The sequence below is a fragment of the Ziziphus jujuba genome, chromosome 10 (assembly GCF_031755915.1).
Source record: "Ziziphus jujuba cultivar Dongzao chromosome 10, ASM3175591v1".
Lineage (NCBI taxonomy): Eukaryota > Viridiplantae > Streptophyta > Magnoliopsida > Rosales > Rhamnaceae > Ziziphus > Ziziphus jujuba.
In genome coordinates, this window is record NC_083388.1 from 3,053,923 (window position 1) to 3,114,870 (window position 60,948).

Here is a 60,948-nt window from a genome sequence, read left to right on the forward strand (position 1 = left end):
GAAAAATTTTGAAAGCATTCTGCATGGAGCTTTCAAGCACTCGAAAAAGGGAAAGTTGATTACTTTTCTTTATTTTTTGGATAAGGTAGCAAAATTAAAGTCGAAAAATTTTGAAAGCATTCTCCATGGAGCTTTCAAATCATATACATTGTACATCTATAATAAATGCAGTAGTAGCAGTACCATACAGAGTTCTTACCGCTGTTAAAGCTTTGTTTCATCAGAAGTTGGATATTATTTGAAACTATAACTGCACACTCAAGAGGCTCACTGCATAATTGGGGTGATTAATGGAGGTTGCTGCCACTGTTTTGTGCCTGTTGGGATCCATAACTCTGCATCCTTACTCGCGCCTGCCTCAGGAAGGGGTCGAAAATAAGCCGTCATCACCCACCTGCAATCTATAGGAAAGAAATGCTCACATATATCATTTCAATCTCTAAACATTAATAATGTCAAATCCAAAGCATATTTCACAACTCCAGCAAATACTTCAAACACCAGATCAATATTTGATCAAGTAAACCAAAAGTCTCTGATATATGCACGTTAAAATGACTTACAAAATAGGAAAACAAATATTTGTGCTTTAAGATGCAGAGTTCAAAAACTTAAGCCAAAAAACTAAGTGCAAATGTCATACTGAGTGGATTACCATGAGATAAAGCTCTTTTAAGGGGTTCTGAGACTGAAAGCTTACCATAATTAATGACAAGTTTCTGCATTCGTAAACATGGTACAGGCTAGTTTTAAAAGATTCGTTTTACCAATCCCAAAATCAATCAAGCCAAATGTTTGAAACTTGTTCATTATTAATATTAATCCTCCTGATCAAGTTATATAAATTCAGGGCTCAAATTTCAATGATCACCTTTAGAGAATGGAAAACAAGCTTTTCTACATTTATCAACTCAAACCCTGAATTTCATCTTGTAAAACTCAATATATACAAACAGTATCCACTTTGGCTTTTCCATCCACTTCACGCTAGTTTCCCCGGCATCATTTGCATTTATGAAGGAGAAGAAGTAAAAATTGGGAAACTATGTAATGTATGTAATATTTATATACGAATAGCCTACAAATTAATTACAACCTAAAATTTGAAAGTTGGATGTTCTGCTGTTAAAGTTTTGGTTTGTGGAAAGTCGGGATGTTCAAATATCTGCATATTGTGCACACACAAGCTCACTGCTGAATTTAATCTGAAGACCATAACCTAGTATCCAATTCAGAATGGAATAGAATACAAGAATAACTAATCGATATTGGACTCATGAAAAACGCTTTAGAGGGACTGGGAATTCCATTCTCTATTATAAAACATATTTGAAAAATATAGTTATAGTTTTCTTTTAAAACATTTTTATATATACATGCAATAGTGCTTATGTTATAATAGCTATATCTATATATATAGAGCTCATAACCATAGATTCCTTGTTGCTAATCCACTGTCCATTAGACAACCTTCCTTCTTTCTTTTGACTTTTGTATGTGTTTTAGGGAGGGGGGGGGGGAACATAATTTTAAATTATGTTTCATTTTCTATTTAATTATATATATTTTCTCCTTATAGTTAATAAAGTACCATCAACAAATATAAAAAAGTCATCAAAGTAAGAAAACTATACACAATTTAAAAAGAAAAATAAAAAAAATAAAAATATATATTGGCATCCAACGTATTGGATGTAAGGGGCTTATCACTGGCCAACTCACTGTCAATTATTTTGTTCATCACTATTGGATGGGTATTGTTAGTGAAATTCTAATTATTGAAATGGCACTCACTTGTTGACCAAACATGTTTGTTTTTATCACCACATCAATTGTGAAAGCCCATAACATGTTTTTATCGATGTTAGAGCATCTCAAATGACAATATAGACATTATTATCTAAATATGATAGAGGTTTGAAAGGATTATTGTTGTATACATCAATTTAGTATACAATAAATTCAAAAATTAGCTCGTCAAAAAAAATTTTAAAAAAAAAATCAATCTTTAATGGTTTTATTTAATATTGATATATCTATCTATTATTTTCTTTAATAAAAAGAATTATATTGATAAGAATTGTTTTTAATTTTTTTTACTAAGTCAAAATAAAGAATTGTTCTCGTCATGTCTGCTATTATTATTATTTTTTTTATCACATCAGTTTAACAGGACCCTTAAATAGATTGAAATTGGGTTTGATAGAAAGTGTCCCAAAATTACCAGAAACAAAATAGTATTTTAGATTAAAAAATATATATTTTTATTGTGCAGGATTATTGGCTTTTAGGTAGATTAGGCAGCACATCACGTTACATATTTATGTGATGTCGTTTATTAATTGTTCGTGTCAAAATACTTTCATCTAAACATGACATGCTACGCTTTTATATTGGAATATATAAATATAAACTCATTCATTTACTTATCGATTTATTATAAATCTGTTAGTTAATTAAACTCAATTATAAAATTTATTTTTAAGTAAAATAAAAAATAATAAAAATATTGAAATGAAATAATTAATTTGAAATTATATTTAATTAATAATTAGTTGTACAAAAAATAATAATAAAATAATTATATTAACAAAATTAAATATTGAATCGATAATGAATTAAATATTAGATATAAGAAAGTAACATTTAATAATCTCAACAAATAATAAATATTTGTCAAATTTGTCAAATAATATTGGTTTAGTTGTTAAACCACTCTAACTTATAACTGGGAGGTCATAAGTAAACAAATAATAAATATTTAGTAAATATAATATATATTATTCAAATATTTGTTTAATGTGTTGTGTTTTACTGTTCATAACCTGTTAACAAATGTATGGGATCCAATACCCCTAAGGCCAACCTCAGTACTAATAATATGATATAAATTCCTCGAATATAATTTTGCCAGTCCACTTTAAGGATGAATCATGGATGGAAAGTAGTTACTGTGGAAACTCACGGTTAAAAAAGAATTGAAAATTTGAAAACAATTCACTGTTTTTACCGTGTGTAATCCCATGTATATTCCACAGTTGTACAACACATATATACAAGGCAATTAGATGATATATGTGATAAATACCAAAAAACATTTATCATTATCTCCTACACTCTTGAGCCATAGCTTTGTCCACTGACAGTGATAATAATAAAAAAGTTAAGATTATCTCTTAAACTCTTCAACCCTAGCTTTATCCACTAACAATTTGTCATCATCCTCTAGTGCATTATCTGTACCGGTTCTACAATGCATTATCTATACTGGTTGTTGGAGTTGTCGGAGTGTGGAGTGTGGAGTGTGGAGTGTGAGGTTTATTAGAAACATGCATTGATAGTGGTAAAAAGTGAAAGTTGATGGAAAATAGCAACATCCACGTATGTCTTTCTATGATCAGGTCCTGATCAATATAGTGCGGTTAAAAAATGTGAAAAACTTAATGTTCATTGGATTCAAAACTTATCAAACAAACGGCTCAGATTATTCATTGTCTCATATGACAAAAACTTGGCAAAAAATATTATTTTCCTTCCCCCGCTATTCCTTTCCTTCCCACTCGCACCATCACTTCACACAAACCTCACCATTTCATAATTTTCAAATCCAGCCCACCCAATACCGTGACAATTTTAATTGAGTCAGAAATGACTTGCTTACATGACCATAGTTGCAAAGATCACGAACGTTCCTCCGATTGGTCTCTCTACGAACACATAGACCTCTCCAAATTATACGTAATGCAATAATCGCTTCAACTTTTTTTGAGCTTTTTATCTATTTTTTGTACTCAGTTTTATTGTTATTCGTTTTACAACCATTCCATCTATGTCTTTCCATTTTAACCATTAAGCTAAAATTATCACGCCCATTTTTGAAAAATTGCTCCCAATTTGTAATTGTGGTAGAATGAAAATTACCCATTTGCTTAATGTTGTGAAATTAGAACCAAAAATGCTTTAATATATATTGATTTGGATTTTTATGGGAAAAAAAATGAAGCATTTGGCAACCAAAAACAAAAAATTAATAATAATAAAAATAAAAAATAGGTTTTTAATGACTGTTTTTTGAAAAAACGTTGCTAAAAAAGATAAAAGCCAATGCTTTTCCAGAAAAGCATCACTAAAAACCTATACCAAAGTTGATTCTTTTCTAAAAAAGTATTGGTTTTTATCCCTTTTGGCAACTGTTTTTCAAAAAACCGTCACTAAAAAACTATTTTCATTTATTTTTATTTTTATTTTTTTGTTCTTGCTGCCAAAATGCTTCACTGTTTTTTTTTTTTTTTTTAATTTCCATAAAAATCCAAATCAATATATATAAAAGAATTTTTTGTTCTAATTTCACAACATTAAGGAAATGGATAATTTACATTCTACCACAATTACAAATTGAGAGCAATTTTTCAACAATGGACGTGATAATTTTAGCTTAATGGTTAAAATGCAAAAAGCATAGGTGGAGTGATTGTAAAACAAATAACAGTAAAACTGAGTACAAAAAATGGATAAAAAACTTTAAAAAGGTTGAAGCGATTATTGCATTACGTATACTTTGGAGAGGTCTATGTGTTTGTATAGAGACCAATCGGAGGAACGATCATGATCTTTGCAACTATGGTCATGTAAGCAAGACATTTCTATCTCAATGAAAATTATCATGGTGGTGGGTGGGCGGGCTGGATTTGAAAATTTTGAAACGGTGAGGTCTGTGTGGAACGGTAATGCAAGCGGGAAGGAAAGGAATAGCGGGTGGGAAGGAAAATAATATTTTTTGCCAAGTTTTTATCACGTGAAACAATAAATAATCTGAACCGTTCGTTTGATAAGTTTTGAATCCAATAGCTATTAATTTTTCCACGCTTTTGAACCGCATTATATTGATAAGGTCGAACTTGATAATAGAAAGACTATATAAATATATATATACATTGAGGTTTTATGGTGTGCACGTCTAATTTTTTTATTGTACAGATATCTAAAAAAATAATAATTTTTAAAAAAATCATCATCAATACTATTATATAAAAATAACAATTCCTTCAAAAATCGTTAAAAACCGTCATTTTTTAAAGATATTTGCACAACAAAAAAAATACAAACGTCGACTCTATAGAATTTCTCTTTACACATATACATGGCGAACAACATGCATTGATAGCAATGGAAAAGTAAAAGTTGAATACTTTTGAAAGTAAAAGTTGAATACTTGTGAAAGTAAAAGTTGAATACCTTTGAAAGCAATATGAATATCTAAAATAAATAATTAAATAAAGCAATGCCCCCCCTCCCATAACGCGTGACATTTAGAACTTTTTTCTTTTTCTTTTTCTTTTTTTATTCCTAAAGAAACAAGTTATTGATTCCACGTTATTGACATAGGATTGGACTCGAGAAAAGAAAGTGTAAGGTAAAGAATTATGGTGGGATTAGAAATTGACAGGCAATGTAAATATTAAATATATATCACTGGAAAAGTTAAATCGTCTTTGAAAGCTTTTTTCGAATAATATATCATACACGTGATTCCTGCCGTAGTAGTTTGTGATAGATAGCTAGCTCATAGCTAAATAGCCCATAACCATGGTTTTCTTTGTTTCCTAATAGACGATATATCCAAAAGAATCGCTTCCTTCTTCTTGTTAACGTTGTATGTACGTTTTATTTCAATAATCCTTCTGGTTCATCTTCCTTTAAAACGGCACCGTTTGCTGTTAGTATTGCAGTTAACAATGCGGAAGCATTCAAGCATCGATAAAATGGAAACACAAACATTTATCCTGATGTAGGAGTAGATGAAGAAATCAAACTCTTTTAGTATCTCATCCTATCTTAATCTAGCACTATAGCACATAAGGACTATAGCACATAAGGAACTAACTTCCTGTCAAAGGCTTTCATGCGCAACTTGAAAAATAAAGGGTTAATTGCAATTTAATCTCATCAAGTTTGGACAAACTGTAATTTTGACTTTCAAATATAAAATATTCTAATATTTTAGGCATTCAAGATTTAGCTTATTGCATTTTAGTCTAATAAAATTTTTGATAGCGAATCAGTTAAGATATTAAAATTGCAATTTGTTTTTTAATTAAACAGAGCCTAAATTGTGACAAATTACTAAAAGATCTAAAATTGCAACAAAAATTGTATTTTAATATTGGATTAAATACGGTGGAACTGTCAATCATCGTTTGCAAAAGATTCTAATTGGAACAAATTGTAACAATTGAAACTTAAAAATTGAAATTAGAACACTTTAAATTTGAAAGCCAAAAATGCAACTTCTTCCAACTTAAAAGTGGTAAAATGTAATTACTTCAAAAATAGAAAGAAAACACAAGTAGGTAGAAAAGGATAGACAAGAAACAGCGGGCAAACTGCTGGGTCATAAACTATATATATATGTATATATATATATATATATATATATTTTTTTTTTTCTGCAGACACTAGATTTACCAATAAGTCCATGCCATTGGTAGCTATTAAGATGCCAAAACAGTGACACTGATTTCTTTTGCTGTTGGGGCTTTGCTTTCAAGGAAGATGTTCCAAAATAATATATAACTTTATCTAACCTGCAATATCCTTAACCCCTTGGACTTGGTCTTAGGAATACTTCAAAAATAAGTTGTTATCCTAATATGGAATTACCGTGTTTTTTTCTACACAACCACACATCAATCTGTTTATTGTAATATATATATATATATATATATATATATGATTTTTATCTCTTAAGGACTCAAATTTGGAATTTGTCTAAGACGATGCATATTTTTAAAGAATATGGGTGTTGTCTTAGATGAATTCCGATAAATTGTCCTCGATAGGAGAATTATTATTATATGAGTCCGTTTGATATAGCTGATAAAAGTAGAATTTTAGTCAGTAGAATTTTGTATAATAAATCTTTTTAAAAAAAAACTTTTATTAAAAAGCTAATAAGTATTTGGTTACAAATATAAAAAAGCTGCATTAAATGCTCATTAAACTATAGTAAATGCTTATTAAATTTTCATATAAGGTAAAAGAAAAGAACTTTTTTAAATAAGCTCAAAATTTAGACTTTTCTAAAACAGTTTAAAAAAACTAATTTTTTTATCAATAAGTTCTTATTAATTTTTTCAAACATTTTTATTTTTTGATAAAAAAGCTTTTAACATTCCAGTAGAGCTTTTAAACCAAAAAAAAATTCTTTCAAACAAAGCCTAAATGTTTTTATTAATATTTTAATTTTTTGTTGCTTCTTGTTGTTGAAACAAAACTCAAAGTTGCTTGTTTGTTGTTATTACATTTTGGTACACAGCGTCCCACGTTGCATTAAAAAGAAAAACAAAAAAGAAGTGTAATCTATAAAATAAAATAACAATGATTTATTAGTAATTTGCAGGATTATGGTCCTTCCAGATAATATTTTATTTAAAGAATCATGGATAATAGATGGAAAGTAACAAGCATTAAAAGAGTTGGAAAGGAAAATTTGAATATTTTTTAAAGCAATTTGTATTATAAAATTAGTTGGCAAGCAACTCACGTCTATGACAAAAAAATCATGGATTTTCCATACTGCATGGGAAAATGAAAAAATATTGTAAATGATCAAAAATTTGTATTATATAATATTATTAAAATATAAAATACTAATTTTTAACTTGCAACAAAATTAAAAGGATGTAAATAAAATTTTCTCATAATCATATTGAAAACAGCCATATGGATTTTCTCCAAAACTCACTCATGATGCTATTCTATTAATTTCCACCCTATTGAATGTTACAATTAAACCATTTAGTTTATCTCCTAATCTAATTTTTAGTATTTTTTTTAAAAATAAAAAATATTATTTGTCATTACCATTATCTTTTGTATTTATTTAGTTGAGTTGTGTTAGCGCCGTGAGTTTATTTTTCTATTCACGATAGTGAATCACAACTAGCAATATTTTTAATGAAGGACTGAATCACAAAGCAATACTTTTAATAAAGGAGTAATATTTAACTGCAAATTGTGGGCCGCCTTCTGTTTGTTCCTGCTGCCACAATCAGTACTTGTGGAAGCCAACCACGTCGTTTCTAAAACAAAACTGATGATCAAAGTAACTGATCGATGCTGTTAACATTGGATTTGAGCCATAAAGAAAGTGTACGCTGAAGAATTAATCGGATTAGAAAGTAACATGCAATGCAAATATTTAACATATGTGTATATATATATAAAACAAAAGAAAAAAAAAAAGTTGGGCATATAGTTTTGAAAGCTTTCTACTTGGAGCTTTCATATAAGATATTGCAGATATTATTCATGAAGTAATAGTTTATAACTATATATATATATATATATATAGCTCATATATAGCTATATTTTCATAACCACAGTTTCCAATTTTTTGCTAATAAAAAAAACATGGTTTCCTTGTTTGCTAAGTCTTCCTTCTTCGTGTCAACGCTGTATATATGTTTGTTCCAGTATCTTTGTGTTTCATCTTTCTTCAAAACTAGTGCACCCTTTGTTGTTAGTACTGATGCTAACATTAATGAAGAAGCAGAGGCTCTGATAAAATGGAAACTCAGCCTTGACAACCAAAGCCAACATTTCCTGTCTTCATGGCAACTCGAGGGCAACAGAAGCAGCAGCGATTGCAGTTGGCTTGGAGTTGGTTGCGACGAGTCAAAAAGAATCACCCATTTGAACCTTTCCAACTCTGGTTTAAGTGGTACACTTCAAAATCTGAGCTTCTCATCCTTTTCCAACCTCGTTAGTATTGATTTTGAATATAATTACCTTTACGGAGATATTCCCCTCAGCATTTACAGCCTTTCCAAACTCACTCATCTTAACTTGGGAGACAATCGTCTCACCGGGTTTCTTTCTCCGGCAGTTGCAAATCTTTCCAGTCTCTCCTACCTTAATTTATCTCAGAATTGGCTATCCGGAACAATTCCAAGAGAGATCGGGTTGATGACAGGTCTTAGTGATGTTTTCATTGACACTAATCTTATCAGTGGCACCATCCCAAAAGAAATAGGAAACATGAAGTCTTTAAGAATGCTTGCTTTAGATGATAACACCAACCTTACTGGTTCCATTCCTTCTTCTATTGGAAACCTGACCAATCTAGTTGGTTTTTCCCTTTCTGGTACCAAAATTTTTGGAAATATTCCTACAGAAATTGGAAAATTGAGTAATTTGAGACAGCTTACGCTTGATTGCAATAATCTCTCTGGTGCACTTCCTTCCTTGGGAAACTTGACAAGTCTGACTGTTGTATCTTTGGCCTATAACCAACTCAACGGCTCTCTTCCCTCAACAATGAATAACTTGACCAGGTTAACGAATTTTCAATTGGCCTATAATAACTTCATTGGCCAATTGCCTGACCAAATATGCGGTGGTGGATTACTTATGTATTTTTCTGCCATTGAAAACCATTTTACAGGCCCAATTCCAACAAGCTTGAAAAACTGCAGCAGCATTATTAGACTTAGGCTTGAAGGAAACCAACTGACAGGAAATCTTACAGAAGCTTTTGGTGTACACCCAAACTTGTATTATATAAATCTAAGTGGCAATAAACTGGAGGGTGAGGTTTCACCAAAGTGGGGGCAATGTCCGAATTTGACAAGCCTCAACATCTCCAACAACAATCTTTCAGGCTCCATACCACCTGCGCTTGGTAAGGGACCTCAGCTACATGTACTTGACCTGTCCTTAAATTATCTCACGGGAAATATTCCAGAGGAACTTGGAAGTTTGAAGTTATTGCTCAAACTTATGCTAAGTGAAAATCAGCTATCTGGAGAGATTCCTCATATAATCAGAATGCTACCTGATCTTGAGAGTTTAGACCTGGCAACAAACAATCTAAGGGGCTCAATTCCAAAAGAACTTGGAGGGTGCTCTAAGATGATACAGCTGAATTTGGAAAACAATAAATTTGAGGGAAGTATTCCTTGGGAGATGACTAATATGAACTCTCTTGAAAACCTTGATTTCAGTTCTAATCTGCTGACTGGAGAGATACCACCTCAGCTTGCAAAAATGAAACGTTTAGAAACTCTAAATCTCTCACACAATAATCTTTCTGGTTTCATTCCGTCCGAGTTTGATGAAATGAAAAGCTTGACAATGGTTGATATATCCTTCAACCAATTGGAAGGTCCTATTCCAAATTCCAAAGCTTTCTGTGAGGCTTCATTTGAAGCATTCAGAAACAACAAAGGCTTGTGTGGTAATGCCACTGGTTTGCCGCTTTGCTCTCATGGTATAAGGGGCAAAAAAGTCAACATATTGATCATCCTGGTATCTTTTTTCGGCAGCCTATTTCTTCTATCCATTTTTGTAATTCTATGCACTCTTCGTAGAAGAGAAGTGAAGAAAATAAACATCCCAAATGAGCAAGAAATAGAAAACCAGAATATGTTTGCAATATGGAACTTCGATGGTAAAATGGTGTACGAGAACATCATTGAAGCAACCGAGGAGTTTGACTCCAAATATTGCATTGGAGAGGGAGGAACCGGGAGTGTTTACAAGGCAGAGTTAAGCACTGGCCAAGTTGCTGCTGTGAAGAAGTTTCATGCAAATATAAATGATGATGATCATCAGAAGTCTCAATATCTCAAAGCATTTACTAGTGAGATTCATGCACTAACACAAATACGACATCTTAACATCGTGAAGCTATATGGATTCTGTTCACATCGAAGGCACTCGCTTTTGGTTTACGAGTTCATAGAAGGTGGAAGCTTGCGAAATGTACTCATGAACAATGATGAAGAAGCGAGAGCTTTTGGTTGGAACAAAAGGGTAAATGTTGTGAAAGGTGTGGCAAATGCATTATCTTATATGCACCATGACTGCTCACTGCCCATAATCCATCGAGATATATCAACCCAAAATATTCTGCTGAATGCAGAGCATGATGAAGCTCGTGTTTCTGATTTTGGGACTGCCAGACTTCTCAACCCTTACTCGTCCAATTGGACTTCGTTTTTCGGAACTTTTGGATATGCTGCTCCAGGTCAGTACATATTGCATATTCCAATTATTGTATATTCCTTGTCTCTTTAAATTATGTCATTAATCCAGTACTGAACGAAGATCCATACAGAACTTGCTTACACAATGGAAGTGAATGAGAAATGTGATGTGTATAGCTTCGGAGTGGTGATGTTGGAAACACTTAAAGGGAAGCATCCAGGAGACCTCATTTCATCTCTCTCATCGTCATTGTCCTTACCATCATGTGCAACCCCAGTTTATGATCAAGTAGCAATAATTGATCTTTTGGACCAGCGCTTACCCGCTCCTACGAATGAAGAAGCTGGGGAAGTGCTTTCTGTTATCAAGATAGCATTTGCATGCTTGCTTAACACTCCACAATCTCGTCCAACAATGAAACAAGTTGCTCAGGAGCTCTCGACTCAAACCCATCATTTGTCAAAGCCATTGTCTTTGGTTTCCTTAGGAGAGCTATTTGGTCTCAGTGATTCTACTTCCTAACAGATTATGCATGTTTATCTCTATGCTTTCGGTTTGATTTTTCTTTATCTTGTTGAAGACTTGAATGTGAATGTGTTGCTGGTTTTCTTTACGTTTTACAGTTGGGATAATATTTCCTTATGGTACATGGATTGTGTAAACAGGGGAGAGTTTATCCTTATGTGAGTTTAAGGTGTGGAAGAAATAAATTGATCTCTTTTACCTGCTCATCCAATCTAATCTAGCACGCTACGCTCAAATTTTTTTACTTTTTTACTTTTTCATTATCTATATATATATATTTATTTATCTATCTATCTTTTGACCTTAGACATCTATAAATATGCCTCCCTTAACCTTCCTTCCTTCCTTCTCTCTCCTACAGCCATTTACCATTCCTTCCGTTTATTGCTCCATCCTTCCTTCTGCCCCCGAAAGCAACGTGTATTTTTGTTTTTCATTTTTCATTTTCTTTTACGTTTGTTTTTTATTTTATTCACATATATATATATATATATATATATATATATTTTGTTTTCCTAACTTATTTGTATATATTTTTATTCATATTTATTATATGATGATAACTATTTAATATAATTATAGTATTTATCTATATAATATTTCAACAGTATAATAACTATTTAATCAAGGTTCTTAATATAATAGAAGTGTAATTTTTTTCCTCTTTTTTTTTTTTTTCCTTGTGTGGCTGCCCCAGGCACCCCTTTCCCCCTAGACTCGAACTCCGCTCAAACAAGGGTGGGTTTTGACGCTCTGCCACTTGAGATGCTACTACAAGTCATATAATAGAAGTGTAATAATAACCGAAATATTTGTTTTATAAAAAATATTTATAACATAAGTCCTATTTCAATTTTGTATTAATTTGGAGAAACCAATCTGTATTTTTTGCTTTAATTACACATTTTTTCTGTTAGAAGTTTTTCCCCCTACTTTGCAATTTCTTTAATTGTTTAAATCCTAAAATAACCAATTTTTTATTTTTTCATTTTGCCTCAGGGAGTATATATATATATATATATTTGCAATCAATTTCTTGGGTAATAAAGTGTTAAAATCATATTTTTCTTGAAAAGAAATTGAAGAAAATAAGATTTAATCCTTATTTTTTAGTGAATACTCTAATTGGTTAGAGTAAACACAATACAGTAAAACAAATGTTGCATTTTTTTATATGTTTATATTTCTCACCATAGATTAAAAAATAGAATGATAATATACATAGTGGCTCTTGGAAAAAAAATTTTCGGTTGGTCATTGATCCTAGGCCTACATTACATCCCATGTATAGTGAAGATTAGCATACTAGAGAGCAAAGTTTTGTTCCCAATTCCAATTGCAGCGCAAACAACTCTAAAATGAGGGTGTGGATGTGGCAATCAAACAGGAAATTATCAAACGAAGAAACAGTTCTACAAACTGATCATAATCCATATCATTGGTGATATCATTGATAGCTAAGGGAGAAATATACCCTACTAAACGTTAAAATGTCAATTTAGTGGATATGTGTGAATACTTGTTAACTTTCCATATCTCTACAGGAAAGAAATCCTATCTTCTAACGTGTAAAACATAATAACATAGTACCGAAGAGGTTTTTATGTTTATTTTTAATTGGTTTTGGCATATGTTGAGGTTTGGTAGTCCAAAAGTCCTCCACAATGCCACATGACTCCGGGTAGTACCTCACACAATACACCCCCACCCCAACTCTATCTTCCTCGTCAGGAATTGGAAATAGTGCATAAGTAGTCTCCCATGGTTCAATACAGTGGGGGCGACTACGTGACGCAATGGTGAAGAATGAGCGCAAAAAAAGAAAAGAAAAGAAGTAGGCTCGGCTTAAGCCAGAGGCCACGAAGGCCTACGCCGAGCGCCCTTACTATGACAGGCCCATGAAAACGGTTGTATTAAAAATTATTATATTATTGATTTATATACTTTAGTCTTTATTTAATAAATAAATATTAAATAATGTTTTTTTGAAAATATGTAAATTGACTTTTTTTAAAATCTACGTTAATTGCAATTTATTATTTATTCTGTACATATTTTGAATTTTGTTTTTTTGGAAAATATGTAAAATGATATTTTTTGAAATCTACCTTAATTGATTTATTATTTATATCTATACATATCTTTTATTTTCAAAAAATAGCATCAATTAACTATTCATTTTATATTTATATATATAATTGATTTCTTTAACTGCTCATCCAATCTTAATCTACCATGTAAATCAACTAAATTCCTGTCAAAGTTTTCATGTTCAAATTGAAAATTAAAAGAAATGGGAACTTACAGATGGGTACAAAAGGCGTAGCCAAGAAACAGCAACCTGCTGAGGTCTTATTGAATGTTTTTCAATTAATATACAGACAGATGCCTCCAATATACTGGAATTGAAGAAACCAATCCACATGCCGTTGGTACCTACTTAGACATTGAATCAGTGAATTACAATGTTGCCATTCCCTTCTCGTGCAAAATCCAATCTTAAATGCTCAAACCATTGCTTAGAGTTGGATCATATGGTTCTAATAATTTAAATATAATTCTGATATCACCTACAAAAATTTCACTCGAAATCCTAAATTTTCAGCTTAAAGTCAAATGGGATGGTTCAAATTTATAAATTCTAAGCCTGCGTTACATCACCACTCCAAAGTTATACACATCACATTTCTCATTCACTTCCATCGTGTAAGCAAATTCTGTATGGATTATCATTCACTGGATTAACAACACAATTTAAAGACATAGTTAACATAAAAGTATTGGAAACGTAATATATATTTACCTGGTCCCAACAGACTGCTGTTAGCCCGCCAAGAGGCATTTTCATTCAGCTGGGGAAGGTGTCCCGTAAGACTTTCTTAATTGTTAATACCTATGCAAGCTAAATCCCTATGCAAAGCTAGAGTATGTTTCTTACGGTTGTAGCAATTTCTCATAGCTGATGTGGCACTCCCTGATTGGCCAAACACCATAATAACAATAGGAAGCATTTTGTTTTATTTCTGCTGCCAAAAATTATCCAGTTTGCATGTGAAAGCCCACGAGGCCATGAAGACTTGTGATTGGAACAGCACTACTTGTTGGATTAATGTATTACATTACCGCTCATGTCATGACCTCGACGTTTGTGAAACAAAACCATTACTGATCATGAATTTATAATGGGAAAGAAATTTCACATGGACGCACAACCACTCCATCACAACTAGGCTACTAGCTGAGTCGAATTACCAAGAAAGGGGGGTAGAAAAAAACAAGTGGCTTAGTATCAAAATGTTTTAGTCAAGATTTCCACCAAAAAAACAAAAAAAAAAAAGTTTTAGTCAAGAGAAATTAAAGTTGGAAAGCAAATTATATATATATACATATATACACACATATATGTACACGCGGGCCCAGCTAGGCACCTTTTGGAAAGCAAATTATATATATATATATATATATAAATGTACACGCGGGCCCAGCTAGGCACCTTCAAAGTCTTGAAAGTCTCTGATTTTCACGTTAGAAGAGAAGCATACCTTAATGGACTTCTTATGCACCACGATAATTCGGATCCACATATACAAACATACATATATAAAGGGAAAGTCTAGAATAAGAACGGACCGCATACATTATTTATGGACTTGAAACGTGAAAGAATAAGGACCATTGGATTGTCATACCTGGCATCAACGGTCCAGATGAAATTGTAACTCTCACATGAGAATTTTGGCAAAATCTTCCCTCTCCGTTCGCAGCAGCTCGAACCACCTTTGCAAGAATTCCCAATCGCACCAGCTCGTACCACCATTGCCACCCTTGCGAACCCACCAGCTCGCTCCTCTTCTACTCTGCTTCCTCTTCTTCTTTTCTAGTTTGCTTCCACCTTTCCACCATTCCAGCCCAACTGTTCCAGCCACCGTTCGGGCTAGTTCGGATAGTAGCCACCGTGAGTGCCTCGATGGTGGAGTGTGAGTTTGTTACCATTTCCACTTCTTCATTTTGATCGCTTCATTTTGATTTTACCTCTGTCTTCTATTGGTGTTTTTTTTTTTGTTTTTTTCATTCTGAGTTGGAGACCAATGTCAATTACATGGATCTGATCACCTCTATCAATTCTGGTTTTTCATTCTGACTTGGTTGTTGGCTGTAATCGATTCATCTGAGTTAGTGAGCATATTGAACCTACAGAAGGAAATTTTTGAGGGACAAGTGCACAAGCCTGAGCAGCATACAACTGAAAATGATGAAAATTCATCAAGTCTGGAAGGGCAAGAATGGAGTTATACTCCTCTAGAGACGAGACAAAACATATGCAGAATTGCAAATGCTATCCGGGTATTATCCACTTTCGGCTTCAATATTACTGTAGACGTGATTATGGAGATAGTGAACTTGAGCAGTTGTCCAGAATTTCATGTTCTGGTTGCAGAGAAAGAGACTGTACAGCAAAGCTTGACAAAAAATAAGATATGATTCTGTTGCTTAAAGCATTTTTGTTTACCTTTTAAAAGAAAACAAATCACGCCAACATTTAGGAGGTTCTATTATTGTACTTACTATGGTTTTCATGTAAGTTTCAGCATGTCAACTTCATTTTTTAAGTGCAATGGTGCATAGGAAGAGAGATTTGATAATAGAACTATCATCGGCATATTTTAATATTGGATATAAAATATTTGAAAGATGCTGCAGTTGATAATTTGGTGATTTCCTTATTTCTTTATGTGTTCTGTTTAAATGGTTGATGGTTTAGATATAGAAATTCCATTGTACAAAATACTTCAGGGTAGTGACATCACCTGGTTCGTCTGAGCTAATAGCAGTCTCCTCATTATGCACCTATGATATATGGTGTACATACATAACTCCAGATGCAAGTGGAAAAAAACACTCGTGGTGTAGTGCTGTGTTGTTGCTGCAAGTGGAAAAAAAATTCATGGAAAAAAAATATATTGGACATACATAAATCTAGTTGGGTTCTTGCTGCAGGTAGTATTTCATTCTATGAACAGTGACTTCTTTATCTGTTTGATGCTGGTAGAGGGAAATTCATTACTTGGAATAAGTATATTTCCCTTATAATAATTATATTTAAGTTACACTTTCAAAGTTGTGTTTTTAAAAATGCAAAAGTAAAAAAAAAAACAACATTCACAAAGCTCGTGATCTACAACAACTTCATTCCAATCATTTGACAACATTTGCAAAATTTCCTTCTCTGGTAAATTTAAAACTTGTTCATGGTACAATTCAACATTAATGTTCAACAGTCACATATGTTATCATTGCCTTCCATAACTCTGGTTTTGTTTATCATGTATATTTGCATAGGCAATATGTACAGGATGGGTTCATCTAAATGTCAACCTGAAAAACCCTCCACCATACTTTTCAAGTGTGATTGCAGACCCTCGGCCTTTGATTTGGCCATTAGAACCTGGAACTCCTCTCAGTTCTTTCTTTGAAGGAGTAAAAATGATGCAGCTGCAACAAATACAAAAATAGTTGAAAACGATGAGTTTTAGGCTCTTTTGTTTTATTTGTTTTATTCTCTGCTTATGTGGCTATCTTTTGTTGTTTCTTTGCTGATGTGGCTTTCTTTTTGGGTTACACCCTGCGTGGTGAAGAAAATTAACACAAAAAGCTGATATAAACAGCTTCTTTCCCTGTAAGAAAAGGCAGAGACCTTTATTTTGCAAATTATAAAATCTGAGTTTCCTTTCTTCCGTTTCTGTTAGAAAGAGTTTGGAATTGGACCAGAGCTAATTTCTGGACAGGTTGAAGACCTGAGAAATGCTCCTTGGTGATTCCACTTGTGACTTCCTAGGTCAAAAAATGTTGCAGGAAGCAAATTTGAAGTAGTTGAAACAAGGTTAGAGAAGTCATAAACTAAGCGAGCTAAGCCTTTCACTGCAGCACTGATCAGCCCCACAACCATGGCCAATTTCAACAAGAATATCATAGGCTCCGTTTCTTGTTTTTTTGTTAGCCTGGAAGAACAAAAAGTAAAAAGTTTACAACAAATCAGCAATTATACAAAGCTAGAAGCTCAAGGAATTATCTAAATACCTAGTGCTTATCCTCACTGCTCGAAATAATTCCAAGAAGTAGTCTATTTTTTATCGTAAAACAGATGATCATGATAGTGATGGGCTATAGACTATATCAGCTACCAGACCACAAACACATTCAGTCAACTAGAGATAAGATAAAAACCTGTACTATTATGCGAAATTATCATAGGAAAATGACCATTAAGAAAAAGAATAATGAAAAAAGCTAAAGACAACAAGGTTACGAGTTAATCAAGATCAGGAAAAAGCAATCGCCAATAGCATCCATAACTGGACAGTACAAAGTTCCAGCTGATATGATATATTACCTCCTTCAAGGCAAGTATAATTTCAGTTAGAAAAGAACGTATGATGTCATGCCATCTCTGCTTGATGTTATCCTACAGACAGAAAAATACATTCAGAAATTAACATGCATGCTTATTAAACATGAACTAAAATACAAGTGTGCTAAGCAATGAATTCACAGTGAAGCTGGTCCATCTTAAGTTGATAAGAGAGAACCATCCCATCTATAATTACCTTGGAAGCCTTCCTATCTCATCTTCCCAAAGAAAACAAAGATGTAAAATAATAACCAACAACAAGAAAAAAAAATACAGATGCTATTCAAATAATGACCATCATGGTTTCATTTAATTTATAATTTATTGTCACATGAAAGTATGATAATTAATCAATCAGGACTTGCTTGCAAGTTGACCATTGTCAATTTAGGTTGGTGTAAATATCACCTAATTTTCATATATGATGCGGTTAATTAATACAAAGTATGCATATATTACGTTCATTACGCGAAAATTGATATCTAGCGAAACTCACTTAATGATGCTACGAAACAAACACGTCTGAAAAAACAAAACCGCAACTCTGAGGTTAATGCGTTAGTAAAAATTCAATAAATATACGACGGATCCAAAAACTATCGATCTCAAAAGGTCATTAAAACAAAAAACACGCGACACATTCTTTTAAGGGTTGCTGAATGTGGGGCTGACCAGAGTCGCCATTAGTACTGCGTGTATGTTTTATCTGAATTGTATTGTACATTTAAATGCTACTCATGAAAAATGAATACCGAGCACTAATCTATGTTTGCATAATAATAAAATTTAATTATATAAAGTTGTTGTTCAATTATATAATTTTTCTTGTATAGCTTATTCTTGCAAATCTCTTAAATAATATTTTTTTATTTCAACTACAAATAACCAATAAAAATATTAGAGTAACATAACTGAGCTGGTTTTTTTTTTTTTTTTGTTATTTTTAATAGAGGTAACGGGCAATGCATTTTAGATTGTGCATCACCTGTTACCTTCCCTTTACTTTTTAATTTTTTTTAAAGTTTTTTTAAACAATCTAATTTTATTTCAACAATAAATAACTAGTAAAAATATTAGAGTAACAAAATTGAGATTTTTTTTTTAAATATATAGTTAATAGGCAATGCACTATTTAGATTGTGCGTTGCCTGTCCACTCCTATCTTTTAATTTTATTTTTTTTTTAGTTCTTTTAATCAATCTAATTTTATTTCAACAACAAATAAGCAATAAAAATATTAAAGTAACATAACCGAGTTGATTATTTATTTATTTTTTATTATATATGTTACAGTCGACTCACTAATTAGATTGTGCATCGCCTACTCTCTTTCCTTTACTTTCTAATTTTTTTTAGTTTTTTTAAACAATCTAATTTTATTTCAACAACAAATAACCAGTAAAAATATTAGACCAACAAAAACGAGCTTTTTTTTTTTTATATATATAGTTAACAGGCGATGCACTATATAGATTGTGTGTCGCCTATTCTCTCCTCTTCTTTTTTTTTTTAGTTATTTTAATTAATCTAATTTTAATTTAACAACAAATAACCTATAAAAATATTAGAGCAACATAACTGAGCAATTTTTTTTTTTTTTGTTATATGTGTAACAGGCGACACACCAATAAGATTGTGCGTCACTTGTTCTCTCTTTACTTTTTTTTTTTTTTTTAGTTCTTTTAATCAATCTAATTTTATTTCAACAATAAATAACCAGTAAAAATATTAGAGTGCCAAAACTGAGGCTTTTTTTTTTTTATATAGTTAACAGGCGACGCACCATTCTTCAACAAATGTGTCGCCTTTTCTTTTCTTTTCTTTTTTAATTTTTTTGTTTAAACATTTAGAAACCCATAAAAAAAATCAAAATAAGATCATGACAAGAATTGAACCCAGGATGTCAGGACCCGTCCAAAATTCCTCACCGGAACTCTAGACAAGCCCTGATCTTAGGAAAACCCTACCGGACCTTCCAATGGAAAATCCGGCAGAACCTCCCCTAAGGGTTGGACTTACCACAAATTTCCTGCACTGAAAACACACTTCTATAAACACCACCTTATTCCTCCCATCTTACTACAATTTGTTTTCACAAATTTACAGCACTCCAAAATACTAAAAGAGAATTAATGCAGTATTTAATAAAATGTGTCCAATACAGTATACAGAGCATTGTACAAATAAATATGGAATTAATACAATGTCAGATAAGGAAGCAATACAAGATGAAGAGGAAAAAGGGAAGAAATGCTTCTTGGACTTTCGGCAATGAACTGAGACGTCGGACTCGCCCCGGACGATCAACATCTCCCAATCCTTGTACCTAAGGGAACAGAATTTAGAAATATAAGATACTAATCATCTCAGTGAGTGACCCTATCTACTGTCAACTATAATAGTAACGATAATTATAGTGTATTTGACTAATTAAGAATAAATAAGTAAATAAATAATAATTAATTGAAAATAATATTTTCTCTCAAAACCCTCACCATTCACTCCGTTGGAAAGGTTCTCCTTTTAAAACATTTTCGCAAAACCCAATCTTTTATGCCCCAAAAATCAAGGAATAATTAATCTAATAAATAATTAAATAATCCAAATACGAATAAAATGTAATGAAATATAATAAAATAAATTTAGAATACTTGCATGAAAGAAATATCACATAAAGGAAAAAATTCAATATATAATTCATAAAATTTGATTTAATAAATCAAAAAAAACAGTACCAAAAATATAATTACAAACAATCATATAAAATAAGTGGTAGAAAAATACTATAATGTTCATTTTGAAATATTCAACCAATCTATATAATATTTTTATGGCAAGATGCATTTTAAAAATATTAGTTTAAAATAAGTGACATAAAATATGAATAAATACATTTTAGAAAATACTACTTGGAAATAGGTGATAAAACAAATTAAATACATTCAAGTTAAATACAATTTTAAAACCCTTAGGATTTGAAATTTATATCAAAAAAATAATATTTGACGCACCACACTATATACCAGTGATGCCCTATGATACCCAGCGTCCCGAGCACCATCTGGTGGGAGGTTAAAGAGAGAAACTTGCATACAGCCACTTCGGCGTCCCGACAGTACCGCTGCTTAAACCGTCAACCCGGCCATAAAGGGGGGCAGCTTATGGCCAATATCAAACTTGCCTGCCCTCGGTTCGATGGCAACTCACGGGAGACATTATAACTTGCGCGTTCATTCACATACACAGTACAGAACACCAGTATTATATGAGTGCGTCTAAAATAAATAACCATATTATTTTTTAAAAAATAATAATTTTTCCAAAACTCACTGTGGGAATTATACCATTTTTCAAATTCACCATCCCACATTTTTCTTTAATAACACCAGCATAAATCCATCAATAATATATAATTTTTCTCATATCATAAAATCAACTAGATAAATTTCAAGTGCATAAATATATATTTTGAGATCACCATAACTTAAATCAATATTTTTCTTGAAATCTTTAAAATCAAATCATACCAAAAATAATATTAAAACCACATGAATTTCACATATAATTTAATTCCACAAATCCTCAATACCATAAAATAATTTCCACAATGCATACATTTATATAAATGCATTTTTTATTAATCAAAATAAATTCACAAATAAATTCCGCAATAAATCAAATAATATTACTTTTACAATTCCTTTAAATATCAAATTGTCATAAAATCTAGATTTCTATAATTTATCAAAAATCATATATTTCAATTTATTCAAATATGGGCATCAAAATTTAATTCACAATTTATCTAACAATTAACATAAGATAAAAACTTTCAAATATTAAAATATCACAATATAATTAATTTGACTCCCAAAATTAATTTTGAAGGTGGGTCACTCACCTCGAGCACGCAATTAACCTAAGATTCTCCATGGGATCAATTCCATGATGCATCCGTGCTCCTAAAACAACAATATTACACAACTCAAATAAATTAATATTTTATTCCGATAGATAATATCCGGTACCCGGGGGGTTTAACACTAACATTAACCAAAATTTGTGAGTAATATATCGAAACGAAGCTTATGGAACAAGGATCACGGAATCTCGCCGGAAAGCTTTCGGATTTCAAGTCCTCGATTCTCTCAATCCGTCACGAATTGGAGGAAAACAATCTCGGATTTGGGTTCAGAGGGTCGGCATTAGTGGGAAAGGATGGGCGGTGCAACTGAAAACTCATCGGAAAATCGATTTCCCGATGAGCCACCATGGTCACCAGAATCCGCCATCGCCGACGGCGCGTCCGGTTGCCACTGGCCGTGATTTTTGGTGGGAAGGTAGATCGGGGAATGGATGACTCAACGGGATGAGTGGTGAGGCAAACGGAGGCCGAAATAGGGAGAAATTTGGATTTGAAGTATCGACGCCGTCGTCGGAAAAAGCCTCAATCCGGGCGCATCGGCGGTCGGTTGGCCGTGATTTTTGGCTGGCCGGCCGGTTTTCAGGTGGGCTTCAAGGTGGGGTGGCATGTGTACTGTTCTGGTGGCCGAAAATGGGTGAACGGTGGTTGGCCGGTTGGGTTTCTCTCTCTAGCTTTCTCTCTCTCTCTTTCTCTCTCCTTCTCTCTCCTCCCTCCCCTTCTCAGCCAGTCAAAATGCCGGTGGGTACCACTGTGCACTCACGGGTGGGTCCATTTTTTTGACACGTGGCACCACTGTTCACATATTTAAAAATAATATTAAAATAATACTGTATTTGAAAAACTCTACAGGTCCATAACTTTCAAACGACATGTCCAAATCGGATGTACCGCTAGTCTATGAACTCATATCAATGAGTACTTCACAACCATGCATGAGTCAAAACTCAACTTTGCATGAACAAAAAGTCAACTCGGGCACCCCTTGGACAGTTTGGACCTCAACTTGTTTTGCTCATAACTTTCAAACCATAGCTCCGTTTTTGACATGCTACTAGTCTATGGACTCGTTACAATGTGTACTTCGTAACAGTACCTCGGTCAATCTGAAATTCCATTAGGAAAAAAAAAAGTCAACATCTGATCCCTTTTCGGTCAACGACGGTCAATCTCGGTCAAATTTTAGAAATTCCGATATACTTCGGGACGGGATGTTACATAGGACCTCATGCCCACTCAAGAAATCACCACACCACTAGACCAAATGATTTGGATGTAATAATACAACAAAATCTATCTAATATAGTATTAGGGGACGCATTATTTAAATAATGCGTCGCCAACTAGATGAATAGGCGATGCATTCTTCAAAAAATGTGTCACCTTTTCTTCTTTTTTTTTTTTTCAATTTTTTTGTTTAAACATTTAGAAACCCATAAAAAAAATCAAAATAGAGACATGAGAAAAATTGAACCTAGGACCTCCTACACTCTCAAGAAATCACCACACCACCAAGCTAAATGACTTGTATATACTGATACAATAAAAACTAGCTAATATAATATTAGGCGACGCACTATTTAAAGAATGCATCGCCAAATAGATGAACAGGCAACGCATTCTTCAATAAACGCATCGCCTTTTCTTTTTTTCTTTTTTTCAATTTTTTTGTTTAAACATTTAGAAACCCATAAAATTTTTTTTTCAATTTTTTTGTTTAAACATTTAGAAACCCATAAAAAAAAATCAAAATAGAGACATGAGAAAAATTGAACCTAGGACCTCCTACACTCTTAAGAAATCATCACACCACCAAGCTAAATGACTTGTATATACTGATACAATAAAAACTAGCTAATATAGTGTTAGGCGACGCACTATTTAAAGAATGCATCGCCAAATAGATGAACAGGCAACGTATTCTTCAATAAACGCATCGCCTTTTTTTTTCTTCTTTTTTTCAATTTTTTTGTTTAAACATTTAGAAACCCATAAAAAAAATAAAATCAAAATAAAGTCATAACAAGAATTGAACCCAGAACCTCCTACACTCTCAAGAAATCACCACACCACCAGGCCAATTGACTTGTATGTACTAATACAACAAAAACTAGCTAATATAGTGTTAGGCGATGCATTATTTAAAAAATACGTCGCCAAATAGATGAATAGGCGACGCATTCTTCAACAAATGAGTCACCTTTTCTTCTTCTTTTTTTCAATTTTTTTTAAACATTTAGAAACCCATTAAAAAAATAAAATAAAAATAGGGCCATAACAAAAATTGAACCCAAGATCTCCTACACTCTAAAGAAATCACCATACCACCAGGCCAAATCTCTTAGATGTAATAATACAACAAGAACTAGCTAATATAGTTTTAGACGATGCAGTCTTTTAAGAAAGAGTAGCTAAATAGACGAAAAGGCGACGCATTTGTCAACAACTGCATCGCCGTTTCACCCAACCAATTTTTAACTTTTTTTTCAATTTGAAAGTTGTTTTTAGTAATTTTTTAATTTTGCAAATATGCTTTTTTTTTTTTAATTTGTAGATGAGCAATCAACAAAAAAAAAAAACATGTAATAGGCAGCGCTTTTAATGGAATTGCGTCACCTGCTCCTTGAATTATTTTTTATTTTTTTTTTAAAAAAAAGCAATTTAATAGACTTTTAATTTTTAAAAATAATTAAACTATCATTGACCACAAACACATAAAAGTTAAGCTCATTTAACATACTTATGTAGATAAATTGATCAATAATGTTTGTTGAATTAGAATTCTATATTCGGTACCCTATCTCAAATTAGGTCTTGAAAGATTTTGTGTTTCGTCTATACACATATAAGTGAATAACTGAAAAGAGCATTGACAAAACTATTTTCTATTTTTTAGATCAATGGAATTTATATTCATTGGATTGCTACATGAATATATTTGTAGATGAACAATTAAAAAATTATTTAAAGATTATAAAGAAAATATAAAAAATAAAATAGGCGATGCTTTTCGACCATAATGCTTCGCTTGATCTCAAAATTCAAGAACAGGCGACCCTTCTTCAAAAGAATGCATTGCTTGTTCTCTCAATTAAAAAAAATAAAAATTTTGAAAGACATGCAAATTTTATGAAAAATAAAGGTGTACTAGAAAAACAGAAAAATAAACAGCAATCTTCGATATTTTGCTTCACATTTTTAAGAAATATTTTCAGTTTTTATTTGTAGATGAAAAATAAAAAATTAATCAAAGAAAAAAAAATGCAATTGGGAGAAAAGGCGTGTTTTTTCCATTTTTTGAAAATTTTTAGTGCGTTTTAAAACTTTTACATGCTCATTTGAATCTCTTTTACTTTTTTAAAACTACATCAAGTACACTACCTAATAGATATTAGATTTGGACGCAATCTAAAAGAGACTTGAAGAGTGAGATATTTTGGATTTCATTTTTCATTTGCCTATGTTGTCGTCGGTCAGGAAGCTGGATTTCTCTGTGTCGCCCTCGTGATTTTCTGGGTTTCTTCTTTCTTTGTCTCTATCGTTTAGATGAGTTTTTTTTTTCTTTGTGGTTGGCAGAGACATGAGGTAGTTTTTTTTTTTTTTTTTTTTCATTTTAACTGCAAGTTAGGTTCGTTGGATTTTATTAATCTTGCTTTTGTAGAAATTTTGTTTGTGATATTGCTTGACATTGTTTTGCTAAGTTCAACAAGTATTTTATGTTGAAGATCAACTTGATTCAAGATGTTCTATTATTTTAACTTCATCACAACATCGTACTTTTATTGAAGAAGATGTTCTTGGAGATACTACGATGGCTCACAATCCATTTGTCATATAATTGCCAAGTATTGATGAAAATGATAATGAGGATAAATGTGAGAGTGACTATGTTTGTAATGACTGTGAGGGGAGAAATGTGCCTCGTCAAATCTTAATAACAATGGCAATATTCTTTAAATTTTCATTTACTAAATTACAAATTTAATAATGATTAATATTTTATTTATTTTACATAAGTGTTAATAACTTTTTTAATTTTTCCATATGCAGTATGAGGGTGTAATATCGTCAACAAGAGGACGTCAACTTCCATCTCAATGAGTATGCATTCATAGAAGTTTAATTAATATTAAATTTGTCATGAAAAATACAATAGCTTACAAATTATGTAAAAATATATTAATGAGATGATATTTAATGTATTTGATAATTAATTTATTATGACAAAATATTTATTTTAAATTTTTGCATTCTAATTATTTTGGATGAAGCTAGTTTTCATTTTTTTTAATTATTTTTATATTTTTACTATTTTAATCACTTTTCACAAAATTTAAAAAAAAAAAGGGGCGACGCATTAACAAATAATGCATCGCTAAATAGGTGAATTAATGTGTCGCTAAATAGTCAACTCTATTAATACGTCGCTAAATAGGCAACTCTATTAATGCGTCGCTAAATAGGCGACTCATTAGCAATTAATATATTTAGCGACGTTATATGAAACAGCCGCTAATATATTTTTAGCGACATTGTTGTGAAGCGTCGCAAAATAATGCATCGCTATAAGTAGATTGATAGAATGCGTTGCTAAAAGTCAATATGTGTCGCTAAAAACTAAAAGATAGGTGACTCTCATACTGTGTCGCTTGTTGTCTTATGGATTTAGCAACAAAACGTTAGGCGACGCCGTACGATACGTCGTTATTTATTTTGTGCGACACATTTATTGCGTCATTTGTCAATGCGATTCTAGTAGTGATTGAGAAGCAAACACTTAGTATATATATGAAAGTAGGTACGAAATTAAAGTCATTTACTACCGTTCAGATCAACAAAAAAGTATTAAAACACAAATTGTAAAAAGATAGGGGGAGAAATTGTATGTGAAAAATAAATAAATTGAACAAGTTGTATAGCTGTTGATATGGCTATTTATAAAATATAAAACATTCCAAATGTATTCTTTATTTACTTGGAGGAGGAGATGAATTTCCACCAAAAAAAAAAGAGCAGGAGTAAAACCGATTAATGGTGAGTGGAGCCCCGTGCAAATATATGCAATTGCAAAATCACCTTTTATTGAAACACATTTTTGCCTAACAACCCACTTTTACATTTGCAGTCATATAAATTAATGCAGTTTCTTCTTCAAATTAACCACAAACCACTAAATATAAGGCAAAAGCAGAATTTGTAGATTTAACCCAATGATTAGAATGTGGAAGCAGTGGAGAATCTAGACCAGGGCTGGTCGGTGAAAGGAGCAGAGAATGGTTGGAATGATAGAGTAAGAACGGTGGGGAGAAGTTGCAGATTTAACCCAAGCCCTAAATGCTGGAAGCAATGAAGAATCTGGGATAGGATTGGCTAGTGGAAGCAGCGGAGAATAGCTAGAACCGGTAGGGCTGAACAGCTTTCCCGTGAGCTAGAGATCAATGGCTTGCATCGTCACTAGAGTGGTGGAAGTGTGGAAGCAAAGAAGAGAAGATGAAGGTGGGAATGGGAAGGGGAGAATTCGCCAAAATTCTCACGTGAAAGTTGCAATTCCATCTGGGCTGTTGATGCCAGGTATGACAATGCAATGGTCCTTATTTTCTCACATTTTTGGTCCATAAAGAATGCATGCGGTCCGTCCTTATTCTAGACTCTCCCTATATATATATATATATATACACAAAGTAATTAGATGATACATGTGATAAGTACAAGAAAAGTTATAATTATCTCCTAAATTCAGCCTTAACTTTACCCACTGATAGGTTGTCATCATCCTCTAGTGCATTATATGTATCGCTCCTACAATGCATTATCTGTACTGGTTGTTGAGAGTTGTTGGAGTTGTTAGTGTGGAGTGTGAGGTTTATCAGTAACATGCATTGCAGCTGTAGAAAGTGAAAGTTGATGGAATAGCAACATGCATTAAAGATATTGGATAGCAGTAGAAAAGTGAAAGTTGATGGAAAATAGCAACATGCATTGAAAATATCCGGATAATAAAAAAATGCAAGCCTTTACACCTTAAAATTTTTCTATATACACGCATCGATAGCAATGGGAAAGTAAAAGTTGAATACTTTTGAAAGCAAAAGTTGAATACATTTGAAAGCAATATGAATATCTAAAATAAATAATTAAAAAAAAAAAAAGCAGTATCCCCCCTCCCATAACACGTGACATTTTGAACGTTCGATTTATTTTTTTAATTTCTAAAGAAAGCAAGTTATTGATTCCACGTTATTAACATAAGATTGGACTCCAAAAAAGAAAGTGTAAAGTAAAGAATTAAAATGGGATTAGAAACTGACAGGAAATGTAAATATTAAATATACATATATATATATATATATAAATATATCACTAGGAAAGGAAAAGTGAATAGTTTTTGAAAGCTTTTTTCAAATAATATATCATATACTCGGTTGGTAAGCATCACTATTTATGCTGAATGAGTATGGGTTCAAATTATTCGATGGAGGTTTTAAGGTACAACAAAAAAATAAAATAACTCATAGCTAAATAGCTCATAACCATGGTTTTCTTTGTTTCCTAATATACGATATATCCAAAAGAATCGCTTCCTTCTTCTTGTTAACGTTGTATATATGTTTTATTTCAATAATCCTTCTGGTTCATCTTCCTTTAAAACGGCACCGTTTTCTGTTACTACTGCAGTTAACAATGTGGAAGCATCGATAAAATGGAAACACAAACATTTATCCTGATCTAGGAGTAGAAGAAAAAATTGAAATCTTTTAGTAGCTCATCCAATCTTAATCTAGCACTATAGCGCATAAGGAACTAACTTCCTGTCAAAGGTTTTCATGCGCAACTTGAAAAATAAAGGGTTAATTGCCATTTAATCTCATCAAGTTTGGACAATCTGTAATTTTGCCTCTCAAATTTAAAATACTCTAAAATTTAAAATATTCTAATATTTAAGGCATTCAAGTTTTAACTTATGGCATTTTAATCTAATTGAGTTTTTCATAAAGGTACAGTTAACGGTATTAAAATTGCAATTTGTTTTTTAATTAAATAGAACTTAAATTGTAACAAATTACTAAAAGATCTAAATTGCAAGAAAAATTATATTTTAATATTGAATTAAATACGGTGGAACTGTTAATCACCGTTTGCAAAAAAAAAAAAAAAATTAATTGGAAAAATTATAACAAATTGAAATTTAAAAACTGAAATTAAAGCATTTTAAATTTGAAAGCCAAAAATACAACTTCTTCCAACTTAAAAATGGTAAAATATAATTAATCCAAAAATAAAAAGAAAACACAAGTAGGTAGAAAAGGATAGACAAGCGGGCAAACTGCTGGGTCATAAACTTTATATCCTTTTTTCTTTTCTTTTTTTTTTTTATATAGACACTAGATTCACCAATAAATCCATGCCATTGGTAGCTATTAAGACAGGAAAACAGTGAGAATGATTTCTTTTGCTTTTGAGGCTTTGCTTTCAAGGAAGATGTTCCAAAATAATATTGTAACTGTATCTATCCCTGCAATATCCTTAACCACTTGCACTTGTTCGTAGGAATAGTTCAAAAATAAGTTCTTATCCTTATATGGAATTACCATGTTTTTTTCTACACAACCACATATCAATATGTTTATTATAATATATATATATATATATATATATACATATATGATTTTTCTCTATTGAGGAATAAAATCTGGAATTTGTCTTAGATAATGCATATTTTTAAAGAATAGGTGTGTTGTCTCGGATGAATTCCGATAGACTGTCTCGATGAAAAAATTACTGTATATATATATATGTCATACACTATCTGGAGACAAAATTATTAATATACACATTTTTAAGGATAATGTAAATGTTTTTATTAATATTTTAATTTTTTTTGCTTCTTGTTGTTGAAACAAAACTCAAAGTTGCTTGTTTGTTGTCATTAAATTTTGGAACACAGCGTCCCACATTGCATTGGAAAGAAAAGAAAAAGAAGTGGCATCTATAAAATAAAATAATAATAATTTATTAGTAATTTTCAGGAATATGGCCCTTCCAAAACATACTTTATTTAAAGAATCATGGGTAATAGATGGAAAGTAACAAGCATTAATAGAGTTGAAAAGGAAAGTTTAAATACTTTTGAAAGCAATTTATATTATACAAGTCTAAATGAAGTTGGCTAGATAGGTAAGCCATTACTAAAAAAGGTTATGGATTTCTATACTGGATGGGAAAATGAGAAAATATTATAAATAATTAAAATTTTATATTATATAATATTATTCAAATATAAAATATTAATTTTTAACTTGCGATAAAATTGAAAGGATGTAATCTCATAAATATATTGAAAACAACCATATGGATCTTCTCCAGTACCCACTCATTATGCTATTCTATTAGTTTCCACCCTACTGAATGTTACAATTGAACCATTTAGTTTATCTCCTAGTCTAATTTTTATTATTTTTTAAGAATGAAAATTTTTATCCTCGCTGTCATTATTTTATATATTTATTAGTTGTTTTAGTGTTGAGAATCTATTTTTCTTTTCACGATAGTGAATCTCAAATGGCAATACTTTTAATAAAGGAGTAATACTTAATTACAAACTGTGAGCAGCCTTCTGTTTGTTCCTGCTGCCACATCAGTAGCTGTGAAAGCCAACCACGTCGTTTCTGAAAAAAAAACTGATCAAAGTAAGTGATCGATGTTATTAACATTGGAATTGAGCCATAAAAAAGCGTAGGTTAAAGAATTTATCGGATTAGAAAGTGACATGCAATGCAAATATTTATATATGTATATAAATATATATATAAACCAAAAAAAAAAGAAAAGTTGAGCATATAGTTTTGAAAGCTTTCTACTTGGAGCTTTCATATAATATATTATAAAGATATTATTCATGAAGTAATAGTTTATAATAGCCACCTCTTAACTGTATATATATATAGCTCATCTATAGCTATATTTTCATAACCACAGTTTCCAGTTTTTGGCTAATCAAAAAAACATGGTTTCCTTGCTTGCTAGTCCACTGTCCAACAAACGGGCTTCCTTCTTCTTGTCAACGTTGTATATATGTTTATTCCAATATCTTTGTGTTTCATCTTTCTTCAAAACTCGTGCATCGTTTGTTGTTAGTACTGCTGCTAACATTAATGAGGAAGCAGAGGCTCTGATAAAATGGAAACTCAGCCTTGACAACCAAAGCCAACATTTCCTGTCTTCATGGCCACTCGGAGGCAGCAGCAGCAGCCACTGCAGTTGGGTTGGAGTTGCTTGCCACAACAAGTCGAAAACTGTCAGCCATTTGAGCCTTTCCAGCTCTGGATTGAGAGGTACGCTTCAAAATCTGAGCTTCCTATCCTTTCCAAACCTTGTTAGTATTGATTTTGCAAATAACAGCCTTTATGGAGATATTCCTCTCAGCCTTTACAGCCTTTCCAAACTCACTCATCTTGACTTGTCTATCAATCATCTCTCTGGGATTCTTTCTCCCTCGGTTGCAAATCTTTCCAGTCTCTCCTTTCTCCATTTGTCCTGGAATCAGATCTCCGGAACAATTCCAAAAGAGATTGGTTTGCTGACAGGTCTTCAGGATCTTTGGATTGCCACTAATCCTTTTAGTGGCTCAATCCCTAAAGAAATAGGAAACATAAAATTCTTGAGAAGCCTTAGTCTGAATACCAATAACCTCACTGGTCCACTTCCTGCTTCTTTAGGAAACCTGACCAATTTAGAAGAAATTTTCCTTTTTCGAACTAACATTTTTGGACATATTCCAAGAGAAATTGGAAATTTGGGAATGTTAAGGAGCCTTCATCTTTATCAGAACCAACTCTCTGAAAGCATTCCTAGAGAAATTGGAAACTTAAGCAACTTAGGAGTGCTTGACCTTAGTGCCAACAATCTCTCTGGTGAACTTCCTGCTTCCATAGGAAACTTGAGCCGTATATCTAGTATTTATCTTTATCACAATAGCCTTTCTGGACATATTCCCAGAGAAATTGGAAACTTGGCAAATTTACGGGATCTTCAGCTACTCAAAAACCAATTTTCTGGAAAGATCCCTACAGAAATAGAAAACTTGGTGAACTTAAGAAATATTTTGTTTTCTGACAACCAATTTTCTGGAAAGATTCCCGGAGAAATTGGAAATCTGAGCAACCTAGAAATTCTTAACCTCAGTTTCAACAATCTATTTGGCCCACTTCCTGCTTCCATAGGAAAGTTGACCAATCTCAGTACACTAGTTTTAATCCGAAACAAGCTCAATGGCTCTCTTCCTTCAACAATTAACAACTTGACTAGCATAAAGAATTTGCAATTGGCTATTAATAACTTCAATGGCCGGTTGCCGCAGCAGATATGTGGCCGTGGATTACTTACGGCGTTTAGTGCTAGTGAAAACCATTTTACAGGCCCAATTCCAAAAAGTTTGAAAAACTGCAGTAGCCTTGTTAGACTTAGGCTGTACAAAAACCAACTCACAGGAAATCTAACAGAAGCTTTTGGAATATACCCAAACTTGGATCATATCGATCTAAGTGGTAATAAATTGCATGGCCAGGTTTCACCAAAGTGGGGGCATTGCCACAAATTGACAAGCCTCAACTTTTCCAACAACCAAATTTCAGGTTCCATACCACTTAAGCTTGCCAATGCAACTCACCTACGAGTGCTTGACCTCTCCAAAAATCGTCTCTCCGGAAATATTCCAGAAGAACTGGGAAGCTTGAAGTTATTGCTCAAACTTATGCTCAATGGAAATCAACTATCTGGAGATGTTCCTAGGAGAATCGGAATGCTAGCTGATCTAGAGTACTTAAACTTGGCAGCAAACAATCTAAGTGGCTCAATTCCAAAAGAATTTGGAGGGTGCTTCAAGTTGATACAGTTGAATTTGGAGAACAATAAATTAGAACGAAATGTTCCTTGGGAGATGGCTAATATGTACTCTCTTGAAAACCTTGATCTAAGTTCAAACTTCTTGAGCGGAGAGATACCTCCACAGCTTGCGCAAATGAAACGTTTGCAAACTCTAAATCTCTCACACAATAATTTTATTGGTTCCATTCCACCCTATTTTGATGAAATGATGACCTTGACAATGGTAGATATCTCCTTCAACCAATTGGCTGGTCCTATTCCTAATTCCAAAGCCTTCCGTGAAGCTCCCTTTGAAGCTTTCAAAAACAACAAAGGCTTGTGTGGTAATGCCACTGGTTTGCAGCTTTGCCCCTCAACGGCTCAGAAATCTCATGGAATAAAGGAAAACAAAGTCAATATATTGATTATATCGATCCCTGTTTTCTGTAGCCTATTTCTTCTATCTATTTTTACAATTATATATATTCATCGTAGAAGAAGAGTGGGCAAAACAAACAACCCAGATGAGGATGCAACACAAAATCAAAGTCTTTTCTCAATATGGAGCTACGATGGGAAAATGGTGTATGAGAACATCATTGAAGCAACTGAGGAATTCGACTCCAAGCATTGCATTGGAGAGGGAGGAACTGGGAGTGTTTACAAGGCAGAGTTAAGCACTGGTCAAATTGTTGCTGTGAAAAAGCTGCATGCAAATACATATGGTGATCATCAAATGTCTCAATGCCTCAAAGCTTTCACAAGTGAGATTCATGCATTAACACAAATCCGGCATCGAAACATTGTGAAGCTATATGGGTTTTGTTCACATCGAAGGCACTCATTTTTGGTTTACGAGTTCATGGAAGGTGGAAGCTTGCAAAATGTACTCATGAACAATGATGCAAAAGCAAGAGCTTTTGGTTGGAACAAAAGGGTAAACATTGTGAAAGGTGTGGCAAATGCATTGTCCTATATGCACCATGACTGCTCATTGCCTATAATCCATCGAGATATATCAACCCAAAATATTCTGCTGAATGCAGAACATGATGAAGCTCTTGTTTCTGATTTCGGGACAGCTAGGCTCCTCAAACCTGACTCACTTAACTGGACTTCATTTGCCGGAACTTATGGATATGCAGCTCCAGGTAAACAATAAATTGATCTTATTATAATTATTAGTTTCTTTTAAATAATGTTACTAATTCAATGGTGTTGATCCAAGTTAACAGAACTTGCTTATACAATGGAAGTGAACGAGAAGTGCGATGTGTATAGCTTTGGAGTGGTGACGCTGGAGATACTCATGGGGAAGCATCCAGGAGATCTCATCTCATCCTTGTTGCCTTCATTGTCCCTATCATCTGCAACACCTGCTTATCATCGAATAGCTGAAATGAATATTTTGGACCAGCGCCTATCTCCTCCAACACATGAAGAGGCTAGGAAAGTGCTCTGTCTCGTTAAGGTAGCAATAGCATGCTTGCACAGCTCTCCAAAATCTCGTCCGACAATGAAAAAAGTTGTTCAGGAGCTCTCATCAGAGACTCATATTTGAAGCCCTTATCTTACGTCAAGGAGCTGCTTGATTTCAGTTATTGTACTTCCTGAACAAACATCATGTTTATCATTATGCCTTTTGTTTCTATTAAGGTCAGAATGTGGATGTGTTACTGGTTTCCCTTACACTTTGCTTTTTGGGGTTCATTTTGACTTTTTATACATGCATCATGTATGTGAGTTTACGGTGTAGAAGAAATAATAAATTTGACTATTTTAGCTGCTCAACCGATCTTAATCTAGCACATCAACTAACTTCATGCGATCCTGTCAAAGCTTTCACGTGCAGTTTGGAAAATAAAGGAAATACGAAAATACAAGTGTGAACAAAAGTCATAGACAAAACACAGCAACTTGCTGGGACATAAAAAAATAAAATAAAATTCACTGAACATACGGATGCCTCCGATATATTGGATTTCAGGAAGACCAAGCTCTGTATATATTGATAATAGATTCACCAATCCCATCCCATACCATCGGTAGCTACTCGTACACTAAAATAAACAAGGTACTGAACAGCTGGTTTGGTTCTATCATCATGGTGTACCATCCTCCATAAATTACAATGTTGCCATCCACTTCTTGCTCTAACCAAAGTTCATTTGCTATTTAAACTAAGATTTCTAATTTTTTTGCTTTATTTCTTCAAGGCAAAGCAAATAATTTTTTTTTAAATAAAAATATGGGAGTAGTTATTATGTACATTATTTATACCCAGATTACAATCTGAAAGGGGTAGGGGTGAAAACAGCAACAAATCCGGAAAAGGAATTTCATCGACTTCTTCGAAAGGCATAAACCAGTATTATACAGAGTTCTTACATCTGTTAAGTCTTTGGTTCATCAGAAGTCGCATGTTCCAAGTATAACTGCACACTCAGAGGCTCACTGCTCATGCACTTGATTGTGGTGATTAATGGAGGTTGCGGCCACTGTTTTGTGTCGTTGGGATCCATAACCCTGTATCCTTACTCATGCCTGCCTCGGGACGGGATCGGAAATAAGCTGTTATCTTCCACCTGCAATCTATAGGAAAGAAATGCTCTCTAACATCGTTTCAATCTCTTAACATTAAAATTTAAAAATACTAAATCCAAAGCATATTTCACTGGTGTAACAAATACTTCAACATCAAATCAAGACCAAGTAAAACCAAAAGCATTTGATATATAATAGCATGTTAAAATGGCTTAGAAAAGGGAAAAACAAATATTTGTATTTTAAGATGCAGAGTTCAAAAACTGAAGCATACAAAATACAAATGTTATACTGCATTTCACAGGGTTACCATGAGATAAAGCTCTTGTGAGGGGTTCCGAGACCGAAAGCTTGACCAAAAACAACCTAAGAGAGAACTCTAAGTCGGCTTCTTCAACCTTTGAGCCAAAAGGACAGATTGACTACAAGTTTGAACATGAATCTTTCAACAGGTGTGTTATCAGTGTTGAAGAAGATAACTGCTACTCTCTCAACCAGACCCTAAGTTTGTAAAAGCACTATTTCAGTGAAACTGAATGCTTAGAATATCAACAACCAAAATAAAAATAGAGGGTAAAGCACATGGATGCATTTGTTCAGAGCTCATCTAAATCAGCCCTAAATTCACAGCAAAACTTTTTTGCCATGTTATATGGGTACTGTTTGAACCAAGACACGTGTTCTAGACAAGTAATGTTCAAAAATATACCAAGAGGCAAACCATTATACAAACCATACACACATAGGATAAAAAAGTGAAGAAAATGCTCAAACATGCTCTTTAGGAAATAAAGAAAAAAGGTCTAATTACCAAAAAATTAAATAAAAAAAATTAAGGTCATTTGGTCTGTGATGTAGAATTCAACCCTTTCCACGAACCCTGGGAAAGGATTTGGCATTTTATGGTTGTAACTTGTAAATTTATACATTCTTCTTAATTGTAGTTAGTAACGAGGGAAAATAGACTAGTGAGCCTATAACCAGACCTACTTAAAATCCAGTCATATCTTGTTTAGAGCCAACCCCTTGAAACAAGCTTTGCAACTTTGATAACAGGGTCCTCACCAGTGGTCCACAAGATGCTATCTTAAGAGCATGTTAGATAAGCATTTAAGGAGCTAAATGCTCAAGGTTACTGGAACATCACTAGTCATTTTATGGTTCAATATTAAGTGTTCTTCTTTGATCTTAAGATACCATTTTGACTGAGATTTTTATTGTCCTCCTTTCTCTGGTGTGCTACTTAAGCATTGCTAATAGCTTTAGTTTGAATAGGTTTTAATTTGTTCTTTCTCACACAAATGCATCCACAGACAATCTTCAAATTCATAATCAGTTTGGATTCTCATAGCATTTCTTAGCGTAAATAGTAAATGCCATATATCAAACAGAGGAAAAATATAAATAAATAAATAAAGTGATAGTTTAAAAAAAAATAAATAAATAAATAAATAATAAAAAATAAAAATAAAAAAAGAATAAAGAAAAAAATGACACACCTTTTGTATAAAAGGAAGAAGTCTAGAAACAGCTGAATGAATGTAATCCCTCAGCTCAGGATGACGAGCCCTCTAGACAACCAAATTCATAAACCTCCTCCTTTCAAAAGCACCTTCAACCAAAACCCTCCTGATCATCAGACCCAAAAATAAAAAAAGTGAAGAGCCAACAATTGCCCTTAATTCAGTCAACCCACTTATGAAATTTTTTCTGAGAGTTTCAGTTGATTGAAGGGGTTTTCCTTTCTTGAATCCTAATCAACGAAACATATATATATATATATATATATATAAGACCACAAATTATTTAAAGCAATCAAACGGAGAAAAGGCATAAATCGATTAAACGAAATGAGATTAGAAGCAGACCAGTAGAATAAACTCCTTTGAGGAAAACAATTGAAGTGATTGCCACCTCCAAGAACTCCACCAAAATTCGAGCTGCCCCATCTGAAGCACTTCCATTATTAGTTCAACAGAATTAAATATAGAATTGATTAAAGAATAAAAAATAAAAATAAAAACCTTGGGAAGATTGACCTTCTCTCCTTTCCATTCTCTACGAAAATACTGATTACAGAACGCAAATTGGTTTTCCCTCGATGTCCGTCTTCTAATTGGGACTTACTGTTTACAATTCTGGACCTTTTTTTTTGGGCTGAAAATTCGAATTTTGGACCTTCTACCTCTCTTTCGGCTTCGTTTGAATACACTGCAAACTTCCAGCAGGACTTTACATATTAATATTGATGCGGCATAATTTTGCTGGATTCATTTTCCATTACTTTGGATTAATATTATAATTTGTGAAAACAATAACAAACATCATTAGTTTGGTGTCCAAAATTATAATATAATGGGATACTAATTTATTATAATTAATGTAAAAGTTCCGATATATTATTATTAACAACCATTAATAGACTACATATCAGCCTGAAGCAAGCATAGAAATGTCAACGAATTCGGATGGGATCGATTTTTTAAATTCTGTCTTTATATCTATGAATAATTTTTCATTTCGTCTTTGTAATTTTTTTTATTTTTTTAGAAATAAGGCGGAAATGAAGATTTTCCAATTAGAAAAGGGACAAAGTGGATTTTTTGGCTTTTTTTTTAATAATTGATTTTTTTTTGAAAAATTTATATAAAAATTTTTTTTATAAATAAACTAATTAAAATACAATAAAAATATATTAAAATATATCAAAATAATGTTGGCGATAAATATCAATAATAAAAATATATTTAAAAATAATTAAATATTTATTATAAAATATTTATAATTTCTAAATAAAAATATTTTTATAATTTCATTAAATATGATCATGAAATTATTTATTCACAATTAGAGAAAAATAATAAATATTTTTATTTATATACAAAGAATCATACAATGAAATTATAAAAAATAATAAACAAATAAATATATATTGGACCGAATTCAGGCCATGACTTTTATTTCCCATCTCCGTCCTTTCCGATTCGATTTTTAAACCTATGTTCCGAATCCGTCCCATTAGGAATGGTACACTGTAGGGATCGAGTTGGACGGGACAAGTTGCCATCCCTAGGCAAAGCCAACTTCAAACCAAAATTCAAAAGAGATCATATACACGGCATGTTTTGCAAGTTTATGGGCTACTATGTTAGCAGCTCTATCAACAAAAGTACATGTAAAACCAGAATGATGTAAAAGCAAAAACTTAATTTCATCCCCTAAAAAACAATTCTAAGCTATCAAGGGACTGTTGAATCAACCTTATTGCCAACATGGAATCACTTATGATATCCCCATGAAAGAAACCCGCTTCAAGATAGAAACCAATTGCTTTACGGATTGCCAACAATTCTGCAGATATAACATTCCAACAATTTTTTATTGGCAGCGCTAAGGCACCCATTAACTCACCTCTACAGTTCCAAATCATCACCCCAGTACCCATATGACCAGAACCACCCTGAGTTGCAGCATACACATTGATCTTCAAATGATCCCCAATTGGTGACTCCAAGACACTTTGCCAGCTCTCATGGACTTTTTGTTTCAAAAAAAAAAAAAAAAATGTAAAAGTTCAGATCAGAGAAGTCAATTATGGGCGTCGGAGTTAAAGCCCAAGTATGGATATTTGAGTGGACCTTTCGTTTCACTATCCAGACCCACAGTTGCAGTCCAGCCCAGGAACAAATATCCATTTTTACTACCTCGTGACCCAACATTTGTCCATTCATTTCATATCTATTTGCCCATCACTCACTGATGTTAGGGGATTTTGTTGGTGTTCGTTTCAGCTCGCCCTAAATGTATTTGAAAACATATTTAAGTTGAATTTATTTATCTTTGTAACTTTTTTTTTTTTAATAAAGTATATGGTTTAATTTTATACATTGAATTGATAATTAATAATTGAGATTCAAAGTTAATCATAAATGATCAGCAAAGATCCAATTCTACAGATAATGAAAAGTGAGAACTCGACCGCTATGGAAGACAAAGCCACCACAATCTTCCAAGGTGGAGGATCCACCAACAACACAACCCTAAAAGATAAATAAATAAATAAAAAATCAAACCCAAAGCATGTTTCTATAATTTTCCATATGTGATTAATTCTTTTGTTTTTCGTTTAAATTGGTTTGTTCACAAATGTAATTTTTCTTTTTTGATGGTTTGTTTATGGTTAAATGTTTTCAACAAAGCTTTATATGTTGTTCTACATGAAAATTGTCTACATATATACAAGACTAATTTATTGGCAACAGAATATTTTCCAAATTTATTTGCAATTGCTGATTTCAAGTGTATGTCTAATATGTAAATATGTTTATTTTGCAGTTGTTTATGGAGGAGCCTTATTCTAAGGAATACGCTGACAACCAAAATTAAATGACTTCTCACAATAAGTTGGCTATACCGACTGGCCAACTAGTGTCCAAGTTAATAGGTATGAAAAGATAAATATAAAAGCTCTAATTTACCATCTAATTTTAATTTTTTGCACACATATACCATCTCATTTCAAATTTCACAAACTTCCATTCACATTTCAAATATTTAGCAAATAATTAATGGATACCCTTTTGCAAAAACAGAACTTAACATTGTGAAATTTGACAAATAAAAATAAAATAACAATAATGTTAGATTTATTAAAATGTTCATTAAATGATATGGTTGTATTTAATTAAAAAAAAAATTTCAATTTACTTATCAATTTATGAATATATCAATCAATAATAATTTAATATATATTATTTAATAAATAAATTTAATTAATATTTTAGTATCTGCACTATTATTGTAAAAACAAATACCCCTTTTATATATAATAAGTAAATGTTTCAATATCATGTACATGTGACTCACACTTGTAGCTTCCAAATTAATTCCATTTTTTGTTCTAATTATTTCCTTTCACTTTCATTCATATAATAATGTAGAAGCTGACCTCGGTACACAAAAACTCAAAAGTGGGAATTAACTGACGCTTGTTTGCATTGAATTTTTCACAACCAACAAGGTAGTAACGCCCAAAAAAAAAAAATGTCTACGGTAAGATGAATATTACTCATTTCATGCGAAATAAAGTGACAACCATCCAAAACTAGCTAGCCAGCAACGTGAAAAAGCCTGAAATTATCATGATTTTGACGTTAACAAATAAATTAAAGAAGCACACCAAATATACGGCTGTCAGGACTTTTTGTGAACCACATGGTATCCATATTTTTCTTACGTTTATACATATAATAATTTCCTTTTAGATAGCTTGCTCAAAAAATATTAACTAGCTGGCTCATATTTCAAATCAGCAGCATGGCTTCCTTGTTTGCTATTCCACTGTCCGACAAACAAGTCTTTAAACTATTCTTGTTAAGGTTGTATAGGTACTGTCTAGTATTCCATCTTTCTGGTAATTCATCTTTCTTCAAGTGCACCATTTGTTGTGAGTGCAGCTAACAATGATAATGAAGAAGCTGCGGCTCTGATAAAATGGAAACTCAGCCTTGACAACAAAAGCCAACACTTTCTGTCTTCATAGCTACCCGGAGGCAGCAGAAGCAGCCATTGAAGTTGGGTTGGAGTTGCATGCCACAACGAGTCGAAAAGTATCAGCCATTTGAGCCTTTCCAACTCTGGTTTCAGCGGTACGCTTCAAAATCTCAGCTTCTCATCTTTTGCAAACCTTGTTAGTATTGATTTTGCAAATAACAGCCTTTATGGAGATATTCCTCTCAGCCTTTACAGCCTTTCCAAACTCACTCATCTGTCAATCATCGGTCTGGGATTCTTTCTCCCACAGTTGCAAATCTTCCAATCTCTCCTTTCTTCATCTCTCTCAGAATAACATCTCCGGAACAATTCCAAGAGAAATTGGGATAATGACAACTCTTAAGGAATTTTCGATCCACACTAATTCTTTTGGTGGCTCCATCCCTAAAGAAATAGGTAACATGAAGTTCTTGATGACACTTAGTTTACGTAATAACAACCTCACTGGTACTCTTCCTGCTTCTTTAGGTAACCTGACCAATTTAATATATCTTTTCATTTTTGAAACTAACATTTTTTGGACATATTCCTATAGAAATTGGAAATTTGGGAACGTTACACAACCTTCATCTTTATGCCAACCAACTCTCCGGAAGTATTCCTAGAGAAATTGGAAACTTAAGCAACTTACTAGTGCTTGACCTTAATTCCAATAATCTTTCTGGTTCATTTCCTGCTTCCATAGGAAACATGAGCAGTATATCCAGTATTTATCTTTATGACAATAGTCTTTCTGGACATATTCCCAGAGAAATTGGAAACTTGGCAAATTTACGGGATCTTCAGCTACTTACAAACCAATTTTCTGGAAAGATACCTACAGAAATAGAAAACTTGGTAAACTTAAGAACTCTTTTGATTTCTAAAAACCAATTTTCTGGAAAGATTCCAAGAGAACTAGGAAACCTGAGCAACTTAGAAATTCTTGACCTCAGTTTCAACAATCTCTCTGGCCCACTTCCTACTTCCATAGGAAAGTTGACCAATCTCAGTGAACTAGTTTTAATCCAAAACAAGCTTAATGGCTCTCTTCCGTCAACAATTAACAACTTGACTAGCATAAAGAATTTGCAATTGGCTATTAATAACTTCAATGGCCGGTTGCCGCAGCAAATATGTGGCAGTGGGTCACTTAAGGCTTTTAGTGCTAGTGAAAACCATTTTACAGGCCCAATTCCAAAAAGCTTGAAAAACTGCAGTAGACTTGTTAGACTTAGGCTGCACAGAAACCAACTCATAGGAAATCTAACAGAAGCTTTTGGTATATAACTTGGATCATATTGATCCAAGCGGTAATAAATTGCACGGTGAGGTTTCATGAAAATGGGGACGCTGCCACAATTTGACGAGCCTTAACTTCTCCAACAACAAAATTTCAGGTTTCATGCCACCTGAGCTTGGTAAGGCAACTCAGCTACATGTACTTGATTTGTTCTCAAATCATCTATCAGGAAATATTCCAGAGGAACTGGGAAGTTTGAAGTTATTGCTCATACTTATGCTAAGTTGCAATCAGCTATCTGGAAAGATTCCTCACAGTACCGGAATGCTAGCTGATCTGGAGAATTTAAACTTGGCATCAAACAACCTAAGTGGTTCCATTACTAAAGAACTTGGAGGGTGCTTGAAGTTGATAACAATGAATTTGGAAAACAATAAATTTGAGAGGAGTGTTCCTCGGGAGATAGCTAATATATACTCACTTGAAAACCTTGATCTCAGTTCAAATTTGCTAAGTGGAAAGATACCACCACAGCATGCACAATGAAACGTTTAGAAATGCTGAAGATCTCTCATAATAATCTTTCTGGATCCATTCCATCCAATTTTGACGAACTGGTGAGCTTGACAATGTTTGACATGTCCTTCAACCAATTGGAGGGTCCAATTCCTAATTCCAAAGCCTTCCACGAGGCTCCGTTTGAAGCATTCAGAAACAATAAAGGCTTGTGTGGTAATGCCACTGGTTTGCAGCTTTGCCCACCAATGACTCCAAATACTCATGGTAAAGAGGGCAACAAAGTGAACATATTGATCATATTAGTCCTTGCTTTCTGCAGCCTATTTCTTCTATCCATTTTTGTAATTCGATACATTCATTATAGAAGAAGAGTGAGGAAAACAAACAATGCAGATGAGGATGCAACACAAAATCAAAATCCTTTCTCAATATGGAGCTATGATGGGAAAATGGTGTATGAGAACATCATTGAAGCAACCGAGGAATTCAACTCCAAACATTGCATTGGAGAGGGAGGAACTGGGAGGGTTTACAAGGCATAGTTAAGCATTGGTCAAATTGTTGCTGTGGAGAAGCTGCATGCAAGTACAGATGGTGATCATAAGATGTCTCAATATCTCAAAGCTTTTACAAGTGAAATTCAAGCATTAACACAAATCCGACATCGAAACATTGTGAAGCCATATGGGTTTGTTAAATAAATTAATAATTGTAGACTTAGCATAATCAATTACTCACTTACAGGTCCTATTTATGTCATTAATGGAACTGGCTTATTTTATTATTTTGTAGTACGGTCCTTGGTCACACATTCTCTATAAAACTCCAGTTGGCCCATTGGACTGGAGGACCAACTCTCTTTATAAGCCCAATGACTTACTCATATTTTTTCTAGTATTATTATATTATTAAATTATTAGTATTTTATTTGTGTTAAAATTAATGGGTAAGTGTGACTTGCAAAGACTATAAAAGGTCTAGGACAAGCAAACAAATATATGTCATACGTTATTTTGATATTAGAGTTTTCAGATATCTGAGAGTGGTTTGAGATGAGTATGTCCATAGGCACTACTTTACATTGTTTTCTATTTTGCAGGATTAAAGATTTAATTTATCAATGGCTGCGTTTAGAGGTTAGTAATTTATGATTTATAGAATTTATTATGTATATTTAGATCCGTAAAATTCTAACATTGTTCACATCGAAGGCACTCACTTTTGGTTTACGAGTTCAGGGAAGGTGAAAGCTTGCAAAATGTACTCATGAACAATGATGTAGAGGCAAGAGCTTTTGGTTGGAACAAAAGGGTAAACATTGTGAAAGGTGTGGCAAATGCATTGTCTTATATGCACCATAACAGCTCACTGCCTATAATCCGTCAAGATATATCATCCCTAAACATCCTACTCAATAAAGAACATGATGAAGCTCATGTTTCTGATTTTGGGACAACCAAGATTCTCAAACCTGACTCATCCAACTGAACTTCGTTTGCCGGAACTTTTGGATATGCTACTCCAGGTCAATAATGTTTTATCTATACAATATTGCATACTCTAATTTTTAGTTTCTTTTTAAATAATTCAATGGTGTTTATCAAAATTTGCAGAACTTGCTTATGCTATGGGAATGACCAAGAAATGTGATATGTATAGCTTCGGAGTGGTGACATTGGAGGTGCTTATTGGGAAGCATCCTGAAGACCTCATTTCATCTCTATTGTCGTTGTCCTCGTCATCATCTGCAACACTAGCTCATCATCAAGTAGCAGCAATGGATGTTTTGGATGTTTTGCTCAGGAGGTCTCAACTCAGACCCATCATTTGTCAAAGCCTTTATCTTTGCTTACACTTAGAGAGCTGCTTGATTTCAATGATTTACCTTCTGATCGAATACATATGAATGTTGTTTTTCTTGTATATATGCGTTTTATTTTGTTTTGTTCTTATTTTTCTTTTTGTAGACCTAAATTTGAAATATGTGTTCTGAAGGCATACCAATAAAGCCAATTTTGTGAATAAATATTTGCTAATTTATCTCAATTGCATGTATTAAGGTGATATAAACTTATATATATATATATGTATATATACAGTCCGTCTATGGTCCGGACAGTTCTCATGCGGACCACAGTATTGGTAACAGTTTTTCATAGTATTGGTGACGATTTTCTAAAAAACCGTCATTAATACTATGAAAAACCGTCACTAATACTACGGTCATCATGTGGATCGTCCTCACCATAGAATTTCCATGTATATATATATTAACTTTCAAATTATAAATTATTTTATTTATTTAGTGATTTTATAAAATAAAAATAATGAAATGTTTTATTATGCCTAAGCTTCAATAAACACGCCAATATTCCTAAAACTTAAAGTTTAACCTTGCCATCTTACAAAAACCTTATGCATTTTATAACCTTGGGATTATATTGATCTAAGTTGTTGGTATATATCCACAATAGCATAAGCATTTTACGTTGGAAAGTTCATGTCAATATTAAACTTAAGAATAGCAATTACATTTTCGAAGCGCTTTAATATCTCGAATACAAATGAAAAATTGGCGAATGAAAATGTTTTCGCACCAAAAAATTGATATTTTTTTGTTAAAATTAATAATAACTTATTAAGTTAATATAAATAATAAAGTACTTATCAGTCGAATTACGAAGTACTCTTATTTATTTATTTGAACAATGTCAAGTTACAATGACGTAGCTTATTACAAGCTAAGTGAGTTTCTAAAAGAGCAGGTCTCTTACCTATGTGAATGTATGGTTGTTTTATGCCTGCCTCTTCTCGAAGCTGTGATATAGTGGAGACAACTCACCCACTTGACCACGGAACTAGAAGGTCGGGAATGTGTATAAAGGATAATTTGCCATCTAAATTTTAATTTTTTGCACATATATATAGTCTCATTTCAAATTTCACAAACTTCCTTTCACATTTCAAATATATAGCAAGTAATTAATGCGTACTCCTTTGAAAAAATAGAACTTAAACATCGTGAAATTTGACAAATAAAAATAAAAATAAATAACAATCGTACATATAAAGTAAATGTTTATCATACATATGACTCACACATATAGCTTCCAAATTAAGTTCCATTTCTTGTTCTAATTATTGTTTCCTTTCAATTTCGCTGTCTTTCATATAATAATATAGAAGCTGACCTCGCTGTTTGTGAAACAAAAACATCCAAAGCTTGCTTAATTGACTTTGGCACAACAAACAAGATAGTAAGCCCAAAAAAAAAAAAAAAAAATTATTGAAAGGTCTACGGTATTATTCGTTTTATGGGGAAATAAAGTTACAACCATCCACGTTTATGCTTTGTGAAGTCTCGGTATATAGTGGAAAGCTCCGCACTCACCGGTAGCTTTGGTTGCCTGCCACTTGGCCCTTTAAAAAGAATAGGAGAAAGAGATGGAGTCCGTACCTTGGTTGCCTGCCACTTGGCCCTTTGAAACCAATTGATTCAAGCTCAATTACAGACGGCTAAAGGAAAAGTTCTCAAAAGAATGAAGATCAAATTAGTGTCAAAGTGAGCTCGAGATAGCCGCCTGACGAGAAGAGAGGACACCCGGTGAAGTTCTTTTCACACTCCAGCCCAAAACTGGAGCTAACTAGCTAGCTAGCAACGTAAAGCCTTGAAATTATCATGATTTTGACGTTAACAATTAAATTGAAGAAGCACATCAAATATACAGTAGGCAGGACTTTTTGTGAACCACATGGTATCCTTATTTTTCTTACGTTTATACATATAATAATTTCCTTTCAGATAGCTAGCTCAAATAATTTTAATATTTATACATGGGAGATCATGCAGTAGTAGTTTATAATAGCTAGCTAGCTGGCTTATATTCAAATCAGCAGCATGGTTTCCTTGTTTGCCAATCCACTGTCCACCAAACACCAACTTAATTTTTTCTTGTTAAGCTTCTATACTTTCTGTCTAATAATATTCCATCTTTCTGGTTCATTTTTCTTCAAAACTGCACCAGTATTTGTTGTTGGTGCAGTTAACAGTAATAAGATTAATGAAGAAGCAGCAGCTCTGATAAAATGGAAACTCAGCCTTGACAACCAAAGCCAACATGTCCTGTCTTCATGGCTACTCAGAGATAGCAGCAGCAGCAGCCATTGCAGTTGGGTTGTCTTTGAAACTTAATTCAATACAGAACTCATCACAGCAAGCATATAGAAAGAAACAAACAAGAAGAATCACACAAAGAACACACAAATTTTACGAGGTTCGGTCTAGAAATGACCTACATCCTCGGTGAACTCCATCCAAGAAGTTCTTGCACTGTGAACAAAACAGATACACCTTTGCAGCAGTTTCTCTCTTGATTTTACAGATTCTCTACACCCATAAACCACACCAGAAACCCCTTTACAACCTCTCTCTTTCTCACAAATCACTCACCCAGAATGATCCTAAACAATACCAAGAGAAAGAGAAATACAAAGAGAAAGAGGCTACAAGAAGAAAAGAGAAAACCAGAAGAAAAACTTTGATCGAGAACTAGCTGCTTCTATCATCTGTTTTTCTGTTTCTGCAGTTAAACCATTATTTATAAACCTCCAAAACAGAAAACTAACCGCTGACTCATCCTAACCACTTCCTTAAGTGCAACGGCACCGTTTCACAACTAATGCTTAAAAGAAACGTTAACTTTGACCATCTCTCAATTGAATCACAACCAGCATACTCCACCTTGATTCAAGTGAGAGGATAATTTGTGTGCAAGACTCCTTGGACTTCGCAGTTCACTGACTTAAGCTATCAACCAGGTTCAACTCTTAGCAAACTTTTGCAAATTTCAAGTTTGCTAACTGGAAGCACTTTAGTTCCCATATCTGCTGGATTATGTGCTGTTGCAATTTTCTCCAAGCCAATAACTCCTTCATTCACAACATCTCTTATGAAATGGTACTTCACCTCAACATGCTTTGTTTGATCATGATAAACCGGATTTTTACACAAATGAATTGAGCTTTGACTGTCTGAAAATACAGTAACTTCACCCTCTAAAAGCTTCAATTCTTGTAGCAAACCCTTTAACCATAAAGCATCTTTCATAGCTTCTGCAATAGCTATATATTCAGCTTCGGTTGATGATAATGCCACCCTTGGTTGTAGCCTAGACTTCCAGCTGACACAATTATTGCAAAGTGTAAATACATAAGAACTAGTTGACCTTCTTCTATCTCTGTCACCTGCATAATCAGAGTCTACATATCCTTTGAGAACCACACATTCTTTGCAGTGACTAAACATCAAGCCAACATCACAAGTCCCCTTAAGATATTTTAGAAGCCATTGAAGAGCCTCCCAATGTTTTCTTCCAGGATTTGCCATATATCTACTAAGAACACTGATTCCATGAGCTAGATCAGGCCTTGTACAGATCATAACGTACATGACAGACCCTATTGCACTTGCATAAGGCACATTACTCATGTCTTTTTCTTCTTCTTCGGTTTGAGGACACAAACTGGCAGATAGCTTGAAATGATTCCCAAGTGGTACATTTGTTGAATTTGTAGCACTCATTGAAAACTTAGACAATATTTTCTGAATATAACTTTTCTGATTCAAGAAAAGCTGATTCTTCAATCTGTCCCTTTCAATACTCATGCCTAAAATTTTCTTTGCTGGTCCAAGCTCCTTCATGTCAAATTCAGCCTTCAACTCATCCTTAATATCCTTGATATTCTTCATATTTTGACCAGTTAATAGCATATCATCTACATATAAAAGTAAATAGACTGATTCATGATAGTTTTCACCTTTGTAGTATAGACAACTATCATAGCTGCTCCTCTTAAAACCAACTTTTAACACATAAGTGTCAAATCTCCTATACCACTATCGAGGAGACTGCTTCAAACCATATAATGATCTCTTCAGCAAGCAAACCATCTCCTTATTTGAGTTTGAGATCTCAAAACCTTCAGGTTGCTTCATATATATAATCTCATCAAGCTCACCATGCAAAAATGTTGTTTTCAGCTCCCAGTTGAAATGAGCAACTAATGATAAAATCATCCTAATAGTTGTGTATTTCACCACAGGTGAGAAAATTTCAGTATAATCTATCCCTTGTACCTGTGTGAATCCCTTGGCAACTAATCTTGCCTTAAATCTAACTGGATCAGCACTTGCTATCCCCTCTTTCACTCTAAAAATCCACTTGCAGTCAACTACTTTCTGAGTTGCAGGTTTAGGAACCAACACCCATGTCTTATTCTTGTGTAAAGACTCCAATTCTTCCAACATAGATTTATACCACAATCTGAAATGCTTACTCTTCATAGCTTCAGAATAGGACTTAGGTTCCTCATCAGCAAGTTCCTGAAAACATACTAGAGCAAACATAGTGGAGTTAGAAGAAATAAATTTGACAGGGGGTTTTACCACTCTCCTTTGCCTATCTCTGGTCAGCTGGTAATGCTGTAGAGGATTTGTGCTTTCAGCAATTGATTCTTCTTCAGTTTCTTAATCTGGTTGCTCATTTTCAGATTCTGAAAGTTGTGTTTCAGCTTCAGCTTCCACTTGGATTGTTTGGTCCTCCTTTGCCTTCATATATGGCTCCACCTCAAACTGAACTGACTTATCTTTGGTGGAAATTTCAATCCCTGCATCTTTATTACTCAAGCAAGGCATAATATTTTCATTAAAAATAACATCCCTACTTATTATGGTTTTAAAACCTTTCAAGTCTCTTGCCCACAGCCTATAGCCTTTAACTCCCTCGGGATAACCTAGAAAAACACACTTCAATGATCTAGGTTCAAGTTTCCCTTCACTTTGATGAGCATATGCTGCACATCCAAAGATTTTTAGCCTAGTATAATCTGCTGGTTTGCCTGTCCACATTTCTTCAGGAGTTTTGAATTCTATAGCTGTTGATGGACATCTATTAACCAAATAAGTTGTTGTCATAATAGCTTCACCCCAAAATGGTTTTGGTAGACCAGAACTTAGCAACATGCACCTAACCTTGTCTAGTAAGGTCCTGTTCATCCTCTCAGCAACTCCATTTTGCTGAGGTGTATAACTAACTGTTCTATGTCTAAGAATTCCAATTTCTTTGCAGAAATTGTCAAATTCTAGATTACAAAATTCTAGCCCATTATCAGTTCTTAACACTTTCAATTTTTTTCCTGTTTGGTTTTGAACTAAAGAGTGCCAATGTTTAAATTTAACAAAAGCATCACTTTTATTTTTTAACAGAAAAACCCAAACTTTTCTGGAAAAGTCATCAACAATTGAAAGAAAGTACCTGTTACCTCCATGTGTAGGTGTGCTAGCTGGTCCCCATAAATCTGCATGTGCATAGTCCAGTATTGAGGTAGCTTTATGTGTTCCTAGCTTGAAACTCAACCGATGTTGCTTCCCCAATATGCAGTGTTCACAAAATTCCATCTTGCTGATTTTGTTCTTGCCAAACAGCCCTTGCTTGTTGAGAATCTGCAGGCCTTTCTCACTGATATGTCCCAATCTTTTATGCCAAAGTTGGGTTTCATCTGGACTTGAAGTTATAGCTGCTGCATTAGTTCCAGTTACTGTTTTTCCTTGTAGAACATACAATCCATTTCTCTTGAGTCCTCTCATGACAGTAAGAGCACCTTTGCTGATCTTCATGGACCCATTTTCAGACTTACAACTATAACCAGATTCATCCAAGACTCCAAGTGAAATGAGATTTCTTTGCAGCTCAGGAACAAACCTTACATTGCTCAAGATCCTTATCACTCCATCACTCATTCTAATAGGAATATCTCCTATTCCAGTCACATTACAAGCTTGATTATTGCCTAACAGCACTTGACCACCATTTAAGTTTCGAAAATTAACAAACCACTCTTGTCTTGGACACATATGAAAGGTACATCCAGAATCCAAAATCCATTCTTGACTGGTTTGATCCATTGAGACAGCCAAGACATCTCCAATGTCATCCTCATTGCTTACTACGGCAGCATCTCCATTTTCAGAATGTTTCTCTCTATTTTCTTTATTTATCCTCTTGTAGCAATCTTTAATGAGATGACCTTCTTTCTGGCAATAATAACACTTCCTTCCTCTGTTTCTTGACTTAGATCTAGACTTGTCTCTAGATTTGCCCCTGAAATGGTTATTATAGCCTTTTGAAGTTCTAACAGGATTTCTTCCTCTAGTAATCAGACCTTCCCCACTAGTGTCTGGCCTCTCAATCTTCATTTCCAACTCTTTTGCTCTCAACGAATTTATGACAATATCAGTGGTCAAAATCTCTCTTCCATATTTAATTGCATTTTTAATATCCTTATAACTATCTGGAAGAGAATTTAATAAAATCACTGCATGATGTTCATCAGTGAACTTTTCATTACAGTTGGCCAGATCTAAACCCAATTTGTTAAATTCATCAAGATTCTCCTTTAAATCCTTTGATGGATTCATCTTGAAACCAAAAATTTTTTCCAGGAAGTATATTTTATTTGGCGGTGATTTAACAAAATATAATTGCTCTAATCTACTCCAGATTTGAGAAGTGGTCTTAGAATCATTTACCTTCCTCAAGATGCTGTCAGATAGATGTAAAATGATGGTGCTGTAGGCAATTTCATCCATGTCTTTTCTTTGCTCTTCTGTGAGACTCTCTGGAAAAGACCCATCTATGGCTTTGGCCACTTTTTGTTGCACCAGAACTGCTTTCATCTTCTGCCTCCATAAGAGAAAGTCTCCTTTCCCATTAAAGACCTCTAACTCTACCTTGGAACCCATTTAGCTTGCTGGTTCGTCACTTAGGAATTTCCTCAAACAAATGGCAGGCACACGTTTCTTTCTTGTGAATGAGTATACAAGAATGCTCTAATACCACTATTGAAACTTAATTCAATACAGAACTCATCACAGCAAGCATATAGAAAGAAACAAACAAGAAGAATCACACAAAGAACACACAAATTTTACGAGGTTCGGTCTAGAAATGACCTACATCCTTGGTGAACTCCATCCAAGAAGTTCTTGCACTGTGCACAAAACAAATACACCTTTGCAGCAGTTTCTCTCTTGATTTTACAGATTCTCTACACCCATAAACCACACCAGAAACCCCTTTACAACCTCTTTCTTTCTCACAAATCACTCACCCAGAATGATCCTAAACAATACCAAGAGAAAGAGAAATACAAAGAGAAAGAGGCTACAAGAAGAAAAGAGAAAACCAGAAGAAAAACTTTGATCGAGAACTAGCTGCTTCTATCATCTGTTTTTCTGTTTCTGCAGTTAAACCATTATTTATAAACCTCCAAAACAGAAAACTAACCGCTGACTCATCCTAACCACTTCCTTAAGTGCAACGGCACCGTTTCACAACTAATGCTTAAAAGAAACGTTAACTTTGACCATCTCTCAATTGAATCACAACCAACAGGTTGGAGCTGCTTGCGAGTCAACAAGTATCACCCATTTGAACCTTTCCAACTCCGGTTTGAGTAGTACGCTTCAAAATCTCAGCTTCTCCTCTTTTCCCAACCTTATTAGTATCGACTTTGCTAATAACAGCATTTATAGAGACATTCCTCGTAGCCTTTACAGCCTTTCCAAACTCACTCATCTTGAGTTGTCAATCAATCGTCTCTCTGGCTTTATTTCTCCTGCTCTTGCAAATCTTTCCAGTCTCTCCTTTCTTGATTTGTCTCAGAATCAGATCTCCGCAACAATTCCAAGAGAGATTGGAAATTTGAGAAGCTTAGGAGTGATTGAACTTAGTGCCAATAATCTCTCTGGTGCACTTCCTGTTTCGTTAGGAAATTTGAGCAGTATATCTAGTATTAATCTAGGTGACAATAGCCTTTTAGGACATATACCAGAAGAAATTGGAAACTTGGGACAGTTACGAAATTTTTAGCTTTCTAACAACCAATTATCGGGAAACATTCCCAAAGAAATTGGGAAATTGAGCAACTTAAGAAATCTTGAACTTAATGCCAACAATCTCTCTCGCCCACTTCCTGCATCCATAGGAAACTTGACAAATCTAAATGTACTAAGTTTAATCCAAAACAAACTCCATGGCCCTCTTCCTTCAACAATGCATAACTTGACCAGCTTGAGTAATTTGCAATTGCCTATGAATAACTTCACTGGCAAATTGCCGGAACAAATTTGTGGTGGCAAATCACTTGTACGTTTTCCGCCAGCGAAAACCACTTTACAGGTCCAATCCCAAAAAGCTTGAAAAACTGCAGTAGCCTTTTTAGACTTAGGCTTTATTGGAACCAACTGACGGAAAATGTAACAGAAGCTTTCGGTATATACCCAAACTTGGATCATATTGATCTAAGTGGAAATAAGTTGCACAGTGAGGTTTCACCGAAGTGGGGGCATTGCCACAATTTGACAAGCCTCAACTTCTCCAACAACCAAATATCAGGTTCCATACCACTTGAGCTTGCTAATGCAACTCGGCTACAAGTGCTTGACCTCTCCAAAAATCGTCTCCCTGGAAATATTCCAGAAGAACTGGGAAGCTTGGAGTTAACGCTCAAACTTATGCTCAATGGAAATCAACTATCTCGAGAGGTTCCTAAGAGAATCGGAATGCTAGCTGATCTTAAGTACTTAAACTTGGCAGCAAACAATCTAAGTGGCTCAATTCCAAAAGAATTTGGAGGGTGCTTCAAGTTGATACAGTTGAATTTGGAAAATAATAAATTAGAGGGAAATATTCCTAGGGAGATGGCTAATATGTGCTTTCTTGAGAACCTTGATCTAAGTTCAAACTTGTTGAGCGGAGAGATACCACCACAGCTTGCGCAAATGAAACGGTTGCAAACTCTAAATCTCTCACACAATAATTTTTTTGGTTCCATTCCACCCAATTTTGATGAAATGATGACCTTGACAATGATAGATATCTCCTTCAACCAGTTGGCTGGTCCTATTCCTAATTCCAAAGCCTTCCGTGAAGCTCCCCTTTGAAGCTTTCAAAAACAACAAAGGCTTATGTGGTAATCCCACTGGTTTGCGGCTTTGCCCCTCAACGGCTCAAAAATCTCATGGAAAAAATGAAAACAAAGTCGACATATTGATTATGTGGATCCTGGTTTTCTGCAGCCTATCTCTTCTGTCTATTTTTGCAATTATATACATTCATCTTCGAAGAAGGGTGAGCAAAACAAACAACCCAGATGAGGATGCAACATAAAATCAAAATCTTTTCTCAATATGGAGATACGATGGGAAAATGGTGTATGAGAACATCATTGTATGAGAACATCATTGAAGCAACTGAGGAATTCGACTCCAAACATTGATTGGTGAGGGAGGAACTGGGAGGGTTTACAAGGCAGAGTTAAGCACTGGTCAAATTGTTGCTGTGAAAAAGCTGCATGCAAATACATATGGTGATCATCAAATGTCTCAGTATCTTAAAGCTTTTACAAGTGAGATTCATGCATTAACACAAATCCGATATCGAAACATTGTGAAGCTATATGGGTTTTCTTCACATTGAAGGCACTCATTTTTGGTTTATGATTTCATGGAAGGTGGAAGCTTGCGAAATGTACTCATGAACAATGATGCAGAAGCAAGAGCTTTTGGTTGGAACAAAAGGGTAAACATTGTGAAAGGTGTGGCAAATGCATTGTCCTATATGCACCATGATTGCTCCCCGTCTATGATCCATCGAGATATATCATCCCAAAATATTCTGCTGAAAGCAGAACATGATAAAGCTCTTGTTTCTGATCTCGGGACAGCTAGGCTTTTCAAACCTGACCCACTTAACTGGACTTCATTTGCCGGAACTTATGGATATGCAGCTCCGGGTAAATAAAATTTTTATCTTATTATAATTATTAGTTTCTTTTATATATTGTTATTAATTCAATGGTGTTGATCCAATTTAACAGAACTTGCTTATAAAATGGAAGTGAATGAGAAATGCAATGTGTATAGCTTTGGATTTGTGACATTGGAGATACTCATGGGGAAGCATCCAGGAGATCTCACCTCATCTTTGTTGCCTTCATTGTCCCCATCATCTGCGACACTTGCTCATCATCAAATAGCTGAAATGAATGTTTTGGACCAGCGTTTGTCTCCTCCAACAAATGAAGAGGCTAGGAAAGTGCTCTGTCTCGTTAAGGTAGCAATAGCATGCTTGCACAGCTCTCCAAAATCTCGTCCGACAATGAAACAAGTTGCTCAAAAGATCTCATCAGAGACTCATATTTGAAGCCCTTATCTTACATTAAGGAGCTGCTTGATTTCAGTGATTGTACTTCCTGAATAAACATCATGTTTATCATTATGCCTTTTGTTTCTATTAAGGTCAGAATGTGGATGTGTTACTGGTTTCCCTTATACTTTGCTTTTTGGGGTTCATTTTGACTTTTTATACATGCATCATGTATGTGAGTTTACGGTGTAGAAGAAATAATAAATTTGACTATTTTAGCTGCTCAACCGATCTTAATCTAGCACATCAACTAACTACATGCGATCCTGTCAAAGCTTTCACGTGCAGTTTGAAAAATAAAGGAAATACGAAAATACAGGTGTGAACAAAAGTCATAGACAAAACACAGCAACTTGCTGGGACATAAAAAAATAAAATAAAATTCACTGAACATACAGATACCTCCAAATATTGGATTTCAGGAAAACCAAGCTCTGTATATTGATAATAGATTCACCAATCGCATCCCATGCCATTGGTAGCTACTCGTACACTAAAATAAATAAGGTACTTAACAGCTGGTTTGGTTCTATCATCATGGTGTACCATCCTCCGTAAATTACAATGTTGCCATCCACTTCCTGCTCTAAGCAAAGTCCATTTGCTATTTAAGCTAAGATTTCCAATTTTTGGCTTTATTTCTTCAAGGCAAAGCAAATAAAATTTATACCCAGATTACAATCTGAAAGGGTAGTATGTACATTATTTATACCCAGATTACAATCTGAAAGAGGTAGGGGAGAAAACAGGAACAAATCCGGAAAGGAATTTCATCATTTTCTTCGAAAGGCATAAACCAGTATTATACAGAGTTCTTACCTCTGTTAAGTCTTTGGTTCATCAGAAGTCGCATGTTCCAAGTATAACTGCACACTCAGAGGCTCACTGCTCATGGACTTGATTGGGGTGATAAATGGAGGTTGCTGCCACTGTTTTGTGTCTGTTGGGATCCATAACCCTGCATCCTTACTCATGCCTGCGTCCGGAAGGGATCGGAAATAAGCTGTTATCTCCCACCTGCAATCTATGAGAAAGAAATGCTCTCAAACATCATTTCGATCTCTAAACATTAAAAATACTAAATCCAAAGCATATTTCACTGGTGTAGCAAATACTTCAACATCAGATCAATACCAAGTAAAACCAAAAGTACTTGATACATAATGGCATGTTAAAATGGCTTAGAAAAGGGAAAAATAAATATTTGTAGTTTAAGATGCAGAGTTCAAAAACTGAAGCATACAAACCGAATACAAATGTAATACTGCATTTGACAGGGTTACCATGAGATAAAGCTCTTGTAAGGGGTTCGGAGACCGAAAGCTTGACCAAAAACGACCTAAGAGAGAACTCCAAGTCGGCTTCTTCAACCTTTGAGCCATAAGACTGGCTGATTACAAGTTTGAACATGAATCTTTCAATAGGTGTGTTGTCAGTGTTGAAGAAGATAACTGCTACTCTCTCTACCAGACCCTACTATTTCAGTGAAACTGAATGGTTAGAATATCAACAAAACAAAATAAAAATATAGGGTAAACCACATGGATGCATTTGTTCAGAAATTAGTACAGCTCATCTAAATCAGCCCTAAATAAGACTTTTTTGCCATGTTATTTGCGTAACAAACTTCATCACATGAAACTGTTTGAACCAAGACCATGTTCTAGACAAGTAATGTTCAAAAATATACCAAGAGGCAAACCATTATACAAACCATACACACATAGGATAAAAAAGTGAAGAAAATGCTCAAACATGCTCTTTAGGAAATAAAGAAAAAAGGTCTAATTACCAAAAAATTAAACAAAAAAAATTTAGGGTCATTTGGTCTGTGATGTAGAATTCAACCCTTTCCACGAACCCCGAGAAAGGATTTGGAATTTTATGGTTGTAATTTGTAAATTTATACTTTGTAAATTTATACATTATTCTTAATCGCAGTTAGTAATGAGGAAAAATAGACTAGCCAGCCTATAACCAGACCTACTTAAAATCCAGTCACTTCTTATTTAGAGCCAATCCCTTGGAACAAGTTTTGCAACTTTGATAACAGGGTCCTCACCAGTGGTCCACAAGAAGGTATCTTAAGAGCATGTTAGATAAGCATTTGAGGAGCTAAATGCTCAAGGTTACGGGAACATCACTAGTTGTTTTATGGTTCAATATTAAGTGGTCTTCTTTGATCTTAAGGTACCTTAAGCATTGCCAATAGCAGTAGTTTGAATAGGTTTTAGTTTGTTCTTTCTCACACAAATGCATCCACAGACAATCTTCAAATTCATAATCAATTTGGATTCTCATAGCATTTTTCAGTGTAAATAGTAAATGCCATATATCAAACAGAGGAAAAATAAAAATAAATATACAAAGTGATAGTTTTAAAAAAAAAAAAAAAAAAAAAATTGAAAAGGGGGAAAAATGACACACCTTTTGTACAAAAGGAAGAAGTCCAGAAACAGCTGAATGAATGTAATCCCTCAGCTCAGGATGACGAGCCCTCTGAACCACCAAATTCATATACCTCCTCCTTTCAAAAGCACCTTCAACCAAAACCCACCTCATCATCAGACCCAAACAATTGCCCTTAATTCAGTCAACTGACATATGAAATTCTTCTGAGAGTTTCAGTTGAGTTAAGGGGTTTTCCTTTCTTGAATCCCAATCGACGAAACATATATATATATATATATATAAAAGACCACAAATTATTTAAAGCAATTAAACGGAGAAAAGGTGTAAATCGATTAAATGAAATGAGATTAGAAGCAGACCAGTAGGATAAACTCCTTTGAGGAAAACAATTGAAGTGATTGCCACATCCAAGAACTCCACCAAAATTCGAGCTGCCCCATCTGAAGCACTTCCATTATTAGTTCAACAGAAACAAATATAGAATTGATAAAAAAATTAAAAAATAAAAATAAAAACCTTGGGAAGATTGACCATCTCTCGGTTCCATTCTCTACGAAAGTACTGCTTACAGAACGCAACTTGATTTTTCCCTCGACGTCCGTCTTCTAATTGGGACTCACTGTTTACAATTCTGGACTTTTTTTTTTTTTTTCCCCCAGCTGAAAATTCGAATTTTAGATCTTCTACCTCTTTCTCTGCTTCCTTTGAATGCCCTACAAACTTACAAAAACTTAAAACGGATAGACAAATGAGAATTTATAAATATATAAATATATGCTCTTTTTTTTCTTCTTTTTTTTTTTTTGCAAGAGGACTTTACATACTTTGGACATAAATTACCAACACCTTGGCTTTTTTTTTTTTTTTTTTTTCCTTCCTAAGAAAAAAATGGAAACATAAACTGGTAAACTAATTTATATTTTCTATTAAAATCCTAAAAATTCAGTTTTTAAGTACGATACCAATACTAAATATTTATTTGTATCTTTAAGTGCTACTAAAGTTCCCTCTTTTTTTTTTCTTTTTTTTTTTTAAGTTATAACTACCAAACACAAAAAGTTCCAATTTTTGTGATCTCTTATATCTTGTGGAATGCAACTTTATTTAAGTCTTATATTAATGCCCAAAACAGATGATAAATTAATTCATCATTCCACAAAGGCACAAAAGATGGAAGAAAAAGGCGATGACAAATCGGTTAAGGTATATTTATCAATATAAAATTGAATATCATTTACACCCAGTCACTGGTTGTTGAATCTGAGTTTACATAATTTCCTTAGACAATTTCAAAGCTTTTCCATTTTTTTTTAGGGTAAAAGAAACCAAAAAAAAAAAAAAAAAAAATTCTAAGCTTTGCTGGATAAGAAATAAGAAATTCTATGTTCAAGTTTTGTGAAAATCTCAGATGCCAAACAGACCAAATAATAAAATAATATCAAAGCCGTAAAGCAAAAATCTTTTTTCACAATGAAAGTGGGCCAATAAATTGGCTCTTGGACCCAGTCCCCAAGGAAAACTGACATAAAACGACACCGTCGCACACCTCCTCTTCCAAAGGTCAAAGATAAGCAACCACGTTCAACCACCATCATCACTGTCTGCTCGTTTCACTACAAGCGCATGTTAGAACAATCATTCGAGTTTTCCCTAAACATGTACCAAAAACCAATATACAACATCTTAGCACTCCGCACAGACACAAGCGGCGCGTCGTATCATCTCCGGCAGATTCGCCAATCTGCTCCACTCTCCGGCCACCGGATCGTATACCAGAACCAAGCCTTCCTTCAATCCTCTGGCGAACCTCCCACTCCTCCTCAACAAGTCGTCGATACACCCACTCACCTGGACCAACACCACTTTCTCTCCCACACCTACACAGGTGAACCTCACCGTGCTGTCCACCCTAATCTGCGCCGGCAGTGGCGGACTGCTTATCCTACACCACTCCCCGAATCCTCCGGAGGCACCCATTTTTCTCCTGGCGTCGAACCTCCATAAGGAAAGCTCCACCGCGTGGCTCGCCAGCACGTAGATGTATCCACCGGCTGCGCACGCTGCCACCACGCAGCCTCCGCCCGGAACCGCTCGGCTCCTCAGCCACTCTCGTGCTTCCACGTCGAACAAGTCCATGGAGCTCGCGTACAAGTGAGCCTCCGCCCCAGTGGTGGCGGCGCGTGACAGTTCGTTACCCGACGCGCCTAGTTTCAAACCTCCTATCACGTAGAACACACCATCAACCGAAGCACCGATGCATCCGTATCGACTCCTCGTGGCGTGAGTGACCACCACCCACTTGTCCTCCTCCGGATCGTACTCCTCCACGGCCGTTATCTTAGGCCCACCACCGGCGACGTAAATCTTGCCGGAAACCGCTGCGGCGGCGAATTTCTTTCGGGAGAACATCATCGGCGACCTTCCGGTGACCTTGCCGGTCCATGTGTCATACCGGAGGGTGGCATTGCGGCCAATGATGTAAATCCTAGGGCCAATAGCAGAGAGCCTCGCGTGGGAGGGGAATCCATGGAAAGTGGGAGGAGAAACGGCGTCGTTATCGGCGAGAAAGACAGAGACTTTCCAGATTGAATCGGTATCGAACCGCAGAGTTGCGGCGAAGAGAGCAGAATCAGCAGCTGAAACAGCGAACAAAGCGTGCTGAAGACGTCCGTGGTGGCGGCGGAAGTTGAAGAAGACCGGAGAGAGGAGGAGCTTGGCCCATCGGCGGCAGACGAGGGAGAGGGAAGGGATGGAAGAGGAATCGACTCTTGAGAGGCACTCAAGGAGGAGGTCATCGGGGAGAGAAGAGAGAGTAGTGACTGAACAATGGTGGTGGTGGAGGGAAACGACGGCGGAATTGTTGTCGTTGGGATTGGGGAAGCAAGATTTCATAAGCCATGAGAAATGGCGAGAATTGCAGGTCTCTGACATCAGAATCCGATGCCGTATGAATGAATGAATGAACAAACGAAATGAATGAATGTAATCACGGATGAGTGAGAAGGCAGACTTTCAGTTGGGATTTGATACAGAAGGTAAGGGACATTTTCGGAAAACGACTGTGAAGGGCTTCCTAAGAGTCAGAGGCACAGTGACGAACAGAGGAATTGTATGGTGGATTGCCGAGCATGAAAGCTCTCCATGCACCCTAATTGTCCAACCAAATCTCACCACTTGTCAATTCTTATTTCTGCATTTATTTCGGATTTTTTGGGACCACTTACGTTTGTTTTTTTTTTTTTTTTTTTTGGTGGGTCCGAAGAAAATATAATATAAATGTTTAATAAGAATTGTGTGTAATTATTTATGTGATTATAAAGTGAGCACGTGAACGTTATAGAAACGGTAATTTAAGAGATTTATTTAGTTTTAAAGAGGAATAAAGTTTTATTAACTTCAATATTTTAATGAAGTTCTTTAGTATTAAAGTTACGTAAGTAGAAGCTGTGACAGAATTTTATGTATCTTTTAATAAAATGTAAATATTGGTACGTTTGGAAAGAGGGAATTAGTTCATATAAAATTAGTTAAAACCAAAGCTTTTTAAAAAGCATTAATGAAAGTACAAGTATGAAGTTTTGGCTTACAAATAATAAGAGTATACGAAACATTAATTAATTTGTATAATAATTGAATGGACGCAAGGAAATATGGTTTCCTTAAAATTTTAAAGGAAAAAAAAGATTTGATGATGCAACTTTGTCTGATTATTTTTTTCAATGAA

General features: G+C 34.1%; 8 protein-coding genes and 1 pseudogene across 11 annotated transcripts; 6 read left to right on the forward strand and 3 right to left on the reverse strand.

The window, feature by feature from the left end:
* The first annotated feature begins 8,412 nt into the window (after positions 1-8,412).
* On the forward strand, positions 8,413-10,300 carry LOC132799622 (MDIS1-interacting receptor like kinase 2-like). Its single transcript, XM_060811926.1, has 2 exons — positions 8,413-10,192; positions 10,278-10,300. The coding sequence occupies exons 1-2, from the start codon at positions 8,413-8,415 to the stop codon at positions 10,298-10,300; spliced, it is 1,803 nt and encodes a 600-aa protein (XP_060667909.1).
* A 34-nt stretch (positions 10,301-10,334) lies between these two features.
* Positions 10,335-11,511, forward strand: LOC107410466 (MDIS1-interacting receptor like kinase 2-like). Its single transcript, XM_060811927.1, has 2 exons — positions 10,335-11,029; positions 11,120-11,511. The coding sequence occupies exons 1-2, from the start codon at positions 10,426-10,428 to the stop codon at positions 11,509-11,511; spliced, it is 996 nt and encodes a 331-aa protein (XP_060667910.1). The 5' UTR covers positions 10,335-10,425.
* Positions 11,512-30,780: 19,269 nt separating this feature from the next.
* LOC107410328 (MDIS1-interacting receptor like kinase 2-like) lies at positions 30,781-34,436 on the forward strand. Of its 2 annotated transcripts, none has more exons than XM_060811910.1 (2): positions 30,781-33,859; positions 33,937-34,126. In XM_060811910.1, the coding sequence occupies exons 1-2, from the start codon at positions 30,850-30,852 to the stop codon at positions 33,987-33,989; spliced, it is 3,063 nt and encodes a 1,020-aa protein (XP_060667893.1). In that variant the 5' UTR covers positions 30,781-30,849; the 3' UTR covers positions 33,990-34,126. The 2 variants fall into 2 exon arrangements, with proteins under 2 accessions (XP_060667893.1, XP_015873228.2); XM_016017742.4 differs by having other exon boundaries at positions 30,787-33,859; positions 33,944-34,436.
* A 150-nt stretch (positions 34,437-34,586) lies between these two features.
* Positions 34,587-37,782, reverse strand: LOC107410329 (DNA polymerase zeta processivity subunit-like; annotated as a pseudogene).
* A 3,352-nt stretch (positions 37,783-41,134) lies between these two features.
* Positions 41,135-42,573, forward strand: LOC107410306 (probable leucine-rich repeat receptor-like protein kinase At1g35710). The gene is made up of 3 exons (XM_025070420.1): positions 41,135-41,252; positions 41,341-42,066; positions 42,185-42,573. Exons 1-3 carry the CDS (start codon positions 41,135-41,137, stop codon positions 42,571-42,573), a joined length of 1,233 nt encoding a protein of 410 aa, XP_024926188.1.
* Positions 42,574-51,551: 8,978 nt separating this feature from the next.
* LOC107410305 (probable leucine-rich repeat receptor-like protein kinase At1g35710) lies at positions 51,552-53,548 on the forward strand. The gene is made up of 3 exons (XM_016017720.3): positions 51,552-51,596; positions 51,999-52,407; positions 52,785-53,548. Exons 1-3 carry the CDS (start codon positions 51,552-51,554, stop codon positions 53,546-53,548), a joined length of 1,218 nt encoding a protein of 405 aa, XP_015873206.3.
* A 562-nt stretch (positions 53,549-54,110) lies between these two features.
* LOC107410304 (MDIS1-interacting receptor like kinase 2-like) lies at positions 54,111-54,809 on the forward strand. Its single transcript, XM_016017718.1, has 2 exons — positions 54,111-54,399; positions 54,484-54,809. The coding sequence occupies exons 1-2, from the start codon at positions 54,111-54,113 to the stop codon at positions 54,807-54,809; spliced, it is 615 nt and encodes a 204-aa protein (XP_015873204.1).
* Positions 54,810-55,149: 340 nt separating this feature from the next.
* Positions 55,150-57,883, reverse strand: LOC125420905 (DNA polymerase zeta processivity subunit). Of its 3 annotated transcripts, none has more exons than XM_048468273.2 (6): positions 57,741-57,883; positions 57,584-57,664; positions 57,240-57,352; positions 56,096-56,285; positions 55,632-55,836; positions 55,150-55,393 (listed from the first exon to the last, which is right to left on the reverse strand). In XM_048468273.2, the coding sequence occupies exons 1-5, from the start codon at positions 57,769-57,771 to the stop codon at positions 55,637-55,639; spliced, it is 615 nt and encodes a 204-aa protein (XP_048324230.2). In that variant the 5' UTR covers positions 57,772-57,883; the 3' UTR covers positions 55,150-55,393; positions 55,632-55,636. The 3 variants fall into 3 exon arrangements, with proteins under 3 accessions (XP_048324230.2, XP_048324229.2, XP_060667894.1); XM_048468272.2 differs by having other exon boundaries at positions 55,150-55,453; XM_060811911.1 differs by having other exon boundaries at positions 55,150-55,494.
* A 705-nt stretch (positions 57,884-58,588) lies between these two features.
* Positions 58,589-60,586, reverse strand: LOC125420904 (F-box/kelch-repeat protein At5g26960). Its single transcript, XM_048468270.2, has one exon. The coding sequence runs from the start codon at positions 60,153-60,155 to the stop codon at positions 58,908-58,910; it is 1,248 nt and encodes a 415-aa protein (XP_048324227.2). The 5' UTR covers positions 60,156-60,586; the 3' UTR covers positions 58,589-58,907.
* Positions 60,587-60,948: the final 362 nt, after the last annotated feature.

Coding starts and splice junctions, on each gene's coding strand:
- LOC132799622 (XM_060811926.1), top strand. CDS start 8,413: ATGGTTTCCTTGTTTGCTAAGTCTTCCTTCTTCGTGTCAACGCTGTAT. Junction 10,193..10,277: donor TCCAAATTCCAAAGCTTTCT/GTGAGGCTTCAT, acceptor TCATGGTATAAG/GGGCAAAAAAGTCAACATAT.
- LOC107410466 (XM_060811927.1), top strand. CDS start 10,426: ATGTTTGCAATATGGAACTTCGATGGTAAAATGGTGTACGAGAACATC. Junction 11,030..11,119: donor TTTTGGATATGCTGCTCCAG/GTCAGTACATAT, acceptor AGATCCATACAG/AACTTGCTTACACAATGGAA.
- LOC107410328 (XM_016017742.4), top strand. CDS start 30,850: ATGGTTTCCTTGCTTGCTAGTCCACTGTCCAACAAACGGGCTTCCTTC. Junction 33,860..33,943: donor TTATGGATATGCAGCTCCAG/GTAAACAATAAA, acceptor CCAAGTTAACAG/AACTTGCTTATACAATGGAA.
- LOC107410306 (XM_025070420.1), top strand. CDS start 41,135: ATGACAACTCTTAAGGAATTTTCGATCCACACTAATTCTTTTGGTGGC. Junction 41,253..41,340: donor ACGTAATAACAACCTCACTG/GTACTCTTCCTG, acceptor ATATTCCTATAG/AAATTGGAAATTTGGGAACG. Junction 42,067..42,184: donor AAATCTAACAGAAGCTTTTG/GTATATAACTTG, acceptor ACAAAATTTCAG/GTTTCATGCCACCTGAGCTT.
- LOC107410305 (XM_016017720.3), top strand. CDS start 51,552: ATGACCTACATCCTTGGTGAACTCCATCCAAGAAGTTCTTGCACT. Junction 51,597..51,998: donor ATCCAAGAAGTTCTTGCACT/GTGCACAAAACA, acceptor CACAACCAACAG/GTTGGAGCTGCTTGCGAGTC. Junction 52,408..52,784: donor TATATCTAGTATTAATCTAG/GTGACAATAGCC, acceptor ACCACTTTACAG/GTCCAATCCCAAAAAGCTTG.
- LOC107410304 (XM_016017718.1), top strand. CDS start 54,111: ATGGAAGGTGGAAGCTTGCGAAATGTACTCATGAACAATGATGCAGAA. Junction 54,400..54,483: donor TTATGGATATGCAGCTCCGG/GTAAATAAAATT, acceptor CCAATTTAACAG/AACTTGCTTATAAAATGGAA.
- LOC125420905 (XM_048468273.2), bottom strand. CDS start 57,771: ATGGAACCGAGAGATGGTCAATCTTCCCAAG. Junction 57,665..57,740: donor AGATGGTCAATCTTCCCAAG/GTTTTTATTTTT, acceptor GAAGTGCTTCAG/ATGGGGCAGCTCGAATTTTG. Junction 57,353..57,583: donor CAAAGGAGTTTATCCTACTG/GTCTGCTTCTAA, acceptor TTTTGGTTGAAG/GTGCTTTTGAAAGGAGGAGG.
- LOC125420904 (XM_048468270.2), bottom strand. CDS start 60,155: ATGTCAGAGACCTGCAATTCTCGCCATTTCTCATGGCTTATGAAATCT.